General features: G+C 38.5%; 1 protein-coding gene and 1 pseudogene across 1 annotated transcript; one reads left to right on the top strand and one right to left on the bottom strand.

The window, feature by feature from the left end:
• Positions 1-7,664: 7,664 nt before the first annotated feature.
• LOC131826738 (mRNA decay activator protein ZFP36L2-like) lies at positions 7,665-9,005 on the bottom strand (annotated as a pseudogene).
• Positions 9,006-55,753: 46,748 nt separating this feature from the next.
• On the top strand, positions 55,754-58,079 carry LOC131826741 (phosphatidylinositol 3,4,5-trisphosphate-dependent Rac exchanger 2 protein-like). The gene has a single exon (XM_059166279.1). It carries the CDS (start codon positions 56,114-56,116, stop codon positions 56,438-56,440), a length of 327 nt encoding a protein of 108 aa, XP_059022262.1. The 5' UTR covers positions 55,754-56,113; the 3' UTR covers positions 56,441-58,079.
• Positions 58,080-72,089: the final 14,010 nt, after the last annotated feature.

The following is a 72,089-nucleotide window of genomic DNA, read 5'->3' as shown; positions in this document are numbered from 1 at the left end:
TATATTCAGAATATTTCATCCCAAAGCAACAGAATACACATTCTTCTCTAGTGCACATGGAACATTCTCCAGAATAGATCACATCCTCGGTCCTAAATCAGGACTCAAACGGTATCAAAAGATTGGGATCATTCCCTGCATATTTTCAGACCACAATGCTCTAAAGCTAGAACTCAACCACAAAAGGAAGTTTTGAAAGAACCCAAATATATGGAGACTAAACAGCATCCTTCTAAAGAATGAATGGGTCTACCGGGAAATTAAAGAAGATTGAAAAAAATCATGGAAACAAATGATAATGAAAATACAACGGTTCAAAATCTGTGGGACACAACAAAGGCAGTCCGGAGAGGAAAATATATAGCGGTACAGGCCTTTCTCAAGAAACAAGAAAGGTCTCAGGTACACAACCTAACACTACACCTAAAGGAGCTGGAGAAAGAACCAGAAAGAAACCCTAAGCCCAGCAGGAGAAGAGAAAGCATAAAGATCAGAGAAGAAATCAATGAAATAGAAACCAAAAAAACAATAGAACAAATCAACGAAACTATGAGCTGGTTCTTTGAAAGAATTAATAAAATTGATAAACCCCTTGCCCGACATATCAAAAAGACAGGAAAAAGGACCCAAATAAATAAAATCATGAATGAAAGAGGAGAGATCACAACTAACACCAAGGAAATACAAACTATTATAAGAACATACTATGAGCAACTCTACGCCAATAAATTTGACAATCTGGAAGAAATGGATGCATTCCTAGAAACATATAAACTACCATAACTGAACCAGGAAGAAATAGAAAGCCTGACAGACCCATAACCAGTAAGGAGATTGAAACAGTTATTAAAAATCTCCAAACAAACAAAAGCCCAGGGCCAGACGGCTTCCCGGGGGAATTCTACCAAACATTTAAAGAAGAACTAATTCCTATTCTCCTGAAAATGTTCCAAAAAATAGCAATGGAAGGAAAACTTCCAAACTCATTTTATGAGGCCAGCATCACCTTGATCCCAAAACCAGACAAGGATCCCACCAAAAAAAAGAGCTATAGACCAATATCCTTGATGAACACAGATGCGAAAATACTCAACAAAATACTAGCCAATAGGATTCAACAGTACATTAAAAAGATTATTCACCACGACCAAGTGGGATTTATTCCAGGGCTGCAAGGTTGGTTCAACATCCGCAAATCAGTCAATGTGATACAACACATCAATAAAAGAAAGAACAAGATACTCTCAATAGATGCTGAAAAAGCATTTGACAAAGTACAGCATCCCTTCCTGATCAAAACTCTTCAAAGTGTAGGGATAGAGGGCACATACCTCAATATCATCAAAGCCATCTATGAAAAACCCACCGCAAATATCATTCTCAATGGAGAAAAACTGAAAGATTTCCTCTAAGGTCAGGAACTTGGCAGGGATGTCCATTATCACCACTGCTATTCAACATAGTACTAGAGGTCCTAGCCTCAGCAATCAGACAACAAAAGGAAATTAAAGGCATCCAAATCGGCAAAGAAGAAGTCAAATTATCACTCTTCGCAGATGATATGATACTATATGTGGAAAACCCAAAAGACTCCACTCCAAAACTGCTAGAACTTATACAGGAATTCAGTAAAGTGTCAGGATATAAAATCAATGCACAGAAATCAGTTGCATTTCTCTACACCATCAGCAAGACAGAAGAAAGAGAAATTAAGGAGTCAATCCCATTTACAATTGCATCCAAAACCATAAGATACCTAGGAATAAACCTAACCAAAGAGACACAGAATCTATACTCAGAAAACTATAAAGTACTCATGAAAGAAATTGAGGAAGACACAAAGAAATGGAAAAATGTTCCATGCTCCTGGATTGGAAGAATAAATATTGTGAAAATGTCTATGCTACCTAAAGCAATCTACACATTTAATGCAATTCCTATCAAAGTACCATCCATCTTTTTCAAAGAAATGGAACAAATAATTCTAAAATTTATATGGAACCAGAAAAGACCTCGAATAGCCAAAGGGATATTGAAAAAGAAAGCCAACGTTGGTGGCATCACAATTCAGGACTTCAAGCTCTATTACAAAGCTGTCATCATCAAGACAGCATGGTACTGGCACAAAAACAGACACATAGATCAATGGAACAGAATAGAGAGCCCAGAAATAGACCCTCAACTCTATGGCCAACTAATCTTTGACAAAGCAGGAAAGAATGTCCAATGGAAAAAAGACAGCATTTTCAATAAATGGTGCTGGGAAAATTGGCCAGCCACATGCATAAAAATGAAATTGGACCATTTCCTTACACCACACACGAAAATAGACTCAAAATGGATCAAGGACCTCAATGTGAGAAAGGAATCCATCAAAATCCTTGAGGAGAATGCAGGCAGCAACCTCTTCGACCTCAGCCGCAGCAACATCTTCCTAGGAACAAAGCCAAAGGCAAGGGAAGCAAGGGCAAAAATGAACTATTGGGATTTCATCAAGATCAAAAGCTTTTGCACAGCAAAGGAAACAGTTAACAAAATCAAAAGACAACTGACAGAATGGGAGAAGATATTTGCAAACGACATATCAGATAAAGGACTAGTGTCCAGAATCTATAAAGAACTTAGCAAACTCAACACCCAAAAAACAAATAATCCAATCAAGAAATGGGCAGAGGACATGAACAGACAGTTCTGCAAAGAAGACATCCAGATGGCCAACAGACACATGAAAAAGTGCTCCATATCACTCGGCATCAGGGAAATACAAATCAAAACCACAATGAGATATCACCTCACACCAGTCAGAATGGCTAAAATCAACAAGTCAGGAAATGACAGATGCTGGCGAGGATGCGGAGAAAGGGGAACCCTCCTACACTGTTGGTGGGAATGCAAGCTGGTGCAGCCACTCTGGAAAACAGCATGGAGGTTCCTCAAAATGTTGAAAATAGAACTGCGTTACGACCCAGCAATTGCACTATTGGGTATTTACCCTAAAGATACAAACGTAGTGATCTAAAGGGGCACGTGCACCCGAATGTTTATAGCAGCAATGTCCACAATAGCCAAACTATGGAAAGAACCTAGATGTCCATCAACAGATGAATGGATCCAGAAGATGTGGTATATATACACAATGGAATACTATGCAGCCATCAAAAGAAATGAAATCTTGCCATTTGCGACAACATGGATGGAACTAGAGCGTATCATGCTTAGCGAAATAAGTCAAGCAGAGAAAGACAACTATCATATGATCTCCCTGATATGAGGAAGTGGTGATGCAACATGGGGGCTTAAGTGGGTAGGAGAAGAATCAATGAAACAAGATGGGATTGGTAGGGAGACAAACCATCAGTGACTCTTAATCTCACAAAACAAACTGAGGGTTGCTGGGGGGAGGGGGTTTGGGAGAAGGGGGTGGTATTATGGACATTGGGGAGGGTATGTGCTTTGGTGAGTGCTGTGAACTGTGTTAAACTGGTGATTCACAGACCTGTACCCCTGGGGATAAAAATATATGTTTATAAAAAATAAAAAATTAATAAAAAAAAAAACTACAAAACAGAACAAAACAAAAAAAACAACATGACAGAAAAGAGTGGAAGACAAAAATAGAAAATATTGGGGTGACATATAGAAAATAGTAACATGATAAATATCAATCCGATTATGTCAGTAATCACCTTGAATGTCAATCATCTAAATATGACAATTAAAAAATCGTTGGAATGGATTTAAATACCCAACTCTATGTAGTCTGTAAGAAAACAATTTTATTTATTTGTTTATTTTTTAAAATTTTATGTATTTATTTGACAGAGAGAGACACAGCAAGAGAGGGAACACAAGCCGGGGGAGTGGGAGAGGGAGAAGCATGTCTCCTGCTGAGCAGAGAGCCCTATGCGGGGCTCCATCCCAGGACCTGAGGACCACGACCTGAACTGAAGGCAGATACCCAACCACTGAGCCACCCAGGCGGCCCATAAGAAAACAACTTTAAAACATAAAGACATATGTAAATTAAAAGTAAGTTAATAGAGAAATATATTTAATGCTAATAAAGATTATAATACTAATATTAGACTGAACAAACTTGGAAGCAAGGGAAGTCAGTCTCCAAGGAAACATAACAGTTCTTAGTGTGTGTGAACTTAATAAACGATCATCAAAATATATGAGGCCAAAATTTATGAGGCAAAAACTTGTAGAAGTACTAAGAGAAATAGATGAATACATTATTTATAATTGGAGACTTTAGCACTCCTGTATCAGAAATGGATAGATCTAGCAGGCAGAAAATCAGTAAGGACACAAATGGAGTCAACATTGCTATTAATAACCTGGCTATAATGGACATCCATAGACTATTTCATCTAACAGCAGATGGCCATTCTTCTCAAGCTCACAGGGAACATTAATTGAGATAGACCACATGCTGGATACATACAAACCATGACCAAATACAAACCATGACCAAATGGGATTTATTACAGGTATGCAAGATTGGTTTACCATCTGAAAATCAATTAATGTAATACTTCACAGCAACAGGCTAAATGAAATCACACGATCATATCAAATCACATCAATAAATGCGGAAAAAAAGTATTTGACAAAATCCAATACCCATTCATGATAAAAACTCCCAGTAAACTAGGAATAGAGGGGAATTTCCTCAACCTGATAAAGAATATCTATTAAAAAAACTCTACAGCTAACACTATACTTAATGATGAGAAACCAGAAGCTTTCCCACTAAGATCAGGAATAAGGCGGGGGTGTCTCTTCTCACCATTCTTTTTCAATACTGCACTAGAAGTATTAGCTAATGCAGTATAATAATGAAAGGAAATTAAAAGTATATAGAGAGGGAAGGAAGAAATTAAAAAGTCTTGTTTGGCATTATTATCTATGTAAAAATCCAAATGAATCCATAAAAATATTCTGGAACTAATAAATGATTATTATAAGGTTTTAAGATATAATATTGATGTACATAAGTCAATAGCTTCCCTATATACCAACAGCAATTAATAGGTGAAATTTGAAACTGAAAATGTAACATTTACATTAGAGTCATCAAAAATGAAATATTTAGATATATGAAAAGTACAAAATCTACATGAAGAAACAAAAAAAATCTGATGAAAGGAATGAAAGATGAAATAAAATTAATTTCTGGTCTATCTATGAAAGATATTTTTGAAAGAATGAAAAAAGAAACTATAGATTTAGAGAAAATATTTATAAAAGATATACCTGATAAAGAGCTATTATTCAAAATATATAAAGAACCCTTTGTTAAAACTCAAGAGGATAATAACCAAAAAAAAAGGCATCTGGGTGGCTCAGTAGGTTAAGCCTCTGCCTTTGGATCGGGTCATGATCCCAGGGTCCTGGGATCTCTGCTCAGCAGGAAGCCTGCTTCCTCCTCTCTCTCTCTGCCTGCCTTTCTGCCTACTTATGATCTCTCTCTGTCAAATAAATAAATAAAATCTTTTAAAAAAAGCGGGGAGGGGGAGAGAGACTGAAAAGAAACCAATGACTTTAACAGACACCTCACCAAAGAAAAGATATAAATGGCAAATAAACATGAAAAAAAATGCTGCACATCATATGTCATCAGAAAATGTGAATTATAACAATAAGATACCACTATACACCTATTAGAAAGGCCAAAATCTGGAACATTGACAACAGCAAAGGCTGGTAAGGCTGTGGAGCAACAGGAATTCTCATTTATTCTGGTGGTAATACAAAACAGTGGATTCACTTTGAATGACTATTTGGTGTGTTTGCTTATTTTCCAAGCTGAACATACTTTACCACACAACCTAGTCATTACATTACTTGATATTTACTCAAAGCATTTGGAAACTTATACCCCCACAACCCCATACTTAAATGTTTATAGCAACATTATTCATAATTACCAAAACTTAGAAGCAACTAAGATGTTCTTCAGTGGGTAAATGGATAAACTATGATACATCTAAACCATGGAATATTGTTCAGCACTAAAAAGAAATGATCCATAAAGCTATAAAAAGTCACAGAGGAAAGTTAAATGCATATTACTAAATGAAAAAAGCCAATATGAAAAGACTATACACTGTATGATTGTAAGGATATTCTGGATAAAGCAAAATTATGGAGATGGTAAAAAAAGATCAGTGGTTGCCAGGGGTTGGGGGACCAATTAATAGGTGAATTACCAGGATTTTAGGGTAGTGAAACAATGCTGTATACTACAGTGGTAAATACATATCATTATACATTTGTCCAAACCCCCAGAACATACACCAAGAGTGAACCCTATTATAAACTGTGGACTTTGGGTGGTAATGATCTGGGGTCCTCAGTTATAACCAATGTACTAATCTGGGTGGGGGGATGTTGATAATGTGGGGAGGACAAGGGTAGAAGGGAAATCTCTGTACCTTTCTCTCATATTTGCTTTAAACCTTAAACTGCTCTAAAAATAATCTTTAAAAAAATTAAGAATGGCTGATATAAGTAAAACACTGACTAAATGGGTCCACAACACGTTATTTTCTTTTTTTGTTGTTTTTTTTTTATTTGTTTGTTTTTTGTTTTCCCAAAAAATTTATTGGAGGAAAAATACAAAACATTTACAGTACAATGTTTACAGTCACAATTTGTAGTGAACTGATTCCCCAAAATAGATTACAACTCAAGTTGACTTATCTTATTACATTCAAAAACCTACTTCTGTCAAAACAGTCCCGAGTACATACATACATAGTGCCCCATCTATACCTACATACAAACTAAAGCTACTGCTCATTCATTCGCTGTCCAGGAAAGCATTCCCACCTACCTACACACGCAAAAATAAAAAAATAAAAAATAATAAAAAGTACAAGTTTTGGAATTTTCTGTAGTGAAAACAAGGCACATTCATGTACTACATACCATTCTTAGCACTAAGAGGTGGCCTCTTCACTTTATATCTATATTAGAAAGTGGTAAATATCTTCTCCTTTCATGAAGTTGGCCAAAGGCACTGTGAAACTAACTCTTCCACCCCATTATTGCTACATGTCTTTAAATGCAGAGTATGTCACAGTAGAATTGGTGGGATAAACAAAAAACAAATTTTTTCTTCTTGCTAATTTAAAAAGCTGGAATGACAAAAAACATGCCACATTTAAGCCTGCTTGCAAAGTATGTGGTCAACTTTTTTTTTTTTTTTCTTTAAAGTTGGATGGGCTAAAACCATTATACATTCTAAGAAAACTCATAAGATATTCCTCAAACTACTTCCACAGCATCAGGATAGATTTCTGTAAAGAAATCATGCAATCTTTCCAAATTTATGTAAACAAGGAAAGAAATTAATGAAATAAATATTATATGCAATCTCTTAAATTAAGATTTTTTTACTCATTTACAATAAAATAACCAAGTGAAGTTACAAAAGGCATATATTATTGTGAAAAGAACATACACGCCACATTTTGCCAATTAATAATGACAGTCATAATTTAATATAATAAAAGAATATATATCTATTGCTTTTCATCATATTTGATAAATACAGTATGAACAAAAATTTCAATGTATACTTTTCACAAAATAATAAATAAGTTAAATGTTTTTTTCATATTGAGTTGTGGTGCACTGGTGCAAATCAATTCAAAACAGCTAAAAATTCAGCAGTTATTCTCCCAAGCGTTGTTGCTGGCGCACAAGACCAAAGAGGAAGCCGCGCTTGGGGCGCTGGGCGCTAGCAGATCCTCAGCGCCCCCTGTTGGGTACAGCAGCGCCGCAGCGGCCACAGCCACCGCTGAGGCACAGCATGTCGCAGCGCAGGAGGGCGTGGAGGCTGTGGAGGCAGAGGAGCAGGACCAAGCAGAAGAGGAGCAGGACGAGGCTGAGGAGCAAGAAGGTGGCGGCGGCGGCGTGCGTGACGTGGGGCTGTCGAGCAGCAGCGGCGACTCGCGGCCCCCCCCGGGGGCTGGTGGTGGCCCGATGGGAAGCCTGAGAAACTTAGGCTGTGATGCAGCTTGGGCCGAGGCTTCCGCGGGAAGCCCAGGTGCAGCGCGTCCCACGCGCTTAAGGCGCGCAGGTCCCCAGAGGCGCCCCCAGACTGTGCGGGCCGCCGCTCATCTGCATTGTGGATGAAGTGGCAGCGCGGCCCGTAGGGGCAGACGCTGATGGTGTGGAAGGTGGGCACAGCTCGGTCTTGTACTTGGGGTGCCGGGTCAGGCTGCGTAGCTCGTAGAAGCAATGCGCGAACTGGCACTTCTCGCCATACTTGCACGTGCCGCTTTCCTCGAAGGGCCAGCAGAGCTCAGTCTTGTAGTGCGTGGGAGTTGATCTGGGAGCCTCCGCCCCCCTTCTGCTGCTGCTGCTGCAGGTGCAAGAGGTGCTGGCTGCACTCGCCGTTCTCGCTGAACGATTGGTCCCCAAATTTGTTCTCCTAGTTCTTCAGGGCCGTGCCTCCGCCCCATGATGGCTCCTTGAGTGTGACATAGGAGATCCGGCCGCCCTCCACCCCGCTGCCACAGCTGCTGCTGTTAGCCGCGCCCCGGAACTTGGGGGAGCAGCTGCCCGGGCTAGGCGCGGGGTGGGCGAGCGCGTGCAAGTTGCTGGCCCAGTGCCATTGGAGAAAGCACAGCGTGAAGCCCGAGCTAGGGGCGGTGACCACCTGCGTCCCCACTGCCTTCTTGTCCAGCATGTTCAGATTGAGGTTGGCCAGGGATTTCTCCGTCTTGCACAAGAAGTCGATATCGTAGAAGGCGGACAGAAGTGTGGTTGACATGTTTCTGGATCCTGTAATGGTCCAAATTGCAGGCAGGGAGGTCCGGAGGAGCCCTCAGGGCGGCCACGAAGAATAATGGGTGACCGGTGGGGGAGGGACCGAAAGTTTGCCGGGGGAGGAGACAAGAGGGAAAGGGAAGCAGCGCGACCTGGTTTGAGGGTGCCCGGGAGTGCGTAGTGGGGGGGAAAGAGGACAGAGGAAAAAGAGCTCTCCTCTGCCCCTTGGGGGTGCCCGGCCTGTCCGCCCCCCACCCATTCACCCCCCACCCCCCCGCGTGGAGCCCGCGACAGCTAGCAGACTGCTGGACCACAACACGTAATTTTCATTTGTCATTTCATTTGTTTTCTTTAACTTCAATCTAAATAAGTAAGTTGGTGCCTAAAAATAAATGTCACACCACAAGGAAAACTGGTGTCAAACTTACCAGAGCTGCCGTTATGTGAAGCTCTTAGTATTTGGTTTAGGAAGCAAGGTAATATGGAAGATAGAAATTCATTTAATTGATATTTACTGAGAACTAAGTATGTGTTGGACACTGTACTAAGCTTTGAAATCAGCAATAAATAAGGAAGATATAGTTCTTGTTCTCATGGATCATAAATAATATATATTCAATAGACCCATTTTCCCTTTTTTTTAGAATGAAGAATAGGGCAAATGATCGAATGAGGGTTTAAAACTAAATCATACAGAGTACTCTACCACAGTTTTCTAATTAAAGTGTTAATGAATAACCTTAAGCAACCAAAATAGAAATCTGAACTTTAAAAGTGATGATTTGACTCCAATTTTAACCAAAATTGTAAGTCAGAGTAATCCCATAGGATATTTTCAATAATTAATGACTCTGATGCTCATTAGGGTTTCCTTCTTTTCCTTCTCCCCCTACTATCATTTCCCCTGATTAAAAAGAAAGTAAAACAAAACCAAAAATCTCTCAACAAATATTAGGAGTCAGTATCTTTTAATTATTGGCTTGATTTTAAGCTTTCAAAAACTCAGTGATGTATGATTATAAATCTCAGACCCCTTGGTCCTGAGCAGTTACCAGTTTGCATCACTAAAGACTTATTATTGCCACAGCAAGTATCCATCCAAGTCATTCAGCACCAGGCCAATGGTAAAGAATCTGTCTTAATTCCAGCTCTTATTTCCAGCTGATTCATTACTGCTCACAAAGAAGTTTCCTGAAGCCCATTAAAACCCCAGAAGTATAGGCTCATGCATGGAGTGCTCCTTCCTGCTGTTGATCTCAGTACCAGAAAAGACATGTTGTCAGCAGTGGAATATCAAGCAAGAGATTTCTGGAGAATAAGTCTAATATTACTCCATATTTACCACTACTTCCTATAATTGAAAATGTCTGGATTCCTGGAGGAAGACACTGTTACTCAGAACTTTGAAACTCAGATCAGGGTTAACAGATATGGACCACATCATTCCCCAAACAAAAAGAATATTAAACCCTAAATTCAAATCTCATACAGTGCTCCTATTTAATATCACTTCACTTAAAGTGGAGCACAGATGTACATCTTTGAGCTGTCTCCCAACTCCACTTCGTATTCTTATATAGTTTGTACACTCTTTCCTCAACCAAAGTCTCTCCCCATGCTTGGCCCACCAGCTATTACTCTATGTAATTAGTAGATATACCTTGCCCTCCACTTCCACCTTAAATGCTCCCAGTTTGGATGGTATTGCAATCCCAAAGAGCAAATGTGAGCACCCTGAGATATTGGGCCACGATTAGTTTCACTGAGAGAAGGACACTTCTGAACCCCTGTACTCCTGGAAAATGAAGCAGCAGTTAGATTCACCTAGAAGCCACACAAGTTCAACTGCCAGCTAGACACTTCAATCTTGCACACTGACTGACTCACAGGAATACTTAAGTGTCTGGGCAGCTTTATGCCTGTTTTGATAGAATGTTGGATTCCATTCAGGATAACACATTTATTATGAAATAAAATGGAAATCTTGTCATACTAGTGAATTTATAAAACTAGGATAGATTTTTCTTTTTTTTAAAGATTTTATTTATTTATTTGACAGACAGAGATCACAAGTAGACAGAGAGGCAGGCAGAGAGAGAGGAGGAAGCAAGCTCCCTGCTGAGCAGAGAGCCTGATGCGGGGCTCGATCCCAGGACTCTAGGATCATGACCTGAGCTGAAGGCAGAGGCTTTAACCCACTGAGCCACCCAGGTGCCCTAGGATAGATTTTTCTAAGTCATATTCACTTTTATTATAATAATATATCCTCATATTTAAAAATAATGTCAATCATTATTAAAATATGATGTGATTCTACAGCTTATTGACACAGAAAAGTAAGCCCTCAGACAACTTAAAGCCCTCAGACAATAGCCATTTCAAGTCAACCAGGGGAGTTGAAGCTTCATTAATAAATATATCAGAGCAAACAAAAATCACAATAATGAGGCACCACCACACATACAACGCCAGCTAAAATTGAAAAGACTGACAACCCCTCAGTGTTCACATGGATTCAGAACAACAACTCATTTTCTACAGGAGGAAGCACACTGAGTTTGGTGGCATATACTAGATCTAAAAATTAGCATACCCTGGGATAGCTGGGAAGATAACAAGAGTAGGAGGACCCTAAGCACACCTAAACCCATAGATAATACTAAATAACACTTGCATCAATGTAAATAGCCCAGAAAATGACTCCAAGACTGGCAAAACAAACCCCACTAAACTAAGTGTAGAAGAGCGGCCACATGGAAGAGCATAGGAAGGACAGAAACACAGTTCCTAAACAGTCCCTTGGAATTATCTGCAGCTAGAAGGGATGTCATGGGTAAAGAGAGGAAAGAGAAACATGCCCTCACACTGGGGAACCTGAAAGGACAAGACAAATCACCATAATATATGGCTTTGAAAACCAGAGGGGCGAAATTTTGTAAGTACTTATAATCAGTGGGATTTTAACCTGGGATTTTAAAAAATCAGTGGGCTTGGCTCTGGGAGAGGGGGAGGTCCATAGGGAAGAATCCCTACCCTTAAAGAGACAACAGAACAAATAGTTCCACAAGATATAGCATAGAAGTTGCAGCTTGAAAAACGTGTGAGGCATATGGGTAAGAAAGTTGTTTACTCATCTCAGAGCATGTCGTAGAGGGATTAGGTCACTGGCAAAATCCTGCAGGAACAAAGGAAATGGCAGGCACCATTTCAGTCCCCATGTCTCCCAGCATAAACACACAGCCACCTCACTACCTAACTTGATTAACAGTGTGCCCCACTCCCTCCATCCAGGTGGGCCTCTGTCCCAGCACTGCAGATACCCTCCCCTAGAAGACAAGTGTGAAGACCTTGCAAATCAGCATGCATCCTTCTTCCGTGCACACTGCAGATTTGTCTCCTCCAATACGCTCTTGGCCAGACACCAACCAAAGCAGTTTCACAAAACTGGCAATGTGCAAGCAGCCTTGACAAGAGCCAGCACCACTCCTTACTGAGTCCTGCCCAAGGGAGAGTGAAAGATAACTACACACAACAGTAAGACCACCCAACCCAGAAGTAGGCTGGTAGCAAACAGCTGTTCTGAATGTAGCCCCACTCACCAATGAAAGCTTCTCAAGGGAAAACACTCTGCAATTTTGTGCTATTACTTCTCTGACAAACAACTGGGCTGACTCAACTTCAGCCCAAGGTGGCCCCAGACTAGTCTACTAACACCACAGGGACTGAAACCTGCCCACAACAAGCAAAGAGAGCCATTACAGACAACTGGACTAAAGGAAAAATGGCTCAGCCATAACATCAGGGTACATGCAACACACAGGAAACACGCCTGAAATGCCAGGTTCTGGTGAACAAGGGAAAGGACACTGCAGAGCACCACAGGACCTCTTCTTCATAAGGACACTACTTTCAAGAGAAGGAGACATAGCTAACTTTCTTAATATCTGGAAACATACATAGATAGTTAGACAAAATGAGGAGACAGAAAAAATATCAAAGAAGAGGACAAAATCACAGCGAGAGAGCTAAATGAAATAGGGATGAGTAATAGGCCTGATAGAGAATTTAAAGTAATGATCATGAAGACACTGGGTTTGAGAAAAGAGTGGAGGACGTCAGTGAGACCCTCACAAACAGATAAAGAAGAACCAATCAGAAATGAAGAACACAATAAATGGAGTTCAAAGTACACTAGATAGGATAAATACCAGACTAGAGGAAGCAGAAGAATGGATTAATGGCCTCAGAGCGGTGGAAAATAAGCAAACTGCACAGGTGGAAAAAAAAAAAAAAAAAGAAAGAAAGAAAGAAATTAGGCAAAGTGAGAATAGACTTAGGGAAACCAGTGACACCATAAAGCATAATGACATTGACATTATAGAGATCCCAGAAGAAGAAGAGAGAAAAGGAGGCAGAAAATTTATTTGAGGAAATAATAGCTGAAAACTTCCTGAATATGGGGAAGGAAATAGAAATGCAGACTGAGACGGCATAGAGATGGCTCAATAAAATCAACCAAAAGAGGTCCACACCAAGACACACAGTAATTAAAACTGCTAAAAGGTAGTAGTAAAGGGAGAATATTTTAAAGAAACAAGAGAAAACAGTACCATACAATGAAAACCCTGTTAGGTTGTCAGCCTGATTATTTTTAAAGAGTTTATTTATTTATTTGAGAGAGATACAGATAATGAGAGGGAGCAGGAGTGGGGAGGAGAGAGAGACGCAGGCTCCTTGCTGAGCAGGGAACTGGATGCAGGGTTCTATCCCAGGACTCTCAGATCATGACCTTAGCTGAAGGCATATGCTTAATGACTGAGCCACCCAGGTGCCCCTGCAAGCTTGATTTTTCAGCAGAAAATTTGCAAGCCAGATATGAGTGGCATGATATATTCAAAATGCTGAAAAAAGAAAAAAACACACCTTGCAACTTAAAATAGTGTATCCAGCAGAGCTATCATTCAGAATAGAAGGAGAAATAAAGAATTTCCCATATAAAAATTAAATGAGTTCATGACACTAAGACAATCCAACAAGAAATGTTGAAGATAACTCTTCTAGTGGAAAGGAAAGGTCGTAAGTTAAGAAAAGCAGGATGCACAAAAGCAGTAAAAGTAAGCATATTTGTAAAAATCAATCAAAGGACTCACAAAAGAAAAGGATGTAAAGTATGGCATTAAATACCTAAAACATGACAGGGAGATGAGACAAAAATGGGTTCAAACTTAAGCAAACATCAACTTAATATAGACTGTTGTATGCAGATGTTATATACAAACCTCTTGGTAATGCAAAATCAAAGAACAGTAATATTTATACAAAAAGTAAGGAGAGAACAATCCAAGTAAATCACTAAAGAGAGGTAAATTATTGTGAGAGAAGTGAACAAGGAAGAAAGGAATAAAGAAGATCTATAAAAAGAACCATGAACCAAGCAACAAAATGGCAGTAAGTACATACCTTCAAATAATTATGTTGAATATCAATAAACTAAATGCATCAATCAAAAGACATAGGGTGATGGAATGGATAAAACAAAAATAAAAACCTACATGCTGCCTACAAGAGACTCATTTCATATACCTAAAGATACACACAAATTGAAAGTAAAAGATGGGCAAATACTCATCATACAAATAAGTTTGAAAAGAAAGCTGCAGTAGAGAATCTTATATTGAACGAAACAGACTTTAAAACAAAGATGATGGGGCACCTGGGTGGCTCAGTGGGTTAAAGCCTCTGCCTTCGGCTCAGGTTATGATCCCAGGGTCCTGGGATTGAGCCCTGCATCGAATTCTCTGCTCCACAGGGAGCCTGCTTCCTCCTCTCTCTCTGCCTGCCTCCCTGCCTACTTGTAATCCCTGTCAAGTAAATAAATAAAATCTTTTTAAAAAATTAAAAAAATAAAACAAAGAAGATAATAAGAGACAAAATAGGGCCCTACTTGATAATATAGAAGAAAACCCAACAAGAAGGTATAGCAAATGTAAATATTTATGCACTCAACACAAGAATAAACAAATGCATAATATGATTAATAACAAACATAAAGGTAGTAATTGATAATAAAATGATTATAGAAGAGGGATTTAACACCTCACTTACATCACTGGAGAGGTCATCCAAACAGAAATTCAACATGGAAACAGGGAACTGAATCACACATTGGACCAGTGGATTTTACAGATACACTCAGAACATTTCATGCTAAAACAGCAGAATACACATTCTTTTCAAGTGCACATATAATATTCTCCAGAATATATCACATATTAGTCCACAAAATAAGTCTCAAAAAATTCAAAAATATCAGTTATACCATGCATATTTCCTGACCATAATGCTATGAAACTAGAAATCAACCACAAGAAAAAAAATCTAGAAAGAGCACAGACATATCAAGGTAAAATAACATGCTATGAAGCAATGAATGAATCAACCAAGAAATCAAAGAGGAAATAAAAATTACAGGGAGACAAAGAAAATGAAAACACAGTGGTCCAAAATCTTTAGGATGCAGCAAAAGATGTTCTGAGATGGAAGTTTATAGCAATACAGGCATACCTCAAGAAGCAAGAAAAATCTCAAATAAACAACCCAATCTTACAATCTAGAAAAAGAGGAACAAAATTGAAAACAAGTAGAAGAAAGGAAACTGTCAAGGTTAGACCAGAAATAAACAAAATAGAAACTGAAAACAAACAAAACAATAGCACAGATCAATGAAACCAGGAGATGGTTTTTTGAAAAGTTCAACAAAATTGATAAAACTTTAGCCAGATTCATCACAAAAATAAAGAAAGAAAAAAGAAAGAAAAAAAAGAGGGAGAGACAGAGACACAGAGAGATGAGAAAGAGAGAGAGTGAAGATCAAAATGGAAGAGAAAGAACACAAATCATATGATCGATTGAATAGATGCAGAAAAAAATTTGAAAAAATACATCCAATTATGATAGCAAGCTTGTAGGTTTAGAGGAAACATATCTCAAAAAAGTCTACAAATGAAAAACACATCACTTACCTCATACTCAATGTGCCAGTACCATACTATTTGTGAAAAACAAAAAAAATTCCCTCTAAAGTCAGGAACAACAGAAGTATGTGCATTCTTACCACTCATTCAGCATAGTACTGGAAGTTATACACAAGCAATCAGACAAAAAAAAAAAAAAAAAGAGGTGTATAATTGGTGAGGAAGAAATAGAACTTCTACCGTTTAACAGAGGACATGATACTATATATAGAAACCCTAAAGATGTCACAAAAATCCTACTAGAACAGATAAATAAACTCAGTAAAGTTGCAGGATAAAAAAAAAATCAATATACAGATATCCACTGCATTTCTATACACTGGTGATGAATTGAAAGAGAAACTAAAAAAAGATCCTACTTACAATTGCCCCAAAATAATAAAATACCTAGGAATAAACTTAACCAAGGAGTTCAAAGACCTGTACTGAGAATTATAAAACAACAATGAAAGAAATTAAAGAAAACAGAAACAAATAAAAGTCATTCCATGCTTATGGATTGGAAGAACAAATATTGTTAAAATGTCCATACAACCCAAAGCAATCTAGAGATTTAATGCAATTCCTATCACAATGCCAATGGCATTTTTCACAGAACTAGAACAAACAAACCTAAAATTTGTTTGAAATTCCTACAGACCCAAAATAATCAAAGCAATCATGAAAAAAATAAATAAATAAAACAAAGCTGGAGGTGACACAATTTCAGTTTCAAGCTATATTACAAAGCTGTAGTCATCAAAATAGTATGGTACTGGCACAAAAACAGAGAGGATCAATAGAACAGAATGGAAAGCCTAGAAGTAAACCTATAATTATATGGTAAATTAATTTATGACAAAGGAGGCAACAATATGCAATGGAAAAAGATAGCCTCTTCAACAAATGGTTTTTGGAAAACTGGACAACTACATGCAAAAGAATGAAACTGGACCACTTTCTTACACCATCACAAAAATAAACTCAAAATGGAGTAAAGAACTATTTGTGAGATCTGAAACCATAAAAACCCTAGAAGAGAACAGAGGCAATAATTTCTCTGATATTGGCCATTGTAACTTTTTTTCTAGATATGTCTCCTGAGGCAAGGGAAGCAAAAGCAAAATAAAATATTGGGACTACATCAAAAAAATAAAAAAAAAAAAACTGCTACACAACAAAGGAAACAATACAACTGAAAGATAACCTACTGAATAGGTAAAGATATTTGCAAATGACATATCTGATAAAGGCTTAGTATCCAAAATATACAAAGAACTACACAACTCAACACCAAATAATCCAACTTAAAATGGGCAGAAGACAGGAACAGTCATTTCTCTAAAGATGACATCCAAAGGGCTAACAGTCATGATAAGATGCTCAGCATTATTCATCATCAGGGAAATGCAAATCAAAATCACAATTACACCTCTCACCTGCCAGAATGCCTAATGTCAAAAAATAAGAAATGGTATTGGCAAGAATATTGAGAGAAAAGTACTCTCATCTACTCTTAGGAGGAATGTAAACTCGTATAGCCACTATAGAGGACAGTATGAAGGTTCCTTATAAAATTAAAAATAGAACTACCTTTGATCTATAATTCCATTTCTGGTATTTATCCAAAGAATATGAAAACCCTAACTTGAAAGGATCTATACACACCTATGTTTATTAGAGCATTATTTATAATAGCAAAATTATGGAAGTGTGCCTTGGTAGATGAATGAATAAAGAAGGCATGGTATAACATACAATTGTATATTATTCAGGGATTAAAAAAAAAGAATAAAATATTGCCATTTGTAACAACATAGATGGATCTAGAGTATATAATGCTAAGTAAAATAAGTCAGCCAAAAAGAAATAAATACCATATGATTTCACTGGTACATGATAATTTAAAAAACAATATAAATGAACAAAGGGGGAAAAAGACACACACACACATATACATATATATATATATATATATATATATATATATATATATACATACATACATACATATACACACTCTTGGGCACCTGGGTGGCTCAGTTGGTTAAATGTCTGCCTTTGACTCAGGTCATGATCCCTACATTGTTCTCCTTGCTTGGCAGGGAGCCTGCTTCTCCCTCTCCCTTCTGCCTCTGCCTGCTGCTTCCCTATCTTGTGCTCTCTGTCAAATAAACAAAATCTTTAATCTTTCTTCTATAGAGAATAAATAGATGGTTGCCATAGGATAATTGGCTGTTGGGATGGGTGAAATAAGTGATGGGCATGAAAAGTACACCTATTTTGATGAGCACTGAATAATATATGGAATTGTCAAATCACTAAGTATACACCTAAAATGAATATAACACTGTGTATTAATTGCATTGGAATTAAACTTTAAAGAAAATTTTAATACCTTAGTATTCAGTTATTCTACTCTTTTGGTAATGGAAAACCAGGCATAGGTACTTCAAAAGTACACATATTCAAGAATGTGTGTGTTCTTATTTGTCTTAGAGGAAAAAATACCTTGAAAACTAAATGAGACTTCTGTTTTCCAACTTGAGAGTCATCACTTCCAAGAAGAATAAAGCTGAATAAATAGAACACCAATGACTTTTTCTTAGATTCATCCAAGAGTTGTGTCACAAGGTTGACCAATGCCTCCCAAGTTGGGGACAGGTGAATATAGAGAATCACAGCTTACTGGGAACAAAAGCCCTGGAGAAGCTGGCTGCTGGAGTCAACCAAGGTAGGAAAAATTAAATTATAATCAACAAATTCCTGGAAGATCAATATGCACAATGATGAAGAGTTGAAAATAAGGACTGGGAGTCTTAGGGGCCCAACACTTCCATGAGTTATCTCTATGAATCCCATCAGGAGCTCTGAATGAGGATCAGGGAGCTTCCTTTGGGGAAAGGAGAATTAGCCTTTCTGAAATATTCTGAAATATGCCGAGAGCATTTTGTACTTCTGAACACAAGCCTACCCTCAAAGAAAACTATTTCACCAGAACCCAACCACTTTGGGTTTTACCAGAGACTTGAGAGTATTGGGGGAAGAGAATTATTGAACTCCAGTTTCCTCTAGTCCCCTTGTTTCACCTAAGCAGAGACGGGAAGTGGCTGAGAAGCACTTGCGAAGGTCAAAGCCCAGTGGCATAGGATCACTACAAGATTGAGGCCATGGATGGAACTACAGCGTATTGTGCTTAGAGACCTAATCATGAAACTATAAAACACTTCTCACCCCACTCCTTACCACCATCTCAATAATGCTCCTGCACAAAAGATTACAAAGAGAAGACTATAAGCCTTAGTCCTATTTTAAGAAATTTCAAGGAAAACACAAAGACTGACGGATTTAAAAAAAAAAAAAGTGACACTGATGAAATTTTGACCTTTAACACTTACAGCTAGAGCAAATAGCAAATACAGCTCAACTCCTAGCCAGGTAAACATAAAACCTTCTGCTCACGGCTTATTTACATAGATCCTTTTACTGAGAACATTGTGTCCAGGTTTCAACAAAAATTTAAAAGACATGCTAAAAACAAAACAAAGCAGCCTAAACAGATAGAGCCATTAGAATCAGACTCAGATATGGCAGAGATTTTGGAATTATCAAACTAGAAATTTAAAATAGTTATAATTAATAAAATAAGGGCTTCATGGGGAAAAGTGGACAACATGCAAATATATGTAAGTAAAAGTGGAGAGATAAACACTCTGAAAAAGAATCCAAAGAAAACAGCAGAAATCAGAAACACTGTTACAGAAATGCAGAATAAACTTGAGGGGCTCATAATTGGACTGGACATAGCCAAAGAAAGAATCAGTGAACTCAAAGATACATCAATAGAAATTTCCCAAATTAAAAAGCAAAGTGAAAAAAATAGTGAAAGAAACATAACAGGGTATTCATGAATTGTGGGACAATTTAAAAATGTAGAACAAATGTGTAATGAGAATACCAAAAAGAGAAGAAGGAAAGGAAAGAAAAAAATACTTAAAGTAATGGTTGAGAATTTTCCAAAATAAATGACATACACCAATCCATAGATCCAGGAAACCTGGATAACACTAAATAGGCAAATATTTAAAAAATCTACATTTAGGCATATTTTATTTAAACTTCAGAAAATCAAAGACAAAGAGAAAATCTTGAATGAAGCTGGGGGTGAGGAGGAATGCCTACATACAGAGGGACAAGAATAAGAATTACATCAGACTTCTCTTCAGAAACCATGCAAGCAAGCATGAAAAACCACCAACCTAAAAATCTATTTCCAGCAAAATTATCCTTCTAAAGTATACAAGAAATAAAAATTTTCTGAGACAAACAAAAATTAAGGGAATTTGTTGCCAGTAGTTCTGCCAAGCAAGAAATGTTAAGAGAAGTTCTTCAGAGAGGAGGAAAATGATATAGGTCAGAAACATTTTTTTGGTAAAGATTTATCTACTTATTTGAGAGAAAGAGAGAGAGAGAGACAGAGCAGCGAGGAAGGGCAGAGGGAGAGGGAGAGAGAGTTTTAAGCAGACTCCATGAAGAATGCAGGACCTGACACAGGGCTCAGTCTCATGACCCTGAGATGAGGACCTGAGCCTGAAACCAAGAGTTGGACACTTAACCAGTTGCCCTAAAAACTCCTTTCTACATACAGAAGAATATTAGAGAAGGAATAAATGAAGACCCTTCTCTGTTCCCTCTCTGAGATAATGGCACCAAATCCAGCACCTGGACCACCCTAATATATGCTGAATAATATGGACATGGAGCACCATGGATTGTTGACTAAAAGAAAAAATAGAAGACTTATTCCCCTGACTCATGCTGAAGATATTGAAATGAACATGGTGAGTTCTCAGACTTCTAGAAGAATCTACTCTGAAGGAACTGGGTAAAACTGTAAATGAAAAATGAAAATATGATGAAAGTTATCTTACTTTCTGCTTTATAAATGTGAATAATTTTTGTCTTATGCAACAGAACATTTTGTTATAGCATTGTAATCCTAGTTAAATTGTGGCATTATTTTGAGATCAATCATTAAGAATTTAAAGAAAAGGGAATTGAATATTTATACTGTAGACACTATGAACTCTTTAAAAGTCAAATATTAGTTTTAAACTGGAAAAGAAAAGACCACAGAAGCATCACCCTATAAGTTTTAATTTCTAATAGTGTAAATACCAATCATTATAACCCACATAAACAAAAAACCATTTGGGTCTTCACCCCACCTCCCCACTCTTTTAAGAATAAAAGCTTCTTAAAACTCAAAAGTGAGAAAACCACTGTTACTCATCATCAGTTATAATTAACCTTAAAACAGGACTCTAGCGGCCTCCAGATTTGAGTTGAGGAAAACCATATAGGACTGAGGTTGAGAGATCAATCACACAGCATAAGCTCAGTCACTCACCAGCTGTGTGATTTGCAATAAGGTCCTCAGCTTCACTAAGCATGTATTTCCCAGTCTGAAAAATGGTAATTTGTGGCTAAAATTAATTAGAATGGTATAGAAGTCTTTAGACAATAGTAAATTGTAATTCGTTGATGTTAATACTATTGTTATAAAACAAGCTCAAGGAAGTGATGGCCAGGGGTGCCTGGGTGGCTCAGTGGGTTAAGCTGCTGCCTTCGGCTCAGGTCATGATCCCAGGGTCCTGGGATCAGCCCCACATTGGCTCTCTGCTCAGCAGGGAGCCTGCTTCCTCCCCTCTCTCTGCTTGCCTCTCTGCCTGCTTGTCATCTCTCTCTGTCAAATAAATAAATAAATAATATTTTAAAAAAATTTAAAAAAAAGGGAAGTGATGGCCAGTGTTCTCTAAGACAAATGCAAATGGAACTAATTCAACACTTAAAAGTAACTCAGAAAATAAGCAGTAAATGCTTCCCTATTAAATATTTTTATTGCATTTATTTCTATAGAACCATCTGGCCTGTCCCATAAACATGCAAAAGAAAGGAAGAACAAGTGAAGGGAGAAGTACCCTGGGAAAAATACTCCTTTGTCTGACGTTTCACCCAGCCAGTGGTAAATGATCAACTTGCAGTTAGGGCTAGCTGGTGTTTTGTATCCCCATAGGCTCCTGTCAGTTCTTTAAACTTAAGTTTGGCAGTTCTTTTAGATACAATGGTTCTGAATTCCATAGGTTGCTTGATACCTTAATTTGAGCTCCATGGAGAGAAAGCAACAATTTGCATACCTCCATCCTCTACTGCTCAAATTATGGGAGAGGGGAGATGGTTCTATAATAATAAGTGTCTGAAAACTTCTATGCCATTCCAATTAATTTTAGCCATAAATGACCATTTTTCAGACTGGGAAATAAATGCTTAGTGAAGCTGAGGATCTTATTGCAGATCACACAGCTGATGAGTGACTGAGCTTATGCTGTGTTATTGTTCTCTCAACCTCAGTGCTATATGGTTTTCCTTGACTCAGATCTGGGAGCCCTTAGAGTCCTGTTTTAAGGTTAATTATAATTGTGTTTCTCAAATGGACACTTCAAATTCACATGAGCGATGAAACAATGAAATTGCCATGCGTAGCAAATTTTAGTGCTCTTTGTGAATTAATTTGCCTGCAGTCCCCCAGGTTGTCTTCTGCACAGGCAGGACATAGTACAAATTCTACTTTGAAAATGTGGAAGAAAAGTGCAGCTGTCCAGAGTGCTGGAAATGCTTACAGCACATAGAACCCCACACTGTTTAACTTTAGAGGCTCTTTGGCACACAGGTTGGCCTTCTTGGTTATTATAGTTTTAGCATAAGCCTAATCCAGATCTAAAGCAGAGGACAGTGGCTAGAAAAATGGTCTCCTTCCTCCTCGCCTACTTCATAACAAAAATTTCTTTTGAACTAATTAGCAAAAGTGGAACAGTGTCAGGAGGATGAACATCTCATATTTTGTCTATACTAGAAGACTCACCTTTCCCTATCCCAACCCTTTTCTATTATATATAAATTAATTTATCCAGAAAGTTAATATTTTGACTCTTGTGCAGATGTGAGGAGCTGGATATGAATGGAATATACACAAAAAGTATTTTTGAAGCTAATATATTTATTGGATAGCTACTAACTTCTTGCATGGTGCTAGAATAAGAAATATGAGTAAAATATTACTTGCCCTTCAAGAGCAAGTATATTAGTTGGAAATTTATTCCCAAGCATTTGTTGAATTACCTTCAAGTTCTAAGCACCAAGCAAGTAATAAAGAAGTATTTATTTACCTTTATTTGCTTAATGGTGGAGATAAGTGTGGATAAGGGACACTTGATCAATCCTGGGGGAGGAGAGAGTTTAGGGCTGGTGGGAAGTAGAGAAGTTGAGACATCCTACAGAACCCAAAAGAAGTGATGACTGAATGGTCTTTAAATTTTTTTTTAATTTTTAATTTTTTATAAACATATATTTTTATGCCCAGGGGATAAAGAAGATGTGATATATATACACAATGGAATACTATGCAGCTACCTGGTGACTGAATGGTCTTTAATGATGAGCAGAAGTTAGCTGGCTAAGGAAAGAGGGTAGGGTAGACCTTCAGATTGCTGGCACTGAGAAAGAGAACAGAGTATACATTTCAGGGGTATATTTCAGCAGTGAACACTGTGTATATGGTGAAAACAGCACTTCTTTCATTCAGAAAGGTAGAGCAGAAGAAATGAATTCTAAGCTGTTGGGGCTAATAAATTCAGAAAGTCCACTTCACCACTTTGTGGAGTTACCTAAAACATAGACATTAATAAGAAGATTTCAAATGCATAAACTCAACTCTTTCCAGAAGATGTTCTATAGAATATAAGATGTTTGGTATAGTAATAAAAACTACTTAATAAATAGGTCCCAAGGTCAAACCAGTTAGGAAAATGTAAATATTCATTGTGAATCTTAAGAAGGGACAAATTCTACAGTTTTCCAGAAGGTTTGGATAATTTTTCACCTGAGCATCTTGAGAAACTTGTTCTCAGAATACACACTGGAAAATGACATGTCAGCACATGGATGCTACCTGGCTAGTCTAATAGACCCCATTCTTCCTGAAGACAAGCTTACTCTCCTGTGATCATTCAAGTGAGAAACAGGGTGGGGGGAGGCAGCTATAGATACATTAATGGTGGGAAGACCCCACAATGCAAAGTGAAAGTTGTCTAGATAACTGGCTTTTGACTTAACTCATTGCTCATCTGCTGTGTGCTATATATTAGGTCCTTCAGCTCTCTAAAGTGCCAGCTTTCTGCTATGGCCAAGAAGCATTTCCTCTTCTCTTCTCTCACTTCTTTGTATTTTTCTGACCTCTTTAGGCAGTACAGTGACTCACATGGATATTAGAGTTAACACTTGTTTTTATAGCTAACCTATTAGTTGAGAGAAAGTAGGAATTCTGTGTACTGATAGGAAAGGTTGATTGGGAAATAATTTGATCTATTTTGGTCCCTAGACACTTGAGAAAGTTGTGCCCCCCCCCACCAAAAGCCCAGTTTTCAGAGTCAAAAGCAGGTATCTAAAATTCTAAATGAAAGGCTATGTAAGAGTTATCTCTCATCTATATTGGAGACATCAGGGTAATTGGCAAGGGCTGGTCTCTTAGAGAGGATCTGACCTACTTTTGGACATCAAAGGGGAAAAAATAATAAATTTGTCCTGATTCCACAAAGCCTTTAGTTTTACATCACTTGCATAAAATAATTGCTCCATTTACTCTCCTGATGTCAGTATGTATCTCCCAAGTGTTAATTTCAATAGGCTATTTATATTTTTTAATTATGTTTATGGATGTATAAAATCCTATCTTTAAAAAGATCTTTACAGATCACAGAGGATAGTGCACTCAGTTTGTGTTCTTCATTTTTTGTAGAGGCAGACTTTATTGTGCATCTATTAGGATCCAGAGGATCTACATATAAGAGGAGGAAATGGTAGAGATGGAGGCACTTGGGATATGTTGAGGGGAGTAGTTCTTGTGTTTGCCTTTCTCTCATGATTGACCATGGACTCTGTGCCTTGTGGGACATGAGGTTAGGACAGTGCAGCAGTGATAGGGTGAGAAAATTCACATAGGAAAATGTATAGAGAGCAAAATTTTATATTAAGCATGTTATGTCTACTTCACAACGTTTGTGCTAGGTGTCAGCTATGTCTAGCTTATACTGTTAGCATCATTTTTCATCCATATAGAAATTTATCATATAAATGCTTAACTTTTGAAAGTCACATTGTGGGAGAGGGGACAAAGATTGTAGAGTAGGGGACCCTAATTCAACCAGTCTCCTGAATTGAGCTGGATAGCTGCCAGCCCACTCTGAACATCCACAGAATCAGCCAGAGATGTAAGAAGATATATCCAGATCTCTATAAACAGAATATATCTGGTGGTTGATTTTGAGGTATGAAGCAGGGAGCTATGATTATGAGGGCAAATATTGGAAGATAAATGGAATGGAGAAGGAGCCTCCAGGATCCTGCACCTCTGCAGCACAAAAGCCTCCCCTCCAGGAACCAGGCACAAAGGCCTATTAGCTAGCAGTGGGGATAGGACTTTAGGGCAGCCCCCAGACTGAAACCTGAAGCCGCAGGGGCACACAAGTGAACAGGGGGTGACTGGCAGTTTTAGAAGCACAAAGGACAGAGACTTGTCTGTCACTTGGAAGTGAGCACTGGGAGTGGTACTGTGGGGTGCACAACTCAGGATGTTGCCCTTTAGCAGCACAGACAAAAACAGAAACAGTGTGGCCTAGAGAGCTCACTGGAGAACAGAATGCAATCTCTATTTTGAGACATAAGTTTGGATATGGTCACTTCTTTTTTCTTTTTTTTTTTAATTTATTTTTTTTTCTATTTTCAGCATAACAGTATTCATCATATTGGATATGGTCACTTCTGCTCTGACTCTTGGAAAGATGCAGAAAGTTGCCAGGAAAAGCTGGCAGAGAACAAAAGCCCCCCAAAACCAGTTTTCACTGAGCCTGTTCAACTCTGCCCAAACAGGGTTGCCTGAGTAATGGCATTCCCAGTTCCAGTCCCAGAAGAAAAGGCCTACAACATTAAAGTCCCTATAAAACAGGTGCATGCTGTTTGGGTTGTGGTCAATAATTTCAACTCTGTACATTAAGCCTCACCCATACATGAGAAGGGAAATAATTAAGATTAGAGCAGAAATCAATGAATTAGAAATGAGAAACACAACAGAACACATCAATGAAACTAGAAGCTGGGTCTTTGAAAGAATTAATCAGTTCAATAAACCACTGGTCAGACTTATAGCCAAAAGAAAAGATAAAGGACCTAAATTAATAAAATTATGAATGAAAGGGGAGAGATCATGACTAACACCAAGGAAATCAAAATTATTATCAGAAATTATTATCAATAGCTATATGCCAATAAGTGAAGTGACCTAGAAGAAATGGATGCTTTTCTGGAAACCTATAAACTACCAAGACTGAAACAGGAAGAAATTGACAACCTGATTAGAGCAATAACCAGTAAGGAGATTGAAGTAGTGATCAAAAACCTCCCAAAAAACAAGAGTCCAGGGGCTGATGGATTCCCTAGAAAATTCTACCAAACATTCAAAGAAGATATAATACCTATTCTATGTACCCCTGGGGACAAAAATATATGTTTATAAAAAATTAAAAATTAAAAAAATATATAGAAACAGAAGGAAAACATCCAGACTTTTTCTATGAAACAAACATCACCTTGATCTCCAAACCAGACAAAGATCCCATTAAGGAGGATTTCTGACCTATATTCCTGATGAACATGGATACCAAAATTCTCAACAAGATCCTAAATAATATCAATATGACTCTTTATCTTGATTAACAGCTTTCTTATGTAATTAGCTGCTCCCTTATTGGGGGCATAGATATTTACAATTGTTAGATCATCTTGGTAGATAGTCCCTTTAAGAATTATGTAGTGTCCTTCTGTATCTCTGACTAGTCTTTAGTTTAAAATCAAATTTATCTCATATGAGAATCACTACCCTGACCTTCTTTTGAGAGTCCATTGGCATGAAAGATGCTTCTCCATCCCTTCACTTTCAGTCTGGCTGTATCTTTAGGTTCAAAGTGGGTCTCTTGTAGACAACATATGGATGGGTCCTGTTGTTTTATCCAATCTGCAACCCTGTGCCATTTTATGGGCACATTTAGGCCATTCACATTGACAGTGATTATTGATAGATATGTTTTTATTGACATCGTGTTACCTTTGAAGTCTTTCTTGCTGTAGATTGTCTCTATATTTCTGTTCAATGCTATTCTTAGGATTTTTCCTCTTTTATATTTTTATATCCCCCTTAATATTTCCTGCAGTGTTGGCTTGGTGGTTGCATAGTCTTTTAAGCCTTGCCAGTCTGGGAAACTCTTTATCTCTCCATCCATTTTGAATTTCAATCTTGCTGGATAAAGTATTCTTGGCTGCATGTTCTTCTCATTTAGTGCCCTGAATATATCTTTCCAGCCCTTTCTGGCTTGCAAGGTCTCTGTGGGCAGGTCTGACGTTATTCTGATGGGCTTTCTTCTATAAGTAAGGAGCCTCTTTGACCTAGCGGCATTCAAGAGATTAAAAGTATCATCTACCATTATCAGGTGGGATTTATCCCTGGGATGCAAGGGTGATTCAACATTCACAAATCAATCAATGTGACAGAACACATTAATAAGAGAGAAGAACCACATGATCCTCTCCATGCAGAAAGAGCATTTGAGAAGATACAGCATCTTTTCCTGATTAGAACTCTTCAGAGTGTAGGGATAGAGAGGAAATATTCCTCAACTTCATAAAATCTATGTATGAAAATCCCACAGCAAATATCATTTTCAATGGGGAAAAGCTGAGAGCCTTTCTCTCAGGAACACAACAAGGAAATCGAAATTATTATCAGAAATTATTATCAATAGCTATATGCCAATAAGTTAAGTGACCTAGAAGAAATGGATGCTTTTCTGGAAACCTATAAACTAACAAGACTAAAACAGGAAGAACACTCCTGCCACTGTTGTTCAACATAGTACTGGAAGTCCTAGCAATAGCAATCAGACAACAAAAAGAAATAAAATGTATTCAAACTGGCAAAGAAGAAATCAAAATCTATCTCTTTGGAGATGACATGATACTTTGTGTGAAAAACCGAAAAGACTCCACCCACAAATTGCTAAAATTCATATAGCAATTCAGTGATGTAGCAGGATACAAAATCAATGCACAGAAATAATTTGCTTTCTTATACATAACAATGTAACTGTGGAAAGAGAGAATCGAGGGGCGCCTGGGTGGTTCAGTGGGTTGAGGCCTCTACCTTCGTTCGGCTCAGGTCATGATCCCAGGGTCCTGGGTCAGAGCCCCACATTGGGCTGTCTGCTTGGCGGGGAGCCTGCTTCCTCCTCTCTCTTTGCCTGCCTCTCTGCCTACTTGTGATCTCTCTCTCTGTCAAATAAATAAATAAAATCATAAAAAAAGAAAGAAAAAAAGGAAGAGAATCAAGAATTGATTCCATTTAAATAGCACCAAAACCCATAAGATAACTTGGAACAAACCTAATCAAAGAGGTAAAGGATCTATACTCTAGCAACTACAGAACACTAAAGAAAGAAATCGAAGAAGACACAAAAAGATGGAAAAATATTCTGTGCTCATGGATTGGAAGAATAAATATTATTAAAATATCTATGCTGCACAGAGGAATGTAAAATACCAATTATCAAAATACCAATGGCATTTTTCCAAGTGCTGGATCAAACAATTCTAAAATTTGTATGGAACCAAAAGACCTAAATCGCCAAGGAAATGTTGAAAGAGAAAAACAAAGCTGTGGGTATCATGTTGCCCAATTTCAAACTATATTACAAGGCTATGATCACCAAGACAATGTGCTACTGGCACAAAAACAGACACATAGACCGCTGGAACAGAATACAGAGCCCAGATATAGACCATCAACTCTATGGTCAAATAATCTTTGACAAAGCAGGAAAATATATCCAATTAGAAAAAGTCAGTCTCTTCAATAAGTGGTGCTAAGAAAATTGGACAGCTAAATATGGAAGAGTGAAATTTGAGCATTCTTTATACCATACACAAAGATAAACACAAAATGGATGAAAGACCTCAATATGAGATAGAAATCCATCAAAACCCTAGAGGAGAACATAGGCAGTAATCTCTTTGACATAGGCCACAGCAACTTTATTCAACACATCTCCAAAGGCAAGGGAAACAAAAGTGAAAATGAACTTTTGGGTCTTCATCAAGTTAAAAAAGCTTCTGCACAGCAAAGGAAATAGTCAACAAAACAAAAAGGCAACCTGTGGAATGAGAGAAGATACTTACAAATGACACTACAAAGGGCTGATATCCAAGTTCTATAAAGAACTTCTCAGACTCAACACCCAAAAAACAAAAAATCAAGTTAAAAAATGGGCAGAGGACATGAACAGACATTTCTCCAAAGAAGACATATGGATGGCTAACAGACACATGAAAAAATGTTACTGGCAGTGATCCGGGAAATTCAAATCAAAACCACATTAAGATACCACCTTATAAAATTAGAATGGCAAAAATTAACAAAAGAAGAAACAGCAAATGTTGGCAAGGATGTAGAAAATAGGAAACCCTCTTACACTGTTGGTGGGAATGCAAATTGTTAAAGCCACCTTGGAAAACAGTGTTGAGGTTCTCAAAAAATTACCCTATGGCCCAGTAATTGCACCACTGGTTACCTATCCCAAAGATACAGATATAGTGAAAAGAAGGGTCATATGCACCTCGATGTTCATAGCAGCAATGTCTATAATAACGAAACTGTGGAATGAGCTGAGATGCCCTTCAACAGAAGAATGGATAAAGAAGATGTGGTCCATATATACAATGGGATATTACTCAGCCATCAGAAAGGATGAATACCCAACTTTTACATCAACATGTATGGGGTTGGAGGAGATTATGCTAATTGAATTAAGTCAAGCAGAGAAAGTAGATTATCACATGGTTTCACTTATTTGTGGAACCTAAGGAATAGCATGGAGGACATTAGGAGAAGGAAAGGAAAAATGAAGGGGAGGGGAAATCAGAGGGGGAGAGGAACTATGAGAAACTATGGACTCCAAGAAACAAACTGAGGGTTTTAGAAGGGAAGAGGTGGGGCGTTGGGTTAGCCTGGTGATGGGTATTAAGAAGGGCACATATTTAATGGAGCACTGGGTGTTATATGCAAACGATGAATTGATGAACAATACATCAAAAACTAATGATGGGGGAGCATGGGTGGCTCAGTGGGTTAAACCTCTGCCTTTGGCTCAGGTCATGATCCCCAGGGTCCTGGGTTGGAGCCCCACATCAGTGTCTCTGCTCAGCAGAGAGCCTGTTTCCTCCTCTCTCTCTGCCTGCCTCTCTGCCTACTTGTGATCTCTGTCTCTCAAATAAATAAAATCTTTAAAAACAAACAAAACAACTAATTATGTACTATATGTTAATTAACATAATAATAAAAAAAGTAAAGATACATTGTCTTGAAAACAAAATCTGGATGAATGTTGAAATCTTCAACTACTAACCCTTCCTCCCTTGTCCCCTAAAATCTCTCATATATATTGAACTATCCTTGAGAAGTGAAGTAATATTGTCCTGGAATTGGTAGTACAGATTAATTAGATACTTCCTTGGTTGCTGAATATGCATTAAGACACACACACAAAAAAATAGAGCTACTCATCATTTATTGTGTAAAGAAATGTCTTGCATTATTTTTAAGTGACTTAGTGTTGAAGCGTTGCAGTTTTTGGTGTCTCCCAGATGTGAAGTAAAAGATCTAAGACATTCATTAGTTTTGAAATGTCATTTACAGGGGAAGAACCTAGAGACTCTGTACTTAAGAGAGTGATAATTCACACATGTATTTTTGGATTGTAATTTGAGGGGATGGAAATAATGTTTTTATTTAGGGCATGTATTTCTAAGAATAAGCATAATATGTTAACAAGGCAAGACAGACTCAGAATACTACTTTCTCCCCCTTTTCTCCAGAATAGGCTAATGACATCATTTGGGGTTATCTCTTTGCATTATCCCCTCTTTGATAATCAGAGCCCCTTTTTGGTAGAGTAATATAGATGTCACTTGAGTGCACCCACTCCTGAGATGTTGGCTCACATTCCCTATGCAGGGTTCATACACTGCAATTGACCCCCTGAGCTCTAATGTGTTCCAGGCTTCTGTCCTCTCAGACAGTCCCCAGGTGGAGGGCACAAAGATTTCATTTAGCTTGAGACTTTTGAGCTTTTTCAAGAGTAGGACTGTTGATGAGGTCACTGAACAGTCTTGGAAGGGTCCTTGGCTGAATACTTTGTTGTATGCTTTCTTTCTGCATGTGCTGTAGAACAAGGAGCAACCCTTTTGACATGGACTTTCCTCTCAAATATTTCTAACAGAGTGCCTGGCATGTAATAAAGCTCAAGAAATAGTATTTTTTCCTCTTTTTCCTGCATGAAACTTATTTAAAAAAAAAAAAAAAAGAACTACAGGGAATTTTTAGGAAAATGAAAGTCCATGTCTACCTGAGGTGAGGATGAGAAATGTTTTGTGGATGAGGCTGATTTGAGCCAAGAACTGAAAGAACAGTTTCACTTATTCATTTGACAGACGTGAGAGCCTACTTATTACATTTCAGGTACTGCTGCAAATGAGAATATGATGGCAACCAAAAACAAACACAACAGGTCATAGTCTGAGGAGGAAAATAAACATTCATCAAATCAGCACATAGGTAAACATAATTTTATATGGCAAGTGACCTAAATGCCCAAACTAATGCTGCAATCTAAATGTCAACCTTGAAAAATCCAGAATACAGCAGCTTTCTCTCCACCTTAAAGAACTGGTGAATCAACAACAAATCAAACCAACTCCACACATAAGAATGGAAATCATCAAGATTAGAGCTGAGATCAATGAGGTAGAAACCAAAGATACAGTAGAACGTATCAATGAAACTAGAAATTGGTTTTTTGAAAGAATCAATAAGATTGATAAGCCACTGGCCACACTAATCCAAAAGAAAAGAGAGAAAGCCCAAATTAATAAAATTATGAATGAAAAGGGAGAGATCACAACTAACACCAAGGAAGTAGAAACAATCATCAGAAGTTATTATCAACAGTTATATGCCAATAAGCTTACAACCTAGATGAAATGGATGCATTCCTGGAAAACTATAAACTCCCAAAACTGAACCAGGAAGACATCGACAACCTGAATAGAACGATATCTAGTAACGAGATTGAAGCAGTGATCAAAAACCTCCCAAAAACAAGAGCCCAGGACCTGGCGGATTCCCTGGGGAATTCTACCAAACATTCAAAGAAGAAATAACACCTATTCTCCTGAAGCTGTTTCAAAAAATTGAAGCAGAAGGAAAACTTCCAGACTCTTTCCATGAAGCCAACATTACCCTGATCCCCAAACCAGGCAAAGACCCTACCAAAAAGGAGAATTTCAGACCAATATCACTGATGAATATGGATACTAAGATTCTCAACAAGATCCTAGCAAACAGGATCCAACAGCACATTCAAAAGATTATCCACCATGACCAGGTGGGATTTATCCCTGGGCTACAAGGATGGTTCAACATTCGCAAATCAATTAATGTGATAGAACATATTAATATGAGAAGAGAGAAGAACCACATGGTCCTCTCAATCGATGCAGACAAAGCATTTAACAAAATCCAGCATCCGTTCCTGATTAAAATGCTTCAAAGTATAGGGATAGAGGGAACATTCCTGAACTTCATCAAATCTATCTATGAAAGACCCACAGCAAATATCATCCTCAATGGGAAAAAGCTTGCAGCCTTCCCGTTGAGATCAGGAACAAGACAAGGATGCCCACTTTCACCACTCTTGTTCAACATAGTATTAGAAGTCCTAGAAACAGCAATCACACAACAAAGAGAAATAAAAGGTATCCAAATTGGCAATGAAGAAGTCAAACTCTCTCTCTTTGCAGATGACATGATTCTTTATATGGAAAACCTAAATGGTGAAATAAATTATGTTCGACTTCATCTATGAAACCACAGAAATTGTTTCAAACAATGTAAAATGATTACAATACACTGGATATTTAAAAATGGAAGACAACGGGCACCAGGGTGCCTCATTCAGTTAAGCATCTACCTTTGGCTCAGGTCATAATCCTAGTGTCCTGGGATCAAACCCCGAGTTGGGCTCCCTGCTCATCAGAAAGTCAGCTTCTCTCTCCCTGCTCTTGTACTCTTGCTCTCTCTCTCTCACTCTCTCAAATAAAATCTTTAAAAATTAAAAGTGGGACATAAAAGTATAGGATATAATCCCTATTTTATAAAACAAACGCATGTTTGACCATGCATAGGAAAGTTGATTATATACTACGTGGAGATTTTGAAGCATAGAGGATGTTCTCATTGAAGAGTAATGTTTTGGAGTGCTTGGGTGACTCAGTTAAACAGCTATGTTTGGCTCAGGTCATGATCTCAGGGTCCTGGGATTAAGTCCCACATCAGACTCCCTGCTGAGCAGGAGCCTGATTTTCCCTCTCTTTGCTGCTGCCCCTGCTTGTACTTTCTCTCTCTGTGTGTCAAATGAATAAATTAAATCTTTTTTAAAAAGTAAAGAAAGAATAATGTTTTTGCCAGGAGACAAGTAGACCTGTTTTTCCATTGTTTGAATTTGCATTCAGAGCCTTTGCATGCTTCAATGAGGAACTGTTGGAGGTTACAGCATGGTTAGAATCAAGGATCAAACCAGGCCCTTACTTGTGACTCCTTCAAAGCCCAGACACCTTGACAAGGTTAAGGACGGGAAAGTTGAGTAACACTGAAAAAAGTGTCTGTGCTATGTGTCATGCGCTCGCCTACATGACTTCCCACACACTCCCCCTACAGAAGGAACAATGTGTTCAGGGTCATGAATTCCTAGTTGGTCCTTGTTGTTCTGTAACTCCAATAACCCACACCCTGGTTGATTGTCTAGCTAATGGCTTTACTCGAAACTACCTGGCATCACGAGGTTTGCTTGTAGTTAATGTAAACTTGTTATAGGAACTTGCAGTCATCTGACTAGGTACTGATGTATTACTCCTCCTGTTGTGGTCTGCCTTATAAATGCTTGTAAGATGTGGAGTAAAATTGGCACTGTTGGACATCATCTTCAGTGTCCCTCCTGCCCCCATCTCTTTGTCTCTTAATTTCTTTTCACCATCCTCTTAGCCCTCACATTTTCCTGGTTGATTTGTCGTGCTGGCTGCGACAAAGGAGCCTGCTTTTCCTTCTGTTTGCTGCTGCCCCTGCTTGTACTTTCTCTACGTGTCAAATGAATAAATTAAATCTTTAAAAAGTAAAGAAATAATAATGTTTTGCCAGGAGACAAGTAGACTTGTTTTTCCATTGTTTGAATTTGCATTTAGAGCCTTTGTATGCTTCAATGAGGAACTAAAGTTTTAACATGTATTCTTTCTCTTTTGGTTGCTTCTTTTTGGTTTTGATGGGGTAGGGAGTAAGGTGAAGGTCCTTGAGAAAACAAACATTAAAGTTGTGAATACAAATTCAAAGGGGTATATGCACCCCAATGTGTATAGCAGCATTTTCAACAATAGCCAAGTTATGGAAAGAAACCAAATGTCTATCTACTAAGGAATGGATAAAGGAGATGCAGCATATTTTGTGTGTGTGTATATATATATATATATATATATATATATATATATATATATATATAGACAGACTCCCACCATACACACACACACACACACACACACAATGGAATATTACTCAGCCATCAGAAAGAATGAAATCTTGCCATTTGCAATGATGTGGATGTAGCTGGAGTGTATTATGCTAAGTGAAATAAGTCAGTCAGAAAAAGACAAATACCACATGATCTCACTCACTTGTGGAATTTAAGAAAGAAAACAGATAGATACATGGGAAGGGGAGAAGAAAAAACGGAGAGGGGCACCTGGGTGGCTCAGTCATTTAAGCATCTGCCTTTAGCTCAGGTCGTGATCCCAGGGTCCTGGGATTGAGCTCCCTCCTTGGTGGGAGTCTGCTCTTCCCTCTTCTCCTCACTCATGCTCTCTCTCACTATCTCTCTCTCTTTCTCTCAAATAAATAAATAAAATCTTTTTTTAAAAAAGAAAGAAAAAATGGAGAGAGGAAAACAAGCCATAAATTACTCATAATGACAGAAAACAAACTGAGGGTTGCTGGAGGGATGTGGGCAGGAGATGGGATAAATGGGTGATGGGTATTAAAGAGGGCACTTGTTGTGATGAAACTGGGTGTTCTATATAAGTGATGAGTCACTGAATTCTCCTCCAGAAACCAATATTGCACTGCATGTTAACTAACAAAATTTATACTAAAATAAATAAAAAGAATTAATGAACAAATTTGATAAAGTTGCAAGATACAAAATCAAAATTCAGACAAAAACGTTTTAAAAATTTTAAAAAATGAATTGTAAATAAAACATGCTCTCAGTTGTCTTATTTGTGTAATAATGAATTAATACATTATTACCTGGAATTTTGTCTGAGAAAACCAAAGAATGTCAGATTTTACCCTTGGAAGAAATCCAGCTTCAAGAAAATTTTGTTGTGAATTTTTCCTTTGAACTTCGAATGGATATGACAGATACTACAAAGTTCTAGTTCCAATCTTCTTCTGGAGCACACTTTCCTGACTACTTATAGTTAGGTGTGTCCCTGGGCCTAGTTCTGCCCAATGCTGAGGATCCTTTCTGATTCAGATTGTACAAAATGCCAGTAAGAGACCCACCCGCTCTGCTCATCCTTGTGAGGCAAATGTAGAAATATGTGCTGACATAAGGCTCCTTCAACTCAGGTCCCTGAGTGACTATTGAGCAGAGACTCTTCAACCCCTCCTACTGCCCCCACCTAACACCACCCAAGGACCATGTTGGACATGTTAACATACATGAAAGATACACCTTTGTTGTTTAAGCCACTGAGATTTGGAGTGTTTATGGTTACCACAGTTAGCCCATCCTGAATGACAGGGACAGCAGCTTGAGCTCCTTACTGACACTGGCTCGTCCAAAGATCAAAAGAGCCTTCTAAATATCCAAGTTTTCTATTATGACAGATTTTCATAATGCGGCCATTTTCAGTGGACAGTGGAACTTTCTTTTAGAACAGTACACAACATTGCAGTAGGGAAGATTACATGAAAATGCCTGGAGAATGATTTCCTTCTGTGATTTCTAAAGACTGTGTGTATTTAGTGCCAAATGAAAAATTGCCAGACAACAAATGAAAAACTCAATCAAACATCTATGTGTTCTCAAATAGAATCGGGATCTTTCATGTCAGACAAAACATCTGGTTCACTGCTGAACTGGAACGTTTTGCAGTGGATATATAGCATTGTCCATAAATAGGACTAAAGTCAATAATGAAGGCTGAGTTTGGGCATAGAAATCCTCTGTTTGGTGAAGTGAACAAGAAATAGACATAAGCAGGAGGAGTCAAGATGGCGGAGAAGTAGCAGGCTGAGACTACTTCAGCTAGCCGGAGATCAGCTAGATAGCTTATCTAAAGATTGCAAACACCTGAAAATCCATCGGCAGATCGAAGAGAAGAAGAACAGCAATTCTGGAAACAGAAAAACAACTACTTTCTGAAAGGTAGGACCTGCGGAGAAGTGAATCCAAAGCGACGGGAAGATAGACCCCGGGGGGAGGGGCCGGCTCACAGCAAGCGGCGGAGCAACGGCGCACAAAATCAGGACTTTTAAAAGTCTGTTCCGCTGAGGGACATCGCTCCAGAGGCTAAACCGGGGTGAAGCCCACGCGGGGTCAGACTGGCCTCAGGTCCCACAGGGTCACAGAAGGATCAGGGGTGTCTGAGTGTCGCAGAGCTTGCAGGTATTGGAACGGGAAAGCCGGCTACAGAGACAGAGCCGACAGTAAGCTCACAGCTCGGTGTTACCTTGAACTGGTCGCAGGCTCGGTGAGCTCGGAGAGCGGCCGGAAGTCAGGCAGACAGGAGTAACTGGGCGCTGTTCTCTGAGGGCACACTGAGGAGTGGGGCCCTGGTATCTTGGCTCCTCCGGGCCGGAGACCAGGAGGCCGCTATTTGTAATCCCGTCCTCCAGAACTGTACGGAAAGCACTCAGGGAACAAAAGCTCCTGAAAGCAAACCCAAGCGGATTACTCAGCCCGGCTCCTGGTAAGGGCGGTGCATTTCCGCCTGGGGCAAAGACACTTGAGAATCACTACAACAGGCCCCTCCCCCAGAAGGTCAACAAGAAATCCAGCTAAGACCAAGTTCACTTACCAAGGAGTACGGTTTCAATACAAGGAGAGCAGCAGAATTCCAGAGGAGGAGAAAGCAAAGCACGGAACTCATGGCTTTTTCCCTGTGATTTTTTTTAGTCTTGCAGTTAATTTAATTTTTTTCTTTTTCATTTTTTGTTTTTTTTTCCTCGCCTTCTGGTAAAATTTTTTTTAACTTTTACCTTTTTCTTTTTTAACGTTTTTTAACTAGTTTATCCAATATATATATATATTTTATTTTTTATATTTTTCTTATTTGTTTTCAATTCTTTTCTTTTCTTTCTTTTTCTTTTTTTTTCTTTCTTCCTTTTTGAACCACTTTTTATCCCCTTTCTCCCCCCTCACGATTTGGGATCTCTTCTAATTTGGTTAAAGCGTATTTTCCTGGGGTTGTTGCCACCCTTTTAGTATTTTACTTGCTCCTTCATATACTCTTATCTGAACAAAATGACAAGACGGAAGAATTCAAAACAAAAAAAAAGAACAAGAGGCAGTACCGAAGGCTAGGGACTTAATCAATACAGACATCGGTAATATGTCAGATCTAGAGTTCAGAATGACAATTCTCAAGGTTCAGGCTGGGCTCGAAAAAGGCATGGAAGATATTAGAGAAACCCTCTCGAGAGATATAAAAGCCCTTTCTGGAGAAATAAAATAACTAAAATCTAACCAAGTTGAAATCAAAAAAGCTATTAACGAGGTGCAATCAAAAATGGAGGCTCTCACTGCTAGGATAAATGAGGCAGAAGAAAGAATTAGTGATATAGAAGACCAAATGGCAGAGAATAAAGAAGCTGAGCAAAAGAGGGACAAACAGCTACTGGACCACGAGGGGAGAATTCGAGAGATAAGTGACACCATAAGATGAAACAACATTAGAAAAATTGGGATTCCAGAAGAAGAAGAGAGAGAAGGGAGCAGAAGGTATACTGGAGAGAATTATTGGGGAGAATTTTCCCAATATGGCAAAGGGAACGAGCATCAAATTTCAGGATGTTCAGAGAACGCCCCTCAAAATCAATAAGAATAGGCCCACACCCCGTCACCTAATAGTAAAATTTACAAGTCTCAGTGACAAAGAGAAAATCCTGAAAGCAGCCTGCAACATACAATGGTAAAAATATTAGATTGGCAGCTGACTTATCCACAGAGACCTGGCAGGCCAGAAAGAGCTGGCATGATATTTTCAGAGCACTAAACGAGAAAAACATGCAGCCAAGAATACTATATCCAGCTCAGCTATCATTGAAAAAAGAAGGAGAGATTAAAAGCTTCGAAGACAAACAAATACTGAAAGAATTTGCAAACACCAAACCAGCTCTACAGGAAAGATTGAAAGGGGTCCTCTAAGCAAAGAGAGAGCCTACAAGTGGTAGATCAGAAAGGAACAGAGACCATATACAGTAACAATCACCTTACAGGCAATACAATGGCACTAAATTCATATCTCTCAATAGTTACCCTGAATGTTAATGGGCTAAATGCCCCTGTCAAAAGACACAGGGTATCAGAATGGATAAAAAAAAACAAAACCCATCTATATGTTGCCTCCAAGAAACTCATTTTAAGACCGAATACACCTCCAGATTTAAAGTGAGGGGGTGGAAAAGAATTTACCATGCTAATAGACATCAGAAGAAAGCCGGAGTGGCAATCCTTATATCAGATCAATTAGATTTTAAGCCAAAGACTATAATAAGAGATGAGGAAGGACACTATATCATACTCAAAGGGTCTGTCCAACAAGAAGATTTAACAATTTTAAATATATATGCCCCCAACGTGGGAGCAGCAAACTATATAAACCAATTAATAACAAAATCAAAGAAACATCAACAATAATACAATAATAGTAGGGGACTTTAACACTCCCCTCACTGGAATGGACAGATCATCCAAGCCAAAGATCAGCAAGGAAATAAAGGCCTTAAACGACACACTGGACCAGATGGACATCACAGATATATTCAGAACATTTCATCCCAAAGCAACAGAATACACATTCTTCTCTAGTGCACATGGAACATTCTCCAGAATAGATCACATCCTCGGTCCTAAATCAGGACTCAACCAGTATCAAAAGATTGGGATCATTCCCTGCATATTTTCAGACCACAATGCTCTAAAGCTAGAACTCAACCACAAAAGGAAGTTTGGAAAGAACCCAAATACATGGAGACTAAACAGCATCGTTCTAAAGAATGAATGGGTCAACCGGGAAATTAAAGAAGAATTGAAAAAAATCATGGAAACAAATGATAATGAAAATACAACGGTTCAAAATCTGTGTGACACAACAAAGGCAGTCCTGAGAGGAAAATATATAGCGGTACAAGCCTTTCTCAAGAAAGGTCTCAGGTACACAACCTAACCCTACACCTAAGGGAGCTATAGAAAGAACAAGAAAGAAACCCTAAGCCCAGCAGGAGAAGAGAAATCATAAAGATCAGAGCAGAAATCAATGATATAGAAACCAAAATACAATAGAACAAATCAATGAAAGTAGGAGCTGGTTCTTTGAAAGAATTAATAAAACTGATAAACCCCTGGCCAGACTTATCAAAAAGAAAATAGAAAGGACCCAAATAAATAAAATCATGAATGAAAGAGGAGAGATCACAACTAACACCAAAGAAATACAAACTATTATAAGAACATACTATGAGCAACTCTACGCCAATAAATTTGACAATCTGGAAGAAATGGATGCATTCCTAGAAACATATAAACTACCACAACTGAGCCAGGAAGAAATAGAAAGCCTGAACAGACCCATAACCAGTAAGGAGATTGAAACAGTCATTAAAAATCTCCAAACAAACAAAAGCCCAGGGCCAAACGGCTTCCCGGGGGAATTCTACCAAACATTTAAGAAGAACTAATTCCTATTCTCCTAAAACTGTTCCAAAAAATAGAAATGAAAGGAAAACTTCCAAACTCATTTTATGGGGCCAGCATCACCTTGATCCCAAAACCAGACAAGGATCCCACCAAAAAAGAGAGCTATAGACCAATATCCTTGATGAACTCAGATGCGAAAATACTCAACAAAATACTAGCCAATAGAAGATTCAACAGTACATTAAAAGGATTATTCACCACGACCAAGTGGGATTTATTCCAGGGCTGCAAGGTTGGTTCAACATCCGCAAATCAGTCAATGTGATACAACACATCAATAAAAGAAAGAACAAGAACCATATGTTACTCTCAATAGATGCTGAAAAAGCATTTGACAAAGTACAGCATCCCTTCCTGATCAAAACTCTTCAAAGTGTAGGGATAGAGGGCACATACCTCAATATCATCAAAGCCATCTATGAAAAACCCACCGCAAATATAATTCTCAATCGAGAAAAACTGAAAGCTTTTCTGCTAAGGTCAGGAACACAGCAGGGATGTCCATTATCACCACTGCTATTCAACATAGTACTAGAGGTCCTAGCCTCAGCAATCAGACAACAAAAGGAAATTAAAGGCATCCAAATCGGCAAAGAAGAAGTCAAATTATCACTCTTCGCAGATGATATGATACTATATGTGGAAAACCCAAAAGACTCCACTCCAAAACTGCTAGAACTTGTACAGGAATTCAGTAAAGTGTCAGGATTTAAAATCAATGCACAGAAATCAGTTGCATTTCTCTACACCAACAGCAAGACAGAAGAAAGAGAAATTAAGGAGTCAATCCCATTTACACTTGCACCCCAAACCATAAGATACCTAGGAATAAACCTAACCAAAGAGGCACAGCATCTATACTCAGAAAACTATAAAGTACTCATGAAAGAAATTGAGGAAGACACAAAGAAATGGAAAAATGTTCCATGCTCCTGGATTGGAAGAATAAATATTGTGAAAATGTCTATGCTACCTAAAGCAATCTACACATTTAATGCAATTCCTATCAAAGTACCATGCATCTTTTTCAAAGAAATGGAACAAATAATTCTAAAATTTATATGGAACCAGAAAAGACCTCGAATAGCCAAAGGGATATTGAAAAAGAAAGCCAACGTTGGTGGCATCACAATTCCGGACTTCAAGCTCTATTACAAAGCTGTCATCATCAAGACAGCATGGTACTGGCACAAAAACAGACACATAGATCAATGGAACAGAATAGAGAGCCCAGAAATAGACCCTCAACTCTATGGCCAACTAATCTTCGACAAAGCAGGAAAGAATGTCCAATGGAAAAAAGACAGCATTTTCAATAAATGGTGCTGGGAAAATTGGCCAGCCACATGCATAAAAATGAAATTGGACCATTTCCTTACACCACACATGAAAATAGACTCAAAATGGATCAAGGACCTCAATGTGAGAAAGGAATCCATCAAAATCCTTGAGGAGAATGCAGGCAGCAACCTCTTCGACCTCAGCCGCAGCAACATCTTCCTAGGAACAAAGCCAAAGGCAAGGGAAGCAAGGGCAAAAATGAACTATTGGGATTTCATCAAGATCAAAAGCTTTTGCACAGCAAAGGAAACAGTTAACAAAATCAAAAGACAACTGACAGAATGGGAGAAGATATTTGCAAACGACATATCAGATAAAGGACTAGTGTCCAGAATCTATAAAGAACTTAGCAAACTCAACACCCAAAGAACAAATAATCCAATCAAGAAATGGGCAGAGGACATGAACAGACAGTTCTGCAAAGAAGACATCCAGATGGCCAACAGACACATGAAAAAGTGCTCCATATCACTCGGCATCAGGGAAATACGAATCAAAACCACAATGAGATATCACCTCACACCAGTCAGAATGGCTAAAATCAACAAGTCAGGAAATGACAGATGCTGGCGAGGATGCGGAGAAAGGGGAACCCTCCTCCACTATTGGTGGGAATGCAAGCTGGTGCAGCCACTCTGGAAAACAGCATGGAGGTTCCTCAAAATGTTGAAAATAGAACTGCCCTATGACCCAGCAATTGTACTATTGGGTATTTACTCTAACGATACAAACATAGTGATCCAAAGGGGCACGTGCACCCGAATGTTTATAGCAGCAATGTCCACAATAGCCAAACTATGGAGAGAACCTAGATGTCCATCAACAGATGAATGGATCCAGAAGATGTGGTATATATACACCATGGAATACTATGCAGCCATCAAAAGAAATGAAATTTTGCCATTTGCGACATCATGGATGGAACTAGAGTGTATCATGCTTAGTGAAATAAGTCAAGCAGAGAAGGACAACTATCATATGATCTCCCTGATATGAGGAAGTGGTGATGCAACATGGGGGCTTAAGTGGGTAGGAGAAGAATCAATGAAACAAGATGGGATTGGGAGGGAGACAAACCTAATTATAATTTTTTAAGAGTAAAAATAAATATGAAATATATGACCCAAACTAGTGACTTGAAAATTAAAAAACACACACCTAAATCACTTGGATCAAAGAAGAACTCAAAGTAGAAATTACAAACTGCTAAGGAAACAGGGTAAAGAAGAGAGTTAAAATTATTGAGATGTAAAACAAACAAGCAAACAAAAAAAAAACTGTGCATAGGGAGATATATAGCCTTAAATATCTTCACCATTAAAGAAAAATTATTGATTGTATAGGATCTTAGTAATTATCTTAGGGAATGAGAAAAACAGCAGCAAGACAAATGTGAAGAAAATAAGAAAATAAAATTAATAAAGAGGTAAAAATAATTAAAGAGGAAAATATGTATAAAGACTAGAAATTCCAAAAGCTAGATCGATTTACAGACCATTAAAACAGAAAACCTCCTCAAAAAACTGGTTAAGAAGAAAAGGACAAAAAAAAAATTTATAAACTATTAGAAATAGGAGCACCTGGGTGGCTCATTGGGTTAAAGCCTCTGCCTTAGGCTCAGGTCATGATATCCAGGGTCCTGGGATGGGGCCCCTCATGGGGCTCTCTGCTTGGTGGGGAGATTGCTCCCTACCCCCTCTCTCTCTGCCTGCCTCTCTGCCTACGTGTGACTTCTGTCTGTCAAATAAATAAATAAAATCTTTTAAAAAATAAAAAAAATAAAATAAAATATTAGAAATAAGACACAACACTGATATAGAAGAGATTAAAATACAGCATTTTTGTTTTCAATTATATGGCAACGAAATAAAAAGCTGGGGAGAAATAAATATTATTGTGCAAAATATAAACCCCCAAATTTTTTCACAAGAGAATATAAATAGTTGTTGCATGTTAGGTTAATCACTACTATTTAAATAGGGACTACAATTGGATGGGTTGTCTTATAACTGACTTCCAGCTCACATGTTTAATCCAGACAATTTCAATGTTAATCAAATTAAATTAAATTTCAATTTAAACTATTCCAGACCACAGATTTTTCTAGATGATTTCTCATTTATGGTAAGAATTGAGGTTAACTTTAATAGTAAAACTTGTTAAGGAGAGCACAAAAAAGGAAAACTAGGCATCCAATGCTCTTATGAATATGGATGCACACTCAAAAAGAAAATATGATCAAGTAGAACCCATTAAGTTGGCACCACATTTTAAAAAATAAAATATGACTCAAATGCATACAAATGTGAGAGGACAGAATGTAAGAGCTGAGAGAAATCTGCCTGGGATATGCATATTCCCTTCCAGCTTTTTCTTTTTCCCTCTCCCTTAATCCCACAGACTACACATGTCAATCTGACCTGGGGTGCAGCTGCAGAGCACTTTCAAAGCAGCAGCCAAACATAAGAAGTGGGAATACACAGAACCTCCTAGGGCTTCACAGTTGTCAAAGTGAGAAAAGCCTCTCTGGCAGCCTTTGAGGGAATGTATGAATGAGATCCTGGAGGCAATGAGACACTCTTCAGGGATGGAGATGTTTGACTTCCAAGGCAGGCCCACAGATCATTCTGGGTGGCAGCTGTGGCGAGTGTTCTAGAACACAGAGTACTTCCTAAAATTCCGGCTCCTCCACTGGACATTGACTTTTCTCTCTTTTATAGATGATTTTGCAATCAAAGCTGTTCTTGACACCCCCAAAGCTGCTGTGCTTCTAATGGCAGGGATACATAGCCTTTTCCAGACCATCTGTGAATTCTGTGCCTTTGCAAACAAGGTGGGGCCAGATATTCTCCTCTTCTTCCCCATTTTGTCCTTTATTTCTGCTTCATGTCTTCTGTCTTTCCAACTTTACCTTCTTGGTTAGACCTCTTTACCCTGTTCTCAGTTCAGTTTAGGTTAGAACGCAGTCCAGCACTTTAGCAATAGCTGCAGCTCACGCTGAAAGTCATGATTACTGAAGCTATGGAGTAGTTTCATAATGGTGGCAGCAATGGCTTGAAGTAATGGCAGCAGCGATTAGATAGACTCAAAGGTGACGATTCTAATAGTTGCAAGTTGGGCAAAGGTGCCAGCAGTTTCCATAGTGATAATGTTGGTTTCAAGAGAAGCAACAATGCATAATGGTCATGAACAGAAACTTTTCCAAGGTGAGTTACTAGCCTCCTCCCACCTGTCCTAGACATTGTAATTGCCTCTGTAGCATCCCCTTTACTCCTACTCCACTGGTTTCCATGATATTGACCTAAGCCACTCCTGACAACTTCTTGCTACACTAACTAGTTCAAGGAAAAGCAAAAATTCAGACCTAAGCCAATCAGTATACAGAATTCCTTCAGTCACATTGATTGCTGAAGGAAAGAATCTGTACCATTAAAATGGCCCAGAAAGAGGGTCACCTTGGTGGCTCAGTTGGCGAAGCATTGAACTCTTGATTTTGGCTCAGGTCATGATCTCAGGGTTGTAAGACAGAGCCCCATGTCATGCTGGGCGTGCGCTTGCCTAAGAGTCTTTCTCTCCCTTTCCCTCTGCCCCTCCCCCACCCCTAAAAAAATGTTCAATTAGACACAAAGTTCAGAACTTCTGTTAGAGGTTGTTTTTAAAAATCCATTACTCAAGAAAAAAAAAATACATTCCAAAACTTAGTGACTTAAAACATCAATATTTATTATTTTTCTTAATTTTGTGAGTAGACCACATGAGTGTTTCTTCTTCTGGTCTTGCCTGAGCTCATTCATATGGTTGCAGTCATGTGACAGCTCAGTTGGAACTAGAGTCCCATCTGGTATCACTCTCATATCTGACAACTGATGATGACTGTTGGTTAAGGTACTTTGGCTCTTCTCCACGTGGCTTCCAATCCTACAGAAGGTTACTCTGGGCTTTTGTCTAGATGATGATCTCAGGTTTTCAAGAGGGCAAAAATGGAAGTTACAAGTTTTTCTAGGGCTTAATCTCTGGAACTTACAGATCATCACTTCTATCATATCCTTTTGGAAAAGGCAATTCACGAGGTCAGTTATGACTTAAGGTAGTGGGAAAAAAAGACTCTATCCCTTAGTGGGAGCAACCAAATTGTGAAATTACTAAATGATGTGGATATAGGGAATTCATTAAAGGGCATTATGTACCTATAATGGTTGAATGAGGTCAGTTATGCTGTAAAATACCACATGTTGTGTAACCCACTATCTAGTATTATCTTTAAAAACTTATGAAGGGGGGGCCTGGGTGTCTCAGTGAGTTAAAGCCACTGCCCTTGGCTCAGGTCATGATCTCAGGGTCCTGGGATTGAGCCCTGTTTCAGGCTTTCTGCTCAGCAGGGAATGTGCTTCCCCCTCTCTCTCTGCCTGTCTCTCTGCCTACTTGTGATCTCTCTCTGTGTCAAACAAATAAGCAAAATCTTTAAAAAAAACAGCCATTTACTATTTTAAAAAATTATGTAAATGCTTCCATCTAGTGTATTTCAGTTCCATAACTTTCCTCTTAGAACTGGCTATTTGTTCTACCACATCTTGTGTGTGTACACTTATTTAAGTGTATGTATACATGTCATTAATCAAGATATGAAGTCACCACTAGTTTTCTCTTTTTGGTAATACAGACTTTTTTATTTAAATGTTCCACTGGCAGCAGTGTTACATAGAATTTGAAATTTGTATTTATAGATGTACAAGATAATGGACAGAGGGTGTGTGTTTTTCCTTAATCCCTTCAACCCCCCTACCAACGTTGGGTAAGAGTAAAAGAAAACACCCATTGCCATAAAGGAAATGAAATAGAAACATGAGCAGGGGAGAGATTTCAACACACTTATGAAAGATTAAAAGAGGATGGAAGATTTTCAACAAGAAAAAGAGTGAGGCAGGTGTAGAGCAGAAAACAGGAGAAGGTTGACCTAGAGGAAAGTTGGAGGGTGTAAAGGCAACAAGAGTGAGAAGGGTGGCATATCTGAGAGGGCTATTTGCACAGCAGCCTAATGTTTTCTTCCTGACATGCTCATTTATTTGCTTCCCTTCTCTGTGTTTTCTGATGCTTAGTGTAAAAATCAAGCATCAGTCTCAGACTAAAAACACCTAAAGATTCTTCTCTAATAAGATACAAGTATCAATACAGGCAAAATTGGAACTTTTGGTGCCAGCACCCCATACTAAAGTTCTCCCATTTTGGCAGTTGGAACTTCCACAGCTAAAGACGTATTACTTGCCTGTACCCATTAATAATTCATTCCATTTAGACAAGTCCTAGACACCTACATAAAGGCCTCAGTAAATGTCTATTAATGAGACCAAGTAGAAAGACAAACCAACATAAATATAGGAAACACATCCCTGCTGCAGAGAGAAACAATCCCATTCCCTTTTCTTAATTGGAATGAATATACTGTCAGCATCACAAAAGGACTGGATAAAAGAAAGACAAAGACAAGACCAAAAAAAAAAAAAAAAAAAAGAAAGAAAGAAAGAAAGAAAGAAAAAGAAAAAACCCAAAAACCAACAACAACAGAAAAATTGTTGGTAGAAGAAACAAAGAAATTTCAGAGAAAGAGTTGAGAAGGTAGTAACCCCAAGTACAAGAGCAGAATGCTATAAGAAAGAACAGTCAAGGAACAAATTGGAACAGTTATTATATATTTAATTATATGCCAAATGAAATATTTAAAGAAGGGTTAGAATATAATGTGAGTAGTTCTCGCACAACATAAAGAGAAAAACAAAGAGATTGAATGAGACAGAGGCAACAACAACAAAACAAGGAGATTGAACACTTGAAATAGATAAGATATTCAGAGTATAATTCTAAGAGACCCAAGTCAACTAACAGGATTTCCAGAAAAATGGGCATACATTAACAAAGGTAAATAAATTTTAATTTTAATTTTAAATTAAATTAATTAATTTTAAATTTTAATTAAAATAATTTCTAAGTTCAATGAGCTTGAAATCACAACCCTGAGATCAATATCTGAGTTGAGATTAAGAGTCAGACATTTAACCAACTGAGCCACCCGGTGCCCCACTAAGAGAAAGAAATTTTAAAGAAATACTACAAAAAAACTTTCCCAGAGGTCAGAAAACACTATTCTGTTTGAGTCTATCAAGTTCCAGTAAATTAAGAGAAAATCCACATGTAAATGTATGCCTGAAATCTTTCTGTCAGAACACAAAAGAAAGAGCATTCCAAAAAACTTTCACATAGATAAAACAGGTCATCTGCAAAGGATAGAGAGTCAAAGTGGCACTGGATTTCTAATCACCAACACAACTGGTAAGAGAAAAATGAGCAATGGTATTTACATTTCTAATGGATAATAATTCTGAAGCAAATGCATCATGGCAAAATAACTACATTTTAGAGTTCCCAGGACTCAGAAAATTTTTATGTCATGCACTCTTCTAAAGGAAGTCATCTGAGATATAATCCAGTGAAATGGGTGTAGATATCAAGTGTTGTCAGTTGAATTATATGCCCCCAAAAGATTTTGTCATTCTAGTCCCCAGGACCTATGAATGTGACCTTCTTTGGAACAAAGTTTTTCAGATCAATTTACAATGAGGTCATTAGGAGAGACCATAATCCAATATGACTGTTCTTCTAAAAAAGGGAACACAGACATGCACAGAAGAAAAACAATGTGGAAGACATGGGGAGAACCCATCTACAAGCTAAGGAATATCTAAGGATACCCAGCAATAGGAGAGAGGGATGATCAGATTGTCCCTCATAGACCTTAGAAGAAATCAACCTTTTCAACCTCTTGATCTTATACTTTCATCTTCCAGTACTGTGAGATGTTAAAACTTAGTTATGGAAGCCCAAGAAAATGAATATACCATGAGAAAAGACTCTGAAAAGAGAGATGGTGGAATTCACTGGAATTGGAAAAACAATCCCAGGATGACAGTTTTTGATCAGGTACTTATTCTATCAGTCCAGTGTGCAAATGAAATCAAGGGCTCCAAGAAGAATGAACAGAATAAAAACAAAACAGAGCAACAGATAGTACATAAGTGGCAGGAGAATATTAGTGATTTTCCAAAGAAAGGATAGATTTCTTCTCTTCACAGAAAATTAGAATCTCTACCAAAAATAGAAAATAAAACCAAAACCTAACAGAATGTCTAATAAAGTCTTGGTTCAGATATGAAAGAAACCCAATGTCATGCAGGTCTTTCATCAATTGATGGTGTGTTATGAAACAGAACCCATTTAACCTAGAAGAGGTCCCTGAGTGTCCTGAGTGTTATGAATTTGGACCAAAAGGGAAGGAAGTACAATTATATTGTACAACTTATTTATGCAATGAGCATTATTTAAGTAGTCATATAATATATACACTGTTAATTGATTTTAAACTTTTAAAAAGAAATGTGGATGTCTTAAATGTAGTTACACAATACAAGATAAATATTATCAATCCTGACAGTACAAAACTAAAGCTACTGATTAAAAGGTAAAGGTGGTGATTCACAGACCTGTACCCCTGGGGATAAAAATATATGTTTATAAAAAATAAAAAAAGTATAAAAAAAAAAAAAAAAAAAAAAAAAAAGGTAAAGGTGGAAGGTGGTGAGTCAGAGAAAGAAAGGCAGAATTGTTAATAGTCTCATGTAATACAATGGGTAGTCAGGAGACATTGCATAACTTTTCTGTAACAGGAAGGAGTATTTTAAGTGTGTTGCTTATTTACAGATGTTGCCAATATAAGAATTAAAACAACTATCAAAAATGGGCATACCCTCTCTCAACTTGTTAAAGAACATCCTTGAAAACCTACAGCTAATATCATACTTAATGGTGAGCAACTAGATGGTTTCCCACTAAGATCAAGAATAAGGCAAAGATATGTGCTTTTACCACTTCTATTTTATATTGTATTAAATCCTAGCTAATGCAATAAAATAAGAAAAGGAAATTAAAAGTGTACAGATTAGGAAGGAAGAAATAAAACTATCCTTGCTGTAGGATGACATGACTATGTGGAAGTCCAAAACATTAACAATAAAAACCTCCTGTTACTAGTAAGTGATTAAAACAAGCTAGAAGGATACTAGACTAAAATAAAAAGCTAATTGCTTTCTTCTATACTAGTAATGAATAATTAAAATTTGAAATAAAAAACACAAGACCATTTACTTTGTAAACCTGATGTCCACACAAAAACCTGCACACTAAAGTTTATAGCAGCTTCATTCTTATTTTTAGTACCAAAAATTATACATAGGTATAATGTTAACACAGTATATGTAATATCTATATGAGAAACATAATGAAACTCTGATGAAAGAAAGCAATGTAGATACAAATAAATGAAGAGATATTCTATGTTCATGGGTAGAAATATTCCATATTGTAAGTACGTCAGTTCTTTCTAACTTGATATATAGATTCAACATAATTCCAAACAAAATCTCAGCAAGCTATCTTGTAAATATTGAAAAAACTATTCTAAGTTGATATGGAGGGGCAAAAGACTCTGATATGGCGAAGAACAAAGTCAGAGGAGTAACTTTGAGACAAAGTATAAATCTAGAGTAATCAATACAGTGCAGTACTAGGGAAAGAAGAGACAAATAGATCAAGGAAAGAGAATAAAGAGTCCATAAAAAGACCCACACAAACATAATCAACTGATCTTTGAGAAAGGAGCAAAGGCAATTTAATGGAGAAAGGATAATCTTTTCATCAAGTCATGCAGGAACAACTGAACAATCAATGCAAAAAAACAAACCAAAAAAACCCCACAAATCTAGACAAAGACCTTACACCTCTCAAAAATATTAATTCACAGATCATGGGCCAGGGACGCCTGGGTGGCTCAGTTGGTTAAGCAGCTGCCTTCGGCTCAGGTCATGATCCCAGGGTCCTGGGATCGAGTCCCACATCGGGCTCCTTGCTCAGCAGGGAGCCTGCTTCTCCCTCTGCCTCTGCCTGCCTCTTTGTCTGCCTGTGCTCACGCTCTCTCTCCCTCTGTCTCTGGCAAATAAATAAATAAAGTCTTTAAAAAAAAAAAAAAAAAAAAAACACAGATCATGGGCCTGAATGTAAAATGCAAAGCTAAACATCTGAGAAGACAACCTAAGAGAAAATCTGGGCAACTTTGGGTGTGACAATGATAAATCCAAACATTTTTTGGGTAGAGTGCCAAAAATGTGATCTGTGAAAGAAAAACTTGTTAAGTTGAACTTCATTAAAGTCAAGATCTTCTCTGCCAAAAGACAACGTCAAAAGAATAGAAAGACGGGCCACAGACTGGGAGAAATTATTTGCAAAAGACATATCTGATAAAAGGACTATTGTACAAAATATACAAAGAGCTCCTATAGCTTAATAAGAAAGCAACTTCATTAAAATGGGACCAAAGACCTTAACAGACAGATTATGAGAGAGGATAAACAGATGACAATAAGCATATGAAACGATATTCAGTCTTGTATGGCACTAGGGAATTATAAAATAAAACAACAATAGGATGCAACTACATACCAATTAGAATGGCCAAAATCCCAAATCCTGATACCACCAATGGCTGGTGAGGATGTGGAACAAGAGGAATATTCGTTCACTGCTGATGGGAATAAAAAATGATACAGTCTCTTCAAAACAGTTTGGCTGAAATACACTCTCATCTTGTGATCCAGCAGTCATACTCCTTGGTATTTACTCGAAGGAGTTGAAATGTTCTATCTGTATAAAACCTGCCCAATAATGTTCATAGTATCTTTCTTCCTAATTGCCAAAATGTGGAAACATTCAAGATGTCCTTCAAGAGGTAAGTTGATAAGCTGGTACATCCTGATAATGGAATTTTATTCAGTGATAAAAAGAAATGAGCTATCAAGCCATGAAAAGACATGGAGGAAACTTAAATGCAGATTGCTAAGTGGAAGAAGCTTGTCTGAAAATGTACATAATGTATGATTCCAACTATGTGTCACTCTGTAAAAGACAAAACTACAGAGACAGTAAAAAGATCAGTAATTGCCAGGATGGGGGAATGGAGAGAGGAGTAAATATGTAGAGAGCAGGGCACTTTTAGAAATTGTTTTCTGACCTGTAGTGGTGGAGATATGTCATACATTTTTTAAAAAGATTTACTTATTTATTGAAGAGAAAGAGAGCAAAAGAGCAAGATGGAAGGGGCAGAGAGAGAGAGAGAGGCAGAGAAGCAGACTCCCCTCTTAGCACAGAGCCTGATGCAGGGCTCAATCTCTGGACCCTGAGATCATGACCTGAGCCAAAATCAAGAGTTAGACGCTTAACAGACTAAGCCACTCAGGCGCCCCTATATCATACATCTGTTAAAACACACAGAATGTGCAACACAAGGAGTGGATTCTAATGTAAACTATAGATTTTCATTAATAATAATTTATACATATTGGCTGATTAATTGTAACAAGTGTGCCACACTAATGCAAGATGTTCACAATAAGAAAATCTGTGTTGGGAAGGTGAAATATAAGAGGGTTTATAGGAACTCTCTAGCCTAATATATTATATATCTGTTTTCAGTAAACTTTTTTGCTTTGGTAATGTGATTTCTTTCCTGAATTTATTATCATGTATTTCTTTCAGTTTCCCATGATTGGTTTAGGAATAGTGTATATGGATTTAGTTATGTGATTGCCACATTTCAGGTGAAATGAATGATACTTCTTTGAGAATATAAGAAATGTAATATTTGTAGTTTCTTCTTGTCCTCTAAACAGGATCATGAGTCACAGTGACAGTTATTTACATATACACCCTTTTTCTCTGAGAAAATAAAAGGGTATCTATCTTGCCTTCTCCTGAAGAAATTGTAGAGAAGCAAAAAGCCAAGTCTAAACAAAGACCATTTTTGTTCAGAGATTAAAGAATTCCAGTGCAATTCATTCATTCATTCATTTGATCAACAAATATATATTTAACAAGACTGTATGCCAGATTCTGGAGAAGCTGTGGTGACACTGTCTTTTCCTTCAAGATACTGTGGTCCAGTAAAGAATTCCATCAATTGACCTGGCAATTATAATGAACATAACGGATGATAAGAAAAAGGACTGTGCTATGGATCTTGGCATTTAAGAATTCTGAAAGTACTCCCGCATGGCTGGGGTTCATTTGCCAAGGTGAGAGTGGCATGAAATAAACCCTGAGAGGCTGGGTCATAAATGACATTTGCCTTTACCTGAGGGATTTGAAGCAGATTCAAACCCTTCTTGTATTCCAGGAAAAACTCTCTTGATCTCTTCTTGTTCAAGACTCTTAATTATGCTTTATACAGCTCCAACATACCTATATTTTTTATATGAGTATAATCTAGAATCATCTATCATAGGCTAGAGTAGTAAAGGAAATGCCAGAATCATTTTTACTTGTAAATAAAAAAGTCTGTCTCCTAGAATTCTCTGTTTAACAAGATGGCTGTGCAATGAAGTGATCTTTCTTTCTTGTTTTTAGCCAGTGCTGTAGTCTTTAAATGACTTCCACATCAAATCTGATTTATTACTTCACCTGGGAAAACACTAGTACCGGGATGGCAGGCAAGCTAAAATGATCTCTATCATAAATAGAAGTTGGGAACTCTTTTTTTTTTTTAAGAGACCATCTTGGGTTCTTCTGTCCAGGAGTTGTTCTTCTCTAAGTCTGACCAAAGAAAACCTACTGTGCATTGTACTTTGGCTCTTTGAACCGTATAATAATAGATTTTAACCTGAACAAGTACATGCATATGAAATAAACCTAATGGCTGGGCTAGTTTACCACTTAGCCTTTTCTCACTATCTTCTTTTTTCCCATCCCTTTTTTATTGGATGCTTCAACCTCATTAGTATTTCAGGAAAAAACTGGATCCTGTCCATCATTTTTGTTGTTGCTTTCCTTTTCCTGGCAGACAGAGCTTAAAGTTTCAATAGAGGAAGTGGGGAGGGATACAACACATTCAGAGTTTATGAAAGACCCTATTTGCCATCAAAGTGAAGGTTTCCAGATACTCTGGCCCTGTTTTCTTATGCTCTTAAGTCTTTGATAAGGAATTAAGAACTCCTGCCAGGGCTATAAAAGACACTGAGAGGTGCCTTTCAGAAGGCACTACATGGTGTTCTGAAGCTGTTCATTTATTACAAATGGTGTTGAGGAATACTACACTGAGGAACAGATGAATGGGGAAAAACTGTTAATATCATAATAATTTCTACATGAGCATTTCTGAGAGACAATTGGATGTGCACACTTTAATATTTTTCTGTTAACATCCTTGTACTTATTTTTTTCAAAGCATGCCTTGCAGCTTCCTTTGAACAGAATTACTTATATTTATAACACTCTCCTACTCAATTACAATTCCTTAGAATGGTGGTTCTCAAATATTAGTGAGGCTAAGAATAATATGAAAACCTGTCAAAAGAGTTTAGGGCTTGCATCTCTGAGATTCTCCTTCAATACATCTAGAATAAGGCCCATAAATGTTTAACAAGACCTCCATGTAATGGTCTGTGAAATACCTTCAGAAATATTTGCCTAGAGATCAAGTCTCTGTGGTCCTCAGGCCATAGGTCCATGCAATGCACATAGAGGTACTCAATACACGTTTGTAGATTCAAGGCAAATGGTTTGGGTAGGTAAAACCCCACTGGAGATTTAAGCTCAATATATTACTCTCAGAGATGAGGCTGAAGCTCTAGTGGCTTGAATATAAACTAATTATTTTTGATAGAAGGATAATGGCATAAACAGGCTCAAAATTGGGGGGGGATTGGTTAGAAATATATATATATTTACCTATTAAGAGTGCCTGAATGGAAAGCCTGATTTATTTACTCACGTTTTTCATTTGAGAAGGGTAGATGTAAGAAGGAGGAAAAGCATTCATTCCTAGCTGCTTGTGGTACATTGTGAAAAGGATAAACCATGTTTGATTTTCCCCATTCATTGTTGGATGTGTATTTCCTTGGTCCTCCCCTTGTTACTTTTGTTTATTGTTTACTAGGGGTTATGAGATCTGCTCTTTAAGGCTCCTCCTCCTTTGTTCTTCTGCCACAAGGTGTGAAGCCATTTGCTTATTTGTCCTTTGTTCAGAGCTACCTGTAGATAGGCATGCACAAAACAAAGGAAAATCATATCTTGTCCATCAGCTCCTCACACATTCAAAAGCCGTGCCCTTAATAAAAGAAGAATATTTCACTCCCTCTTTGCTCTTTGAGGGACATAGGGATTCATCATGCTCTGAAAAGATATCTCTAATAATTATTTTAATGTAAGTAATGTGGAAAATATCTTTTATTTTTAGAGATTTGCTAATGCTTTCAACTATTGGGAAAAATTAACATGCTACTTTCATCAAACCCATTCACTCTTCAGTTTATTTAAATGTCATTAGTGTGGAGTGCTTCAAGTTCTAAGTAGGAAAAAAATGACACTGAAAAATCAATGTGGATAATATAAAGACAAAAGTTTATATGGATTACTCTGCGTGGAATTGTTAAATGTTCAGTGATCATTAGCTTCTGATTCTGTTTCCAAGTGAGAAAAGGCAATAAACATACATATTCCAATCAGGACATGCTCTGTGTTTCTCTCCTTTTTCAAATCCTAAGAATATATCTGTATCTATATACCTTTATGTGTATCTACATATCTTTTGATAACCACTCAATAACAGCTTTAGACAAAGCTGCTCATTTAGTGACACTGTGTTAAATCATAGCAGCTCTCAGAAACAAAATATTTTTGCCTGTGATTGAATTTCATATTATCTTGCTATTGGAAAAAAGTCATAGGCATGCAAAGCATCCCTCCAAAACAGCACAGTGCAATGGGGATGCTCATTCTATCTGGAGTCTGTTGTTTGGGCCAGGGCTGTCACTTTCCCATAGTGTCTTCATTTTTTATGCTAATTGACTTTCCAAGCACAGGCAGGAGGGTGTCTGCCCTGTGAATTATTCTCGGTTGGGGGGCTTTTAAAAGCAAACCTATTTTGTGCCCAAACAAAACCAAAAATCAGTGTGTTTCTTTTCAAAGATGGGAGTGTCAATACCATGGTTGTTTTGTTCCCATCCAGTTATGTAACCGTGGGGACTTGTGTCTTTGCTTTCAGGATTTGTACAAAACACATTAAAGCTAAACAATAGGCGGGAATCATAGAAGCAACCCTTGAGCTGTGTCTTGGAGAATGTCCTCCTAGGTTTGGGAATCTCCAATTAGTTCCAACTCAAGTGCTGACTCCGTGTGTGTGTGTGTGTGTGTGTGTGTGTTAGCTGGCATGCAACACACTTCCCCAGGGTGGTTTCATTTTTCCTGAGATTTGGCGAAGGGTAAAGGGTCGGAGTCCCATGGGTACAAAGCATTTGATTAATGTTTAAGTCACCGCTCTCGCTGTCGGAGCTGCCTCCCCGCCAGCCCCTGCCGCGTGAGGCCGGAGCCGCGGGGCTCGGCATGCAGGTCCCGGACCGGGGCCGCCTCTCTTGGGAGTTCTCTGCTCAAGAGCCTCGCGCCTCCCGCGCCCGAGTTTCAGCGAGCGCCCTTTCCTCTCCTAACACCCCAGCCTCTCCCCAGCCTGTAAAGTCGCCGGTACCCCCTCGGGCTTCTCGGAGGCAGCAACTTTCCCCTCTGGCCGGCGCGGGGCCGGGCGCCAGTCGGCTCGCGGAATAGCGCGCAGCACAGCAGCCCTGCGTCCCGCCACCCACCATGACCGACGGGAGCCGCTGGGACGGCCGCGCCCAGAGAGCCAAGGACCTGGAGAAACAGCTTCGCTTGCGCGTGTGCGTGCTCAGCGAGCTCCAGAAGAGCGAGCGGGACTATGTGGGCACGCTGGAGCTCCTGGTGTCGGAGAGTGTGTCTCCCCTCGGCTACGCAGGGTGTAGCAGGCGGCGCAGCGCGCGGATCCCGAAGCGGCAGCGGGCGCCTGGCATTGTCTGCGGGGGGACGGGGCACCGCTCCCGGCGTCGCGGGACCATGAACCCGCGCACGGACACTCTGCTCGCCCGCGCGCGGACCCTGGGCGGGACTGTTTAAAGCCTGGACATCCAATGAGTTTGCCAGGGCCTTGGACACATGCGGGCTTGAAAAGTTAGGTCCAATGGGAGAAGGGTCCTGTCCCGGGAATCCCTGCTTACCCTCTCTTTCCTCACTCTTTACCCCGTCCCTGGCTGCCTTGTGTAATTTTTTTACCCTCTTCTCCTCCCCTGGGTTTTTAAGACTTTGGCTTGGTGATTAAGGTCACTCTACTACATTCAGGTACATTTAGTTAAAAGAAAAAAAAAATCCTTGATTGTTTTGGAGCTTGAGTTCATTATTCAGATTAGATGGCAGCGAAGTCCCTTTAGTTATAATAATCTTTGAAACACAGGATTCTGGCGAGGGGTAGAGAACAAGCAGTGGGGTTATGATCTCTAGCAGCTGTTGGCTGTTAAAGCCACCTGTGGTGCTCACCCTGTTCTAGCCCTGCAGTCTCCTACCCCCCATCCTCCCTCCCGGGTTTAAATTTGCTCCCCGCTCAGCTTCTGGATTCTCTGTTCATACTGAGCCCAGTAGTGCAGTACAATAAAACTAGTGTCAAAAAAAAACTTCAGGGGACGCCTGGGTGGCTCAGTTGATTAAGCAGCTGCCTTCGGCTCAGGTCATGATCCCAGTGTCCTGGGATCGAGTCCCACATCCGGCTCCTTGCTCTGCAGGGAGCCTGCTTCTCCCTCTGACTCTGACTTCCACTCTGTCTGCCTATGCTCGCTCTCGCTCGCTCTCTCTCTGACAAATAAATAAATAAAAAATCTTTAAAAAAAAAAAAAAAAAACTTCAGGATTTCATAGAAAGAACTGGCAGGAACTTTGTTTCAAAGTTTCAGCTTGACGTATTGGAAGCCTGCTCTGGAAACGTTTCATTCATTTTAGAGCCAGAAGGGGCAAAACTGAGTGAAAGAAACTTCTGAGACATCACTCAGAAATTGATTTTTTTTCTATTCATTGTTGCAAAGACAAACTTTGAGCATTGGCTCTTTTGCATCCAGATGCCTGGGAGAGCATAGGACTGAGGAGCTCTTAGCCTTTGCAATCTAACTCACATCTTCAAACCTTCTGCTCCTTCCACCTCCCTGTTGCATGCCCTTGTGGTCCAACGGGAAATGTTTCAAAGGCCAAAACTTCCCGCTCAGTGTTCTGTAAGATGTAAACGTTCTGCTTATAATTATGGTAGAGAAATTCACTTCTTTGCTATGTCTAGAAGGAGAGAACATTGTTTCAACACAGGTTGACTTCTGGTTGACTTCTCAAATTAAAATCAGGATACCTGAGCCTCTGGGACCACATTCTTTGGAAATATTTAGATATTTGAGAATATATGGGTAATTGGTGATAAATTGGATTATTGTACACTTCCATGTAGCAATGTCAAAAAAGCATGTTTTTAAGATTTGACATTTTTTTACAAAGTTATTACAATATTATTGACTATATTTCCCTATGTTGTATGTTTCTAGGACTTATAATCAGAAGTGTGTACCTCTTAATCCTCTTCATCTATTTCACTTATCCCCCACCCTCCTCCCTGCTGGCAACTCCTTGTTTGTTCTCTGTATTGATGAATCTGTTTCTCTTTTTGTTGTTGTTTGCTTGTTTTGTTTTTTAGATTCCACTATAAATGAAGTTATATGGTGTCTTTCTGTCTGACTCACTTCACTTGGCATAATACTGTTAATCTGTGTTGTCACAAATGGCCAGATTTAATGCTTTTTAATGGCTGAGTAATATTCCATAGTGAATTTCATATTCTATTCCATACCACATCTTCTAGATCAATTCATCTATAGATGGACGCTTAAGTTGCTTACATACTGTAAATAATGCTGCAACAAACAGGTATACATATATCTTTTTGAATTGGTGTTTTCATTTCCCTCAGGCAAACGCCCAGAACTGGAGTTATGGATCATATGATACTTCTATTTTTAGTTATTTGAGGAACTTCCCTACTGTTTTCCTTAAGGACCCCAGAAATTTACATTACCGCCAACAGTGCATGAGGGTTTCCTTTCCTCCATGTCTTTGCCAACACTTGTTATTTCTTGTTATTTTGATACTAGCCATTCTGACTGATGTGAGGTGGATATTTGACTTTTAATAGCTTCAGATTTGCCTTTCATGAAACTTCACTGGTGACGAAGTCCTTTGACTTTTGAAAAATCTGAGCCACTTCTTAAACTGTATTAGTTACTTCTTTCTAGAGGTATTTGAAAAAAAGTACTGTGCAGAGTCCTGAATTGTAGAAATAGAGAGCTAATCTAATCTACATCAAAAACTAATTTGTTGATCTTTAATATATGAGTTTTTCCTCTAACCTTAACACTTGATTATTAAAATTGAAAACTTATTGCTAGATAGAGTTGGGTAAGAAATTGTGGGAGGGGACACATGGGTGGCTCAGTTGGTTAAGCATCTATCTGCCTTTAGCTCTGGTCATGATCCCAGGGTCCTGGGATTGAGCCCCACATTGGAGTCTTTGCTCAGCAGGGAGCCTGCTTCTCTCTCTGCCTGCTGCTTCCCCTGCTTGAGATCTCTCACTCTGACAAATAAATAAATAAAACCTTTTTTAAAAAAGGAAAAAAACAAGAAATTGTGGGAGGTATAAAATAAATTATATGTACCTATTTACAAGTAGTTCATTTAATGATTTCATTCTTCTTATTTCATTCAGAAATTATGGACTCTTCCACTTTTATTTTTCTTTGTCCATTATTTTGTGCATGTACATCCAATACTTATGCACAAACATGTTCACACACACACAAACACACTAATTAGCTTGTCATCCTAAACAAAAGTTTATCCTGACTTCTTTTTTTTTTAATTTTTTATTTTTTATAAACTTATATATTTTTTCCTGATATAAAAAAATATTTAATGAGCTGGAAAAATAAACCATAAATGAAAGAAAATGGTATGCCAAGTATTTAATGAAGAGAGTACATATATACACACAAACACATATATACACTTATCTCAGGAAAGGGCAGTTAAATGCCAAAATGCTTTATCCCCAGGGGTACAGGTCTGTGAATCACCAGGTTTACACACTTCACAGCACTCACCAAAGCACATACCCTATCCTGACTTCTTTTTAATCATAATCATCGAAAGCCCCAGATCTACTTATAATATACTTTTAGATTTTCATTTCTGAGTATTTATTTTTTCATTATTATTTATAGTAACACTGAATACACATGTATTATTACTTGGTCACCTTCTGTTGATGTAGTGAATCTAGTTCTAACTTTAGTGTAAGCTAATAATATACCAAGCTTTAAAAATATTCAAACTATTTGGCCTGGCAATTCTATTTCTAGGAGTCCATCTCGAAGGACTGATATGAAATATAGACAAACCATAAAATTGATTTTTTAAAAAAAGTTAGCAGTAGTATTAAATAAGGGGTACATTTGTTGTAAAAAATCTGATAGTGCATTTCTAAGTCAAATATAAATATTTGTTAGATTAGTCATCATTTTAGATTTCTGTCATTGTTTCAGCCATTAACATGCATGAAGGTAACTCTTATCTTTATTATGAAGAGATAGAAAACATATTTTCAGTTTTATCAAGAACATATTTTTTACTTAGAAGCCCATACATAATCAAACAAAATGGTATTTTTTCTCTTGATTAAATGATCATATGACCTGAAGGGGAAAACTTTTCATACTAAGATCTCCTTTTTTTTTTTTTTAAAGATTTTTATTTATTTATTTGATAGAGAGAGATCACAAGTAGGCAGAGAGGCAGGCAGAGAGAGAGGGAGAGAAGCAGACTCCCTGCTGAGCAGGGAGCCCGACGTGGGGCTCGATCCCAGGACCCTGAGATCATGACCTGAGCTGAAGGCAGAGGCTTAAACCACTGAGCCACCCAGGCGCCCCATTCATACTAAGATCTTTTATACTTCTTTTTCTTTTAAAGATTTTTAAAAATTTTATTTGACAGAGAAAGAAAAAGATCACATGATCATGAACCAGGGGAGAGGCAGAGGGAGAAGGAAAAGGAGAAGCAGACTCCCTGCTAAGGGGAGCCTGACTGGGGTTTGATTCTAGGACTCCGAGATTAGGACCTGAGCATTTAAGTCAGATGCTTAACTGACAGAGTCACCCAGGTACCCCTAAGATCTTTTATATTTCTAATTCCTTTTTGTTCTCATTTCCAACCCTTTCATTTTTTAAAGCGAGAACAACTTTCCCCACTCCCACCCCACAGAGAGCTGGTATGTAGAGTGATTCTCTCTTCCCATGGGATCTCTGGCTTCTTTTGTTTCTTGCTAGCCCTTCTATCCTTTTGTATTCTCACTGGGCTTTCAGGGCTCCGTTCCTTCAGGAAACTTCATAATCCTGTCCTCTCTGCTGCCCCCCCTACTCCATCACAGTCTACAGTGCTCACTGCTTTGTAGTTTCTTCTTCCCTGCACCGAAGGAGGCTTATATATGTATGTGTTTACTTTGGTCTCATTCTATTAGAATGTAAGCTTCTTGAGGACAGGCCCATATTTTACTTGTCTGTTTTTCCCCAGAATTTTGTGCAGTGCTTGTGAAATCATAGGCCATTCCAAGATCAGGATGTCTTCCCAGACCCATTTGAGTGAACAGAAGAGCAGAGCAGGGCCAGCTTCATGGGTGTGCATGCTCTGCACTTTGCTCTGGGCTTCATGCTCAGAAGGACCTGGAACTTGGTTCAGAGCTCTGCTACCAATGTCTTGAAATTTGTGCTCGTTTTATCTTTGAACTTGTGTTTTATAAGTGAAGTCCATTGGACAGTAGAGTGTGAGTAGAGCTAATATATGAAAGAAAGAGAAAAGCTTTATATTTCAGTACCACTTTTTTTTTAAAGACTGTATTTATTTGACAGAGAGAGACAATGAGAGAGGGAACATAAGCATGAGGAGAGGGAGAGGGAGAAGCGGGCTTCCTGCTGAGCAGGGAGCCCGATGTGGGGCTCAATTCCCTGACCCTGGGGTCATGACCTGAGCTGAAGACAGAGGCTTAACCAACTAAGCCACCCAGGTGCCCCTATTTCAGTACCTTTAATAAAACATTTCCCCCTGCTTTTTGAGCAAAAGGCCTCACACTTTTATTTTGCACTGGGCCTGGAAAATCTTGTAGACACATTTCACTATGGCATTGTGGCTGGATGGCTCTGAACATTTTTGTCTAAAATGGGACACTTCTGAGGGTGAAAGGGAGTGCTGTTAATAATTACACTGGGAAACAGATGTAACCCTGGAGTGTTCCTGGCAAATCAGAATGTGCTGTTCTTCCACGTTGTCAGCACATGAAGACAAAGACTTTGAGTTACATGTCTTGTCATAAACAAAAGATTTTGAAATTTGTCACCTGTCTAGGCGTTGACCTCGGATAGCCCAGAATCTGAGTACTGTCTCTAATTTACTAGTTAACTTTGGACACATTCCTAAACTTTTCCAGCCCCATTTTCTTCTTCTGTAAAATGGGGAAACAGTAGCATTTCTCAAGGTTGCTATAAGGATGAGATGATGGATGCTTTGGGCTCTGCCCAGTCCCTGACTTACAGGAGTGCCCTATATATGGTTACTGTTATTTCTTCTGATGCTACAATTGCTACACAGAGGTACCCATACTGGTCAGCCTTAATGTCTAATTTTTGCATGTGTGATATTCCTCTTTACACTTTCTATCTCTGAGTCTCTTCTTTACTTCTTCCCCCGGTGTTTCTCCTTCTTTTCATGCAGTCCTTCTTCCCATGATATTCTTATTTTTTTGAAAAGATTTTATTTATTTCTTGTCAGAAAGAGAGAGAGCAAAAGAGCGAGTGCACACATAAGCAGGGAGAGCGGTAGGTAAAGGGAGAAGCAGACTCCCCACCGAGCAGGGAGCCCAGTGCGGGACTTGAACCCTGGAATCATAACCTGAGCCAAAGGCAGACGCTTAACCAATTGAGCCACCCAGGTGTGCCCCGTGATATTCTTATACATACTCAATTGACGTAAGACTGGGAGAACACCTTGTAGTCTACAAAACAACAACCATAGTTAGTATGCTATTTTACAGTTTACAGTAAACAATTGCATATTTATTACCTGATTTGGGTTAATATATGTGCCCCTTACTCTTTCAAATGGTGATCCCTAGGGTTCCAGGGTGCTGTGGTTTGGCTTCAGGGTTCTGTGGTTTGTCCCTCATAGAGGGTGAGCAGGAACTGAATTGGATGGCTTCAGGCTTTCCACTGAACCTCTCCTAGCATAGTCCCACCTTCTTCTGATTTGTGCCTTTGCTAAAGCAGTTAGAAAAGCCTCTTACCTAGATAGTAAACTCCAAGAGAGCAGGAGTGGTGCATTTTTCTCTTAGGTACAATTTTCTTGGCCTAAATATAGTGGTGTGTAAATAGGTGCACAGGAAAACAAACAAATCAAACAAAAGCAAACACACAGTTTGAATGAGTCCAAAAACACCTTCCTTCAGTCATGATCTAACTTTTTCCAGGCAAGGATAAACTAATTCAACACATTACATTTAGGTTTGTGCTATACTGGCTGAATTGTGTGACCGTCAAATTCAGATGCTGCCATCCTAACCCTCAGTATACAAATAATTACAATGCCATCTGGGCGAGTCAATGATAGAGTTATGAGCATAGTTGCATGGAGGCATTAAGAGGCTCCTTCAGTGCAGGGTCAAGGGAAGCTTTAGGAAAGAGGTGAAGGATAGCTTCTGAGGGATGAGGAGAATATGCCAGAATGGGAAGACAGCTAACTATCCATCTGGAAAGAACAGCGTGTTCCGTGTGACCTTCATATGACATTTTAGGGCTGCTGGCATGACATTGTGTAGGCGATGCTGACAGTTCTTTGTTGTTGGAGATTGATAAGTTCTATATGCTCTTTGGATACTTTTGGGTATTGGTAGGATGTGAAGTAAGTTCAGTCTAGTTTGAGAAGGATTGTATGTTTAAGAATTCTTTCTCCCTTTCTTTCTTTCTCTCTATTTTTATTATTTATTTGAGAGAGAGAATGAGAGAGAAAGAGAGAGACAGAGTATGAGGAGGGGAGAAGCAGACTCCCTTTTGAGCAGAAGCCCGATGCTGGACTCAATCCTGGGACTCCATAATCATGACCTGAGCTGAAGACATTCACTTAACAAGCTGAGCCACACAGATGCCCCAAGAATTCTTTTTTTTTTTTTTCAAATATTTTATTAATCTATGTAAAAGAGAGAGTGGGGTAGAGAACATGAGCAGGGGGAGGGACAGAAGTCATCAGGTGGATGAGATGCCCTAAGAGGAAGAATTTGAGGAAAAAAGCCATATAGACAGAGGGTAGGTTGTTGGAAAGCCAGCATTTGAAGGATAGAGGAAGAAATAGACTGTGCTGGTGACTCAGACTGAGCCATCAAGGGTTGGAACAAAGAACCAGGAGAGAGTGATCTCTTGAAATCCAAGGAAGGACCTAGTACCCAGACAAAAGTCTTCCTTAGAACTTTTGAGAAGTAGGTGGTGGGAAGACTGAAAAGGCCCCTGGATTTGCCAATTAAATGCCTGTCATTGGGCTTTAGTTCAGGAGTATGTGTGAGCAGAAAACTGATAGAGAATGAGCTGAGACCCCGTGGAAGCTGAGGGATGAAGACCAGTGGAAAAACTCTCCTGAGACTTTGTCAGTATATGCAAGGGGAGAAGTAGGTTAGTAACAGAAGCAGGTGATTTTGCCCAGGGATGTTTGAGGAACTGCCATGTCACCAGGAGATAAAGATCCTTGGCAAGATTCACTGCCATGAAACACCAACAACAACACATCAGTGAGCTGCAGACTGTAATGCCAAGAGTGAGCCGGCTGTCTTGGATACTTTTACATTTCTGCTGCTTCTCTAGTGTAGCATGTGAGGAACTGCTGGGATGGCCTTTGTCCCTCCTTTTGCACACTCACCAGCGGCCCTGCTGGGACAGTAGGGTGAGGTGCATGGTACAGAGCATGGTTTTAGGGAATCTGATGACCTGGGTTAAAGTTCTGGCACTGAAACTTACCAACCATTTGTAACTTGGGGCAAATTACATAGCCTCTTTATGCTTGGTTTCATATTTGGAAAACACATTCAATAATATCTTACAGGCTGGCCTCAAGTTCAAATCAGGTTGTGTAGGTACAGTCCTGATAGGTAGTAAGGCTTTCCTCTTTTTCTTTTCTCTTCCTGCCTCACAGATAGAGTTTGGTGGTTGTTGAGGCCACCTAGCCTGCTTCTGGGCCCATTCTCTTCCAGACTGGAAGCATATTGGAGGTTTTAATAGAAAGGTCCTAAGGAGGCTGGAAGGCCCTTCAGGAATGCAGGGGAGGTGTGGTCTTAGAGGAGGTGAGGGGGTGGGGGGGGTGGAGGAGGTGGGGGAGTGTTGTGCTGTGGAAGGTGTAGAGTAGTTTGCCTCTGGGAGGAACAAAGGATGCAATGCCCAGAGTTATTTTAGAGGAGAGGGGAGTTGGAGGTTTCGGCCTGATGAACTTTACTTTTCTATGAAATTGAACTATTGTTTTCTTTGTGTTCTGTTTTGTTTGTTTTTGCTGAGAGTAAGGCCTGTGAAGACAGTGATAAAGATTTGAAACATGCACTTTCAAGAACAGTAAGGGGTACTGAATTCAGGTATCTGAGACTAGATGTCTGACTGTCTTTGTGTAATCATTCTTTTATTTATTTTTATTATTATTTTAAAAGATTTTGTTTATTTATTTATTTGAAAGTGGAGGGGAGAGAGAGCATGAGCGGAGAGGGGAGAGATGGAGAGAGAGAAGTAGATTCTTCTGCTAAGCAGGGAGCTCAACGAGGGTAGAGGGGGGAACGACTCAATCTTGGGACCCTAAGATCATGAGATCATGACCTGAGCCAGAGCCAAAGGCAGAAGCTATTTAACTGAATGAACCACCCAAGCGCCCCATACGTATTCTTTTAAATGTGACTTTCTTAATGCAACATATCAATTTAGAAGTCAAAATAGAGAAATGGCTTCACCTCATTTCTTATATTATGACTAGGTTCAAATCTTAGAAATAATGACATAATCATTTTTTTAAACCATGACACAAATTGTGTAGAACTTCCATACTATTACATTTAATGCACACAGCAATTATTGTGCACACTCTTTGAAAAGAAACATTGATTTATCTGACAGCATTTGGATAACATTACATTTTTTCTCAGTACTGTCTTTTAGCATTGTTCTGTTGAGTGTTCTCTTATTATATACCTGGTTTATACTTTAATTCCAAATAAAATTGTTATGTTTGAGTTTTGAGTACAATTAGTTTGACCTAAAAATAGTTGTTTCTATTTACATGAATTCTTTAAAATTATTACCTATAATATTTACTTTTCATAATAGATGAATTTTTATTCTCAGTGTATTGTAATTGCATTAGCTATATTAAAACCAGGATTTCTTTGACTTATTATATTATTGCCTGAAACAATGGTAAATTCAAACTCACCCCTTAATAAATGTTTCTTTGCTTAAAACTATGGTTGGGTCACTTTTCAAATGGTGTTGAGTATATTCATTCAAATCCTGGGACATCTTATAAAAATGTTTTTTCAATTTTTTCCCATTCTCATGAACAAACATTGAATTTTATCCAAGAATTCAATGATTATAATTTTAAGAAAATTGATATGTTAAGTTGTGGTTATGGTTTTTAAACATCTCTAGTTAGTATAGAGGACTTCAGACTTTGATTCCATGCATAAATTTGTAGTATTTTAGCCTTACCATATAGCTAAGCATACTGTACAAAAAAGGACCTGTGTTGTTGGAGAATAGCTAAGCCAAGGACATTATGTTCTGTCTTCAATGTGAAATGCGTATTTTCCATTAAAAGACAACCCCTTCACTTGGAAAGCTTAAATGGTATAATACTTAAGAAATGACGACATCTGGTTAAATTTAGAATACTGACATAAAAATATTCTCTGGGTTAATAGCAAAAACACAGTAATCTAGAATATGAATGAGTAAACATTTTTATTTATTTTAAAACTTTGTTTCTCTGGGAGAGTTGTGGGAGGCCACAGTAAGGCTTGAGATGAGGACCAAACCAGGCCCTGACTTGTGCCTCCTTTAAAGGCTAAATAGCCGAACAAAAGGCTTAGGTAGATATAGTCCAGTAGCACTGAGAAAGGGTCTGTGCTATGTGTTGTGCGCTCACCTATGTGACTTCCCACATGTTTGCTAGTAAGATAAGAGACGATTTGGTCGGGGTCAGAAATTCTTGGCTGGTCCTCGCTGTCCTCGCACAGGCTATAGACTACACCACTGTAAGACTGTGCTGTGCTTACACAAACCATGTCTTGAGTGGCCTTGAAGTCAGTACATCTGGTGCTAGAAGGTCTGCTATTGGTGCTTGGGAAATAGATAATGGTAAAACTTGTATGTATTGTTCTACATTCAGTGGATATTGTATAGTTGGCATTGGTAGAAAGCATTAATGTAACTAAAACACAGAGGAAGTGAACTATAATTCAAATGATTGTTATTCCTGGAAGTACTCTATTTTCCAGGACTACTTTTTTTGATGGGATAGACGGGGGAGAGGAACAGGCATTGTGGTAATCCCCGAATGACCTTTGATAAATAAGCCATGTTATATAGGTGGGGCCATTTTTCTTATTTTCTTATTCTAGCAAGGACAGTTAGCACAGCTGTGTAATCTTACAGTCCAGAAGGGAATCATGCTATGGATCGATGAATATAGCTTTCAAGTAAAATATGAGAAGTTGATGTTTCTCATGTATATTTTGAAATAATAATTCTCACATATAAACTGTACCTTCTCTGTATGGTGAAATATTCCGAGGATAGCAACTATTCTTTGGGCTTTAGGGCTATATTTTTTAAAAATTATTTTATATTTAAAATTGACTTAATTATTAATGAGTTAGATCATCAGAAAATGTGAAAGTTTAGTTGATAACTTCAATAGATTCTTAATTTTAAACATTTGCATTACTATAGTTGAGTATTTCGTTCAGATTAAACTTTAATGGCATCAGAAAAATATACACAAACCTAAATGAGAGGTCCAGGAAGTCAGCCAGGATATTTGAATAAAATCTTAAAAAAGAAAAAGTCTGCTAACTAGATTTAAAGAGAAAATTATAGCTTTACTATATTGTATTATATATTCTTTCTACAAACCATTTCTTTTCCACCTTGTCAGAATTGAAGTTCCAATTATTCTGTGATATTCTAGAATTCTTTCCTAGAATTTAATTTTTGCCAAATGAAATCTGTAGTAATTTTGTAATAAGTAAAGACAGAACTAAGCAATCAGTGAAAAAAAATAACTATGGAATGGAATTGGAGTGATTTTTAAATTTATTTCAAAACCAACTTACAAGTGAAAAACCTTTTTTTATTTTTTAAAGATTTTATTTATTTATTTGACAGAGAGAGATCACAAGTAGATGGAGAGAGAGGCAGGCAGAGAGAGAGAGAGGGAAGCAGGCTCCCTGCTGAGCAGAGAGCCCAATATGGGACTTGATCCCAGGACCCCGAGATCGTGACCTGAGCCGAAGGCAGCGGCTTAAACCACTGAGCCACCCAGGCGCCCAAGTGAAAAACCTTTTAACAGTACAATTTATGTCTCAGGTCAATTAAAAAAATACTTTTATACTAGGTCTTGTGATTTAGTCTCTTCAATAATTGTTTTAAAAACATAAGGTTCAGGTATTTTGATTCTTTTTTTTTTTAAAGATTTTATTTATTTATTTGACAGAGAGAGAGACAGCAAGAGAGGGAAGAGAAGCAGGGGGAGTGGGAGAGAAAGAAGCGGGCTTCCCGCTGAGCAGGGAACCCGATGCGACTCGGGGCTTGATTCCAGGACCCTGGGATCCTAACCTGAGCTGAAGGCAGATGCTTAACAACTGAGCCACCTAGGCACCCCTGATTCCTTTTTTAAAGACTTATTTATTTATTTATTTGAGAGAGGGAAAGAGAGAATCTTAACCAGACTCCCCACTGAGCACAGAGCCTGATTCTAGGATCGGTGGAGACCACCCGTGCCGAACTGAAGAGTCAGATGCCTAAGCGACAGACCCACCCAGCACCCCCAAATATACTTTTTTAAGATTTTATTTATCCATCTGAGAGCGAGAGAAAGTGAGAGAGGGAGAGCGCATGAGTGGGGTGAAGAGCAGAGAGAGAAGCAGATTCCCAGCTGAGCAGGGAGCCCCCTGTGGGGCTTGATCCTGGGGCTCCAGAATCATGACCTGAGCCAAAGGCAGACACTTAGCCAACTGAGCCACACATGTGCACCAGTTTTGATTCTTAATAATATTCATTAAGCACGTATTGCATGCCAATCACTGTGCTAGGCTGGGAGGAGGAGTTAAAAATCCCCTGTTTCATGGAGCTCCCTTTCTAAAACAGTAGCTACCAGGTAAACGAGTGAAATGTTTGGTATATTAGCTAGTTTAAATGGCAATGAGAATGAGTGAAGCAGATGGACAATAAAAATCTGTGTATGTTTTTACATTTTATATAGGTTGGGAAGGCAGAAAGTCACTCCTTTCTGCAAGGCTCTAAAAATACTTAAAAATAACTTTTTAATTTTTATTTTTTTACACTCTTAACTCAGGCAGTACCTAAGAGGAAAGTGCTACTTAGGTCTCTTGTTCAGCTCTTTAGTATAATTATAATTTAATGATGAATTTAAACTCAGATATACATTGCTAATGAATTTAATGGAACAGATTAGCAAAAGCTTAGTGAGTGTAAGATTTAAGGCTTTAAGTAGCTAATTCTTTAGCTGTCATTTCTCAGTACACTGACTTTAATAGTGTAGGCACATGTTTTTTTGGAGGTTCAGCAAACTAACAATATATCTACCTCACCTTGTCACTGTTACATGTTTATGCCATTGTTGTTTTTTGGGTCGGCTGTTCACGCACATGGGCACACATGCACACACCAGGGCCGCTCCTCCTCCCACCACACTAACAGCCACTGTTCTCGATACACTGCGGGGTGGGGGGGCAACACAATTTCTCAATCGAATCTACAGGCACTTGGTTAAACCGAGGGCGTGAGCGCACACGCACGCAGATTCCTCGCCCTACAAAAGGAGAAACTGTACAGACCTCCAGGATGCTCTGCCGCACACAGTCTATTTTTAAAAATCTAATTTGCACAGGACCTTCTCTACTGCTGGGAGGAAGAGGCCGACGGGGAGAACACCAGCTTTTCCTGGACCTTAGACCAGATCAGAGCAAATATTAACATACAGCAGGAACTGCGGGGGCGGGCGGTGAGACTCACGATGAAAGTCCTGTGCCCACGAAGCTGCAGGGCAAGGGAAACCTCCTGTGGATTCCATTGATTCTTGTACTGCTGTGGAAATTCTCTCGCAATGCTTTCAGACTCCTTGACCACACTGTTGTATGTATTTACTGTTGCACTGACTGCTTTCTTGCCCTCTTTGAAGCCTTTCCCAACCTGGCTTCTGACCCTCCTTTTCAGAAGAAAGACTCCTAACCTTTTCCCATGACCATCTTTTAACTATGTATTTTAAGTCTGCCCCAGTAGGATTTCCTTTTGCTTCCCTGTGGCATTTGACATTGCTCATCAGTGTTACTTTTCTGAAATTTCCTCCTTGGGTAGCATCCCTTGGGTTCACTGATGAAAGTCTGTAATATCCTCCTTTGCTTTCAACTCTCGTTCTTGGCTTTTCATTCCCTTTTTTTTAATATAAATTTTATCTGTCTTTTTAATAAACTTATCAACTCATCATGGCCTCTACAATTACCTTTACATAAATAAAACTAAAGTCAAATAATTCCAGTTAAGATGTCGAGTCCCAAAGTCATGTCTTCTATATTCAGGACATTGCACTGTATGTTTCACTTTTGCCTGCAATTCTGTCATTATTTTTCCTCTCTTGGGCCCTACTACCTTCTTTTTTTTTTTTTTTTCTTAAAGATTTTCTTGGCCCTACTACCTTATAATTGGCATTTTCCGATTCCCCTAGACTGGGAAGGCTCAGTGTCTTTTTGTTCTTCTTGTTTTTTATCCCCTATTAAACCAGTCTCAATGCCCTATTGATTCCCTCTTCTGATTGTGTTTAGACCTTTCTAAATGTGTCCAGGATGCTTCTACTTATGTAATGAATTGATCTCCCTTTGTTCAAGGGAGATGTAACAATGACAGAGTGGGCAGACTGATAACCATCCAACAAACATGCCCAGATTAGTTTTCCTAAAATACTATTTTCATACTTATTTATTTATTTATTTATTTATTTTGCCAAAGACAGAACTCACCTCCTTGAGGCTCACACATCCTAATTTCTCCAGCTGACATCCTAGAACCTTCATAAAAATCTCCTTACCGTATCTGTTCACACTTATCATGGCTACCCCTGACAAATCTCTCCTGTAGGGTTAGTTTGTTTCTCAAGTAATCCAATCAGTTATCTTGCTGACTTATCTGATTGTCTCTGCTTATGCTCTTCTTTCTGCTGGGACAAACTCTCCTCTCTTCTTAGATATCCATATTCCACTTGCCTTGTAAGACTTGATTCAAATATCACATTTCTATAAAGATATCCCATACCACTTTTGCCTTTCATCACATCCCAATGTTTTGTTGTTCATATCACAAATTTCATCATTACAATGCTGCTTTTCTTGCATCATCATTTGATGACATCATTTGATGATGTCTTGCATCATCATCATGTGGTTTCTGTAGTAATTATTGGTTTGGACATCACAGTTTATAAATCATTATCGTATTTGTGCCTGATAATAAGGCAAATCAGTCATTTTACATTTGGGATCAATAATACTAGTAAGAATTTCAGAACACACAGATAGTGAGAGTAAAATGTGAAATAGAAGTGCGATATAAGGATTAATGCTAAATGCAGCACTTTTTCCATCACTTTCAAAGTTTGTTCTTCCTTCCTTTCCTTTCTTCTCCTTTCTTTCTTTAAGATTTTATTTATTTATTTGACAGAGAGATACACAGAAAGAGAGGGAAGAAACACAAGCAGGGGGAGTGGGAGAGGGAGAAGCAGGACTCCCACTGAGCAGGGAGACTGATGTGGGGCTCGATCCCAGGACCCTGGGATGAGCTGAGCTGAAAGCAGATGCTTAACTACTGAGCCACCCAGGCGCCCCTCAAAGTGCTTGCACTTATTGTAAAACTTAACTCCTTTTTTTCTTTATGTTTTCCACAGAACATAGCTTATGACTGTTACCTAGTAGATATTAAGTATCTTACTGGCTGATTGTAATATACGCAATAAGTAATCAAGAAAATGTTCTCTGATAGTGATATCATGAAGATGGTGGAGAGGTAGCAGGCTGAGACTACTTCAGCTAGCCGGAGATCAGCTAGATTAGCTTATCTAAAGATTGCAAACACCTGAAAACCCATCGGCAGATCGAAGAGAAGAACAGCAATTCTGGAAACAGAAAAACAACCACTTTCTGAAAGGTAGAACCGGCGGAGAAGTGAATCCAAAGCGACGAGAAGGTAGACCCCGGGGGAGGGGCCGGTTCCCGGCAAGCGGCGGAGCAACCGCGCACAAAATCAGGACTTTTAAAAGTCTGTTCCTCTGAGGGACATCGTTCCAGAGGCTAAACCAGGGCGAAGCCCACGCGGGGTCAGCGTGGCCTCAGG

This window comes from Mustela lutreola, chromosome 3 (assembly GCF_030435805.1).
Source record: "Mustela lutreola isolate mMusLut2 chromosome 3, mMusLut2.pri, whole genome shotgun sequence".
Classification (NCBI taxonomy): Eukaryota; Metazoa; Chordata; class Mammalia; order Carnivora; family Mustelidae; genus Mustela; species Mustela lutreola.
This window is presented reverse-complemented; position numbering and strand designations above follow the sequence as displayed.

Bases quoted from the DNA above. Each gene is read 5' to 3' on its own strand.
- LOC131826741 (XM_059166279.1), top strand. From the start codon at position 56,114: ATGACCGACGGGAGCCGCTGGGACGGCCGCGCCCAGAGAGCCAAGGAC.